The 67,456-nt window shown below is 54.4% G+C and overlaps 4 protein-coding genes across 14 annotated transcripts in view; 1 reads left to right on the forward strand and 3 right to left on the reverse strand.

Moving 5' to 3' along the window:
* Nucleotides 1-230: 230 nt before the first annotated feature.
* Nucleotides 231-28,620, forward strand: ZMYM3 (zinc finger MYM-type containing 3). 7 transcript variants are annotated; one of them, XM_053273462.1, is made up of 26 exons: nucleotides 2,097-2,756; nucleotides 3,514-3,652; nucleotides 6,203-7,099; nucleotides 7,547-7,590; nucleotides 8,050-8,122; nucleotides 9,085-9,379; nucleotides 9,561-9,738; nucleotides 10,741-10,953; nucleotides 11,526-11,676; nucleotides 12,108-12,223; nucleotides 13,540-13,626; nucleotides 13,943-14,093; nucleotides 14,669-14,841; nucleotides 16,782-16,947; nucleotides 18,442-18,500; nucleotides 18,763-18,925; nucleotides 20,015-20,130; nucleotides 20,206-20,380; nucleotides 21,839-21,985; nucleotides 22,622-22,725; nucleotides 23,160-23,328; nucleotides 23,892-24,043; nucleotides 24,341-24,455; nucleotides 26,012-26,266; nucleotides 26,365-26,482; nucleotides 27,538-28,620. In XM_053273462.1, exons 3-26 carry the CDS (start codon nucleotides 6,220-6,222, stop codon nucleotides 27,737-27,739), a joined length of 4,302 nt encoding a protein of 1,433 aa, XP_053129437.1. In that variant the 5' UTR covers nucleotides 2,097-2,756; nucleotides 3,514-3,652; nucleotides 6,203-6,219; the 3' UTR covers nucleotides 27,740-28,620. The 7 variants fall into 7 exon arrangements, with proteins under 7 accessions (XP_053129439.1, XP_053129436.1, XP_053129441.1 ...); XM_053273464.1 differs by lacking the exons at nucleotides 2,097-2,756; nucleotides 3,514-3,652 and adding an exon at nucleotides 231-620; XM_053273461.1 differs by lacking the exons at nucleotides 2,097-2,756; nucleotides 3,514-3,652 and adding an exon at nucleotides 1,080-1,235.
* A 947-nt stretch (nucleotides 28,621-29,567) lies between these two features.
* LOC128335370 (gap junction alpha-3 protein-like) lies at nucleotides 29,568-30,470 on the reverse strand. Its single transcript, XM_053273469.1, has one exon. The coding sequence runs from the start codon at nucleotides 30,468-30,470 to the stop codon at nucleotides 29,568-29,570; it is 903 nt and encodes a 300-aa protein (XP_053129444.1).
* A 4,160-nt stretch (nucleotides 30,471-34,630) lies between these two features.
* GJB1 (gap junction protein beta 1) lies at nucleotides 34,631-45,007 on the reverse strand. Of its 3 annotated transcripts, none has more exons than XM_053273318.1 (2): nucleotides 44,914-45,007; nucleotides 34,631-36,226 (listed from the first exon to the last, which is right to left on the reverse strand). In XM_053273318.1, the coding sequence occupies exon 2, from the start codon at nucleotides 36,212-36,214 to the stop codon at nucleotides 35,375-35,377; it is 840 nt and encodes a 279-aa protein (XP_053129293.1). In that variant the 5' UTR covers nucleotides 36,215-36,226; nucleotides 44,914-45,007; the 3' UTR covers nucleotides 34,631-35,374. The 3 variants fall into 3 exon arrangements, with proteins under 3 accessions (XP_053129293.1, XP_053129290.1, XP_053129292.1); XM_053273315.1 differs by lacking the exon at nucleotides 44,914-45,007 and adding an exon at nucleotides 44,087-44,129; XM_053273317.1 differs by lacking the exon at nucleotides 44,914-45,007 and adding an exon at nucleotides 39,338-39,437.
* Nucleotides 45,008-49,647: 4,640 nt separating this feature from the next.
* Nucleotides 49,648-67,456, reverse strand: part of LOC128335321 (G-protein coupled receptor 143-like) — an 18,058-nt gene continuing 249 nt past the window's right edge. The window contains exons 2-10 of one of the 3 annotated variants that reach the window (XM_053273354.1): nucleotides 62,992-63,612; nucleotides 61,881-61,954; nucleotides 61,375-61,469; nucleotides 59,270-59,362; nucleotides 55,866-55,987; nucleotides 55,173-55,281; nucleotides 53,016-53,130; nucleotides 51,323-51,566; nucleotides 49,648-49,954 (exon numbers count right to left, since the gene is read on the reverse strand). In XM_053273354.1, coding sequence (XP_053129329.1) covers nucleotides 49,821-49,954; nucleotides 51,323-51,566; nucleotides 53,016-53,130; nucleotides 55,173-55,281; nucleotides 55,866-55,987; nucleotides 59,270-59,362; nucleotides 61,375-61,469; nucleotides 61,881-61,954; nucleotides 62,992-63,274 — 1,269 coding nt within the window. In that variant the 5' untranslated portion in view covers nucleotides 63,275-63,612 and the 3' untranslated portion in view covers nucleotides 49,648-49,820. Of the gene's footprint in view, nucleotides 49,955-51,322; nucleotides 51,567-53,015; nucleotides 53,131-55,172; nucleotides 55,282-55,865; nucleotides 55,988-59,269; nucleotides 59,363-61,374; nucleotides 61,470-61,880; nucleotides 61,955-62,991; nucleotides 63,682-67,456 lie in introns of those variants that run through there. The other 2 variants (XM_053273355.1, XM_053273356.1) reach the window with 2 other exon arrangements.

Consider the following 67,456-nt stretch of genomic DNA (forward strand, 5'->3'; position numbering starts at 1 on the left):
GCATCTCTTAAGGTAGGGGTTCCCAACCTTGGGTTGCTCCCTGAAGGCCACTGTTGGTGGGGATGATGGGAGTTGTAGTCCAGCAACATCTGGGGTCCCAAGATTGGGAATGCATGGATGAATGTGTTAACACCTGTGCTATGCTGAAGCTCTCTGTATGTTTGGCCAAGGGTTGCATGAGGATAAGGAGCCTTTGAGGCTGTCATATCTTCTGGCTTGGGCAAGGCTGCTGGAGAGAAGTGCTCATCGGAGGTTCATGGCTGTCAGAGATGGGTAAAGCAGATACCTGGAGGAGCTGAGGAATTCATCTGAAAGAAGAACGTGGACCTAGGACATTTGCACAAGTGATCTCAGCACTGGCCTTTCACTCCTGCATCTATAATTCAAATGCAATATCTGCATTTTGTTGGCCAGAATGCACCATTGCTCCCAAAATTGGGCCCATGGTGCTTTTAAGCGTTAGGTCTTGAGGCACCCTTCCCTCACGGGTGCAATTTCTAGGATGGCAGGTGCCCTCCCAGAAGCAAATTCAGGGCCATGCTGCACAGTTTTCAAGGAGGACTTTGGGAAGAGGAGGCTGCAAAGGTTGAAACCTCCAGGTTGTGAGATCTGGACCTGAGGTGTGTGCAGAGCGAAAAGGGGGTGGGGGCGATGGAGGCCCAAAGCAGGAAGAATGTGCAGTTGAGGGGCGTTTGCATTGCCTGTGGGTCTGGATCCTGGTCAAGGGAGGGGGTCAGCCTGGCTGTGGGGAAGAGGAGAAGGAGCCGTAAAGAGCAGTCCAGGCATGTTTCGGGGCGCGGGATACAGAATGCATTTGGGGCTGTTCCGTGGGGCATGGAGGACAGGAGGGGAGCTTTGTGGGGTTGGGGTTCTTGCAATGAGCGTGTTTTTTGGGGTGGGGGTCTGGATTTAGGAATGTTCTACGGTGGGGCAGACCCCAAGAGGAGGAGCAAAGTGGGGGGGGGGGATCAGAAAAAGGAAAGGAGCGTCAGGGGCGGGTCCGGGGGGTGTCTCCCGGGGGCGGCCCCACCATCCCGCGCCGCCCGCCCCTCCGTCTGTCCCGGGGGCGGTGCCCGTGCCCCGTGCCCGCCCCACCTCGGCTGCGCCGCGTTCCCTCCCTCTCCCTCCGCGGGCTCCTTCCGTCACTCGCCGCCCCGGGAGACGATCTGGCTGCAGCAACCGGGAGACAGGCAGCCAGTCGCGCTGGGCGCACCCCACAACCTGGGGGAGAAAAGGTGAGGGGGCGACGGGGGAGCGGGAGGATTCAACAGGGGCAGCCCCACTTCCATGGGGGTGGGTGGGTGCGGAGCCCCTTCCCCCTCCCCTCCCCTCCCCCCTCGGAATTGTGTATGTTGCCCAAGAGGGGAGAAGAGGGATGCCCCTTTCTCTCCCCCCATTTCAATCCTTGCCCCCCACCGACCGATCCGGATTGCGACCCCGGGTTTTGCGGCTCCCCATCCCGATCCCGCGGCCGATCGATCCGTGCCGGGCTTTGGGCGCTGCCGAGACAGTCTCGCGAGCCCTGGCTGCGCCGCAGCCAATCAGGGGCCGGGGCCCCGCGGTTGGCAGCCAATGGGCAGCCAACCCGACCTCCCCCCTCGCTCGGGCTGCGGCGCTCTGAGGACTCCGAGCGGCGCCTCCATTTAAAGGGGCCGCCGCCACCGCGACCCGCACCTGGAGGACCTGCGAGGCAGGCGGGTGGGCAAAGAAGAGCTGAGCGAGGAGGAAGCCGCCGCTCCCGGCGCGGTGAGGGGAGGCCGGGCGGCAAGTCGGAGCGGCGGGGGGGCCGTTGTCGTCGTGGGCCTGGAGGGGGAGGGGCGCGGCGCGGGACCTCGTGAGGCGAGGGGCGGGGCCATGGGCGGGGGCGGGGCCACAAGGGAGGGGGCGGGGTCATGCAGGCTCTTGTGGGGGAGGGGCGGGGGGCTGACACAGGAGTCGACGGGGGGGGGCCTGCCCAAGTGCGAGGTGGGTGGGTGAGGCCCACCAAGAGGCGGCAGCAGGGAGGGATCCTGCAGGCACTTGGTGGGCCGCCGGGAGTGGGAACTGGGAAGCATCCTGCAGGGAGCCGCAGGCGGGGGCAGGGAGGTCGGGTCGGGCCTGGGCTGTGCTCAGGGGTGGGATCCTGTAAGGACTCACTCACTCAGGAGGGGGTAGACAGGCCAGGCTGAGGTCTGCTAGGATGCTGAGCTGGGCGTGAAGGACGTCAGGGAGGGATCCTGCAGGGACCCATTGTGGAGGAGTAGGCACCAAGGGTGGGGGCAGACTACCCTTGGCAGAGAGGGAGGGCCATGACTCACCTGGCCCCTGCGAGGGCTCTGCGGGGGTGGGGTGGCATCCTGCATGCGCTTGCTCCGGAGCAGGAGGAGGCAGGGGCTGTAGCTGGTCTAACCTAATCCTCACCTTCCAACCTGGGAGGGAGAATGAGCTGTCCTGTGTGGTCAGTTGACTAATCCAATTCTGACTGATTGGTGATGCTCTGTATGTAGGCCAATCCGGGCTGTCCCAAGGGTAGGCATCCTGCAGGCAATTGCTGAAGGCAGAAGCAGCCAGTGCTTCAGCTGGGCCAGGCCAGGTTTTGCCTTGCTGCTCTCTTATTTGAGAGTTCTTGGATGGCATCCCCAGGAGAGAGCACGATGCTGCTTTTGAGGCCATGTGAGCTGGGCACAATTTGAACTGTTCGCTTTCTACCCTTGACTGTGCTGCTCAGGGACAGATTCCACCCCCTACTGTCAGACCATGGAGGGCCTGATTGGGGGGTATGTGTTTTTGTTGTTTTCTCTCCCCTACCCCATTTCCTCCTCAAATAGTTATAATTAATAAAATCTTAAAAATACTGGCAGCTCTTGGTTGGACATGCAGATTGGTATTTAGAGTTCCCAGGATGGAATGATAAATTGGGCTGTTAGTCAAATTCTAGGGAGCTCTTTCCATCCCCAAGCTTGGCTTGCACGCAAGAATCAGTGCACACACGCACACCCCAAACTGAGGCTAATGATGAGCAAGACTGAACATTGGCAGGCTCTCTGTGTGCTGGGCTGTTGGGATGAGCTTCTCTTCATGTTAGTGGAGTCTTGCTTGATAGTTCTTTTGTGAAGGGGAATTAAACCATGGAGCAGGGAGAAGGAGTCCTCTTGAGTGTCCTCAAAAGCAGTATATAAATACTTATTTTATAAAAGCAATGTGTCACTATTTATATAATAATAATAATAATTAATATTCCTCAAGGAAGTACTGGCTTGAGATGCAGTTCTGGCCCTAATGCAAGGCTTGACAAATCCCATTCACTAGGAAGCCATGGCGCATAGACACTTATCTGTGTTGCCTAGACTAGGCAATTCAGAGGCAGAGTTATTTAAGTTATTTGTCCCAGGCAACACTCTTTCTTTTTTGTTCCTTGGAAAGAGAATAAAGGAAAGCCAGTTTACCCTCCCTCTCCCCAATATCCAGCATTAAGTCTAGCAATTTTGTCAAGTGTTCATTGTCTGGCTCCTAAGTTTTGGGGCTGTTTCCTAGATCCAAAGAACATTTGTCAAGGCCTGCCCTAATGTATGCAGAAGTAAGGTGTGGGTAGCCTGTTGTATATGCCCATGGAGAGAAGAGACTGGAGGGAGATCTACTGCCCCACAAGCCCAAAGGAAGGATCTGGGAGAAGGTGAGAATCTGAATTTGAGCACTGGGTACTCAGTGCTCAGGTAAGAGAATCTGGACTAGGTCACCTTCTTTCTTTTTCCTCTCCATGATTCTGTCATGATCATGGGGACTGGGGAGCATCCTCCATCCATTCCCAGCTTCTTTGCTCTCCTTCTAAAAGGTCCTTTGCTCCTACTGAATCAACTGCTAGGGTACAGAACTCTTCTGTTCCACTGACTGTGCCTGGCAATAGATATCCTGCACGTACGGGTCCTTGGTTCTTCTGGCACATAGGGCTGCTCTGTCCTCCAGGTCTGGTGCTCAGGATGGGCCTGGAGGCACAGAGTGACAGTGAGTCAAGCACTCTCATTGCTGAGAAGGCGGCAGCTTGGAATTGGTCTCCTTTGGAATTCAGAGCTATCTCAAGGTCCACTTAGCTCTACCAGCCCTCAGGAAGAGGTGATTTTGTGGTTGCACTTGAAGGACACTCAAGCAGGGTTCTTCACTCTGAGAGCCTCACTGGGACAAAGGTCCATGGCAGAGAAATCCCTGAGGTATATCTGGAAGTGGCATATAAATAACCACAACCTATCATTTATCAGATCTGTCCGCATTAGGACTCTCGAGGGCAGATCACTGTTGCTCCCACTTGACAAATGGAGGAGCTCTGGCTGAGAGTTGAGGCCATGGCAGATGGATATAACCACTGCCACCATGCTGCTGGTGTGCTTTGTAAGAGCCGGTGCCCTTTATGGAAGCCCAGGTCAGAACTTTCCCATCATCTGGCCCCTCATTGCTGTCCCCTCAAACCTTCTCTGAGAGGAAATTGGAAGATCTTGCCTCCTGTGAGTGCTGAGTCAGACCATTGGTCTGTCTGGCTCAGTATTGGCCACTCTGACTGGCAGCAGCTCTGTAGTGCTTCAAACAGAGGTCTTTGCCTGCAGCTACCATCTGAGAGCTTTTAATGGGAGATGCTGTCAGGGATTGAATACAAAGCAGGTGATCTTCCACTGTGCAGCGGCCTCCTGTTTTGTGCAGACGTTGCTTGCTAAACTCTCCCTGTCATTTTCTGAAGCCGCATTTGGGGCCTTTTCAGGGTTTCCACTAATACAGGGGTTGGCCAGTTCAGCACCGAAGACCATCTCAGAAATATGCCACAAGGCTGCTGCTAGCTTGCATACTTCAGATTTGCATATGTTTGATGTCTAACCTGCTCTCTGAGTGTCTCAGAGCTGGCAACAGCACTTAGAAACAGCAATCAAAATGTTTAACTAGATATCTCTTTTTTAAAAATCCATCTACCCACTGGACTACCCACCTCATTCTTGGCCACCAGAGAGCTTCCCCAAATTTAGAAGAAAAAAGAAAGGGGTGGAGGCTTACTCAGGACCTTGAAGGTTGTTCAGAGCTTTCAAGGGATCAAGATCAGCCCTTGCAAGGAACTCACTCTGTGACTTGGCTGGTGGAAGGTGTGCTGGGCTAACATGATGGAACACAGTGGAGGAGGCACTCTCAGAAGGTCTCCTGGGCATGAAGTGGACATGAACGGTCTCTTTAAAGAGATGTGGCCAGTGACCAGGCACTGATGGGAAAATGCCTTTCACTGTGTTTTCTGAACTAGAAAAGCAATTAATTTTTTTAGATCCCAACGGCTGCTTTTTTCAGGGATTCTCCTGTTGGTACCCTTTCCCTCTGTTAACTGGACAAAGAAGCACCTTTTAAAGTGGTGATTTTCTTTATTGAGCTGGGGGAGAGCAGTTGGCCCTATCCAGCCCCAGCACAGCATCCCTCCAGTGGCTGTTGCTGGTGTCTATTTTATGTTTCTTTTTTAGGTTGTGAGCCATTTGGGGGACAGGGAGCCATTTTATTTATTTGTTTAATTCTTTATATCTATGTAAACTGCTTTGGGAACTTCTGTTGAAAAGTGGTGTGTAGATATTTGTTGTATTCATACCTTGTGGTGTTTCCTCCCAGCCCCCTTCCTTTGAAAATTGCTCCTGCAAATGGGAAAAGCTGGGTCAGTATTGAGAGTGTTTGGGTGGAGTGGGTGGCAGCGTTCCCTCTGAAAGGGATTCCCAAAGGAAGTTGACTATAACTCCCAGAATCCTCAGCTTTAGTGGCTTTTACTTGGGGATTATGGGAGATGTAGTCAACAACATCTGGGAATCCCTGTTAGAGGGAACACGAGTGGGTGAGAAGGAAGGTAATGTGGCTGGGTTCTCACAACCTTCAAATAATCTCTTGAACCACTTCCTTTTAATTGCCTCCCCAGTTTTTGTTTTAGGGATTGAGTTCTGGTTTGGGTCCAAGGCAACTGACTCTTGGTCTTTCTAGCTCATTATTGTATGCACTTACTGGCCAGCTATCTGGAGTTTCAGATAGGAATCTTTCCCAGCCCTGCCTGAAGATGTCATGGATTGAACCTGGGACCTCCTCCATGCAGAGCAGGTGCTCTGTCATTGAGCTACCATCCCTTTCGCTCCAGGGCCTCTCGGGGTTAGTGGTATCTCTCATATTCACAAATCCAATAAAACATGCTGACCTTCTTTTCTTTCCCCATTCTGGTTCCCAGTTTTTAGCTGCTGTTGAATGGATCCCAGTGAATTTCCCGGCTCCTTGGGGCCACTGTCCCTGCCTGATAAGCCACTGATTGGCGACCTCCCTGCAGACATGGAGTTTGGAGAGGATCTGCTGGCCTCCCAGACGGCCTCCCAGACGGCCTCGGCTCTCCAGCCCCAAGAGATGGAGTGGGAAACACCCAAGCAAGCAACCTTGGATGGCGACTTGGACTTGGGCTTGGGGAAAGCGGATGGTTTGCCAGATCTCGGCAAATCCAACAGTCTGGCCCTCGAGAAATCCAGCGCTTTGGACATCTTGGAACAGCCTGACGTCCTGGATGGCTTGAGCAAAGAGGATGACCTGGCCGTTCTGGATAAGTGCAAGGAGCTAGACAGCTTGTGCAAGCCGCATGCTCCTGTGGAGCCCGAGGAGGGGCCTGGAGATCCTTTGGCGGCAGGAGCAGAAGCCCTCATTCCTGAAGCTTGGAAAGAGGAAGGTGTGTTGAAAACGGACACGGAAGGCACAAAAGGTGAAGATGGGGCAGACAGTGCAGCCTCCCTTCCAGACAGCCGCGTCCCAGAGTCATCTGATGTAGTGGAGGTGAGCAGCCCTCTGCCTTCGCAGGAACCAACAGCCTCGCCTGGCAGCTCCCCAACAAGTCAGCGGCTAGCTAAGAAAGCCCGGTTGAAAGCCCCCAGGAAAAGCTCCCCCGTGTGGGGGGAGGGGGAGGAGGAGGAGGTGGCGGCAGCCGTGGAGGAGGGGAAGGAGGCCACCCTCAACAGCACTCCTGATCCGTCGTCTGAGCCAGCAGAAGAGAGTCCAGCTGAAGCGCAGAAGGAAATTGGCACCAGCCAAGAAGACCTTGCCAAGGTCAAAGCAGAGGAGACCGAGCAGGGCCCCCAACTTCCAGGTGGGTAAGAAAGATAGATCCTCCCTAGAGCATCTCTTTGCTTTGCTCTGGTGCTGAGCAGAGGGAGGCACATCGGGGGCTTCTCCCGTTGCTCTGCCTTTAGCCACTGCGGCTTATTTCTGTGGCTTCTGGGGTACAGCCCTGCCCTAGCTTTCTCAGCAAGCAATAAGGCAGGGAGCAGCCCCTCTCTCTCTCTCTCTCGCTCTCTCCCTCTCCTCCCTTACAAGATTCTTTCTTCCACTGTTTCTTTCCTGGCCAACGCTGGAGGGTCCCTGAGTGGCGTCCCAGCCAAAAAGGTGTCTCTACTCCCCCTGCTCCCAATGCTCTTGTGTTCTCACGGTTGCCGAGGTGGCTGCAGTTTGGTGGCCTGGCTGTGACCCATCCCAGCCATGGTCCTTTCTGGAGCATCATAGACAGCTGTTGGGGTCTCTTGTGCTTCTCTTTCAGGGGACGTCCCTGTCGCGAAGGCGAACGAGCAGCCCGTTGAAAAGGTAAGGAAGGAGGTGGCAGTGGCACAGCTGAGCACTGGCCTGTCTGCTCACACCTTTGCAACTCCTCTCTTGGTTCCTTGGCCATTTTCTGCCCGTTTAGTTCCCATTGCCCATTCTTACAGGCATAAGTTTCAAGCTGACTGCATGGCATGTCCTTCTCTCCCTTTTTCTCTCCTCCTTCTGAGTTTGTGTGAGTTTGGACTCTGAGCTAGGCTTACCTTCATCTTGCATGTTCTGTACGGTACCCAGTACCCGTGTCCCCTGTAACAGGGATTCCCAGATGTTGTTGATTGCATCTCCCATAATCCTTTGCTATTGATTGCATCTCCCATAATCCCCTGCCTGTTGCCATATCCAGTGGCCTATCCAATACTGTTTGGTGCTGGGTAAAACAGCCAAGTTGTGGTTTAATGGGCCTGTTGCCTCTGGCTGGTCTGAGGATTCCCTGGTGTCTTGCAGGAGCAGAAGAGGAGTGAGCGGGCCAGGAGAGCAGAAGTGTCCCGCCCCGAGACAGTCAACTCCTCCGAGAGCAGTAAGTGTTGGTGGTCAGTGAGGGGAATGATTCTCTCAAACCGTCAAATCAGTTTGTCGAAAGAGCAGGCTGCCTGAGGCTTACGTGGTGTGGCCCAGTGTTCCCCACTGGGGTCTCCAGATGCTGTGGGACTACACCTCCCATCATCCTCAGCCACAAGGGCAGAAGATGGTGGGAGTTGTAGTCAAACACCTGGGGGCCCAAGCTGGGCACTCTTGGTGTAGCAGCTAGCCAGAGAGGTCCAGATACAAATCCCTGCTCAGTCCCAAAGTTCACGGAGTAATTTTAGGCTGCTGGCCCAGCCAACCTTTCAGAACAACCCTGTGAGTTAAAAGGGTGGGTGGGAGAGAAGTAGGTATACTGGTTAAGCTCCATGCCGAAAGGATGGATTTAACGTCCCTATATAAAGAAAGGGTGTAATTTCTCTCTGGAGGATGTTCAGGAGAGGCCTGATGAAGGGTCTACCCGGGAGAGGCAAAATGGGTCGTGTTGGAGCTTGTCAGAAGAGAGTCCTGTTGGCTCAGACCCAAAGGTCCATTTAGTCCAGCCTGCCGTGGCCATCCAGACACCTCTGAGAAGCCCACAAATAGGGCAAAGAAAGCAGGAGCCCTCCCTTTTTGTTGCTCTCCCAGTAACCAGTATTTAGAGGTAGACCGCCCATAGACATGGGGGCTCTATTTAGTTCTCTCAGTTATTGACAGGCCTCTACTCCTCCTCCATGACTTTGCCTGATCCCCTTTCTGAAGCCATCTAAGCCAGTGAATGCCATTGATTATGGTTCCAGTGATCCTTCAGTTACAGGAGACTAGATGTGGGAAACAGTCCAGGCATAGTTTCCTGGGCAAGTTCTCCAGGTGGGTTCTTTTTTTTTTGGGGGGGGGGGCAGGTTGTTCTCCCCCCACTCTGAGCCCTGGCAATGGCCAGTGCCTGTCAGTGGTCATTTCCCCTCTTGTGCCTCTCAGTTCCTGTCTCGGATGAGGATTCCGACGCCATGGTGGACGACCCCAACGATGAGGACTTTGTTCCCTTCCGCACTCGACGCACCACACGCGCCATGTCTCTGCGTAATCAGATGGCCCAGCGGGCCGCCCGCTCCACAGTCACCAAGATGACGTGTGCCAACTGCCGGACGCCGCTGCAGAAGGGCCAGACAGCCTACCAGCGCAAGGGGCTGCCCCAGCTTTTCTGCTCCAGCTCCTGCCTCACCACCTTCTCCAAGAGGCCTCTCAACAAGAAGAACTGCACCTTCTGTAAAAAGTGGGTGCTGCCCGGGAGGCTCCCTCCAGCCCTCCCTTGGTCCCCCCGCCCTCCCCGCTCTAGACTCTGCAAGCCTCCTTGTGGTCTTTGGCCTCCCCATTGCCTCTTGCTGTCCTTTGCTGTCCCGGCCCTGCGAGCGGCCAGCCAACCCCTGGTCTGACCATTGCCTTCCTGTCTGCAGGGAGATCTGGAACACCAAGGAGTCCGTTGTGGCCCAGATTGGCTCAGGCAGCTCTTTCTTTGAGTTCTGCACTTCCGTATGCCTCTCGCTGTATGAAGCCCAACAACAGAGACCATCCCCACAGACGTCAGAAGCCTCGGACACGGTCCGCTGCAGTGTGTGCTACAAGCCAGGAGAGGTGAGCGTGGCTGCTGCGGTCCAAGGTGGTATTTGGGGCGGAGGAGAATGGGAAGATGCAGCCACTAGATGCTGAAGGGTCTGTGCTGTGGAAGACTGTATGCAGGAGTCGGAGTCCACTGTTCCCTCTAACGGATTCCCAGACGTGGTTGACTACAACTCCCACAATTCCCAGCCAAAGGCCATTGCAGCTAGGGATGCTGGGAGTTGTCGTGAACAACATCTGGGAATCGCTGCTGGAGGGAACAGTGTTGGAGTCCCAGGCTCAGCCCCTCGTATTTCTGGCACGAGGAGGACTTGGAGAGGCCTTTCTCTGCCTGAGGTTCTGGAGAGCTGCCGCCAGCCTGAGGAGATCATTCCGCCTTAGACGATCATGAGCTTTATGCCTCCTTAGCCACCACTTGCACAGAAAGCAAGGTGGAAACCATGTGTAGGACAGGACCCCCATATCAGGCAAGTTCCAGATATGAGGCCAAAAAAAAAGGCTCCATATTGGAGATGAAGAGGTGGGTGGAGGGATTGCATGAGCATTGGAAGGCTGCAGCTGTCTTCATGGAAGCCCTTCAGCAGGACACCAAGAAGGAAAGGAGCATGTCTGAAGAGAATTGTACATAGCAGAAGGAAATGTGAGAGGGAAGGGAGGAAGGGCTGCTGAATCCCCCGTTCTGCACAAGAGAGTCCAGTAGCAAAATCAGGTGCATACTGCTTCTTGGGCCTCCCCGACTGACTTGCTGGCAACAAGTGTGCATTCTGGGACACTGAAATGCCTTGGTGCAGAACGTGGAGCTGGTTCTTGCCAGATATGGGAAGGCCCCGTGTGCGGCTTCAGTCCTTGCTCCGCCCCTTCCTCCCCATAACCTCCAGCCGCCACTGCCCAAGCACCTGCCTCCCAGCCCTCATACCAGGAGGCGCGCGGCTCCACTGCCCACTGCCTTGTGCCTCTCAGAGGAGGGCAGCTGGCACTGGCCCCAGTGAGCGAAAGGCAGCTCCGTCTCGCCCTCAGATCCAGCACGAGGTCAGCAACGGCAACGTGGTGCACCGCATCTGCAGCGATGCCTGCTTCACCAAGTTCCGCGCCACCAAGGGCCTGAAAACCAACTGCTGTGACAACTGCGGCCTCTACCTGTACAACAAGGGGCTGCCCCTGGAGTATCTCTTCCACGAGGGGCAGCAGAAGCGCTTCTGCAACACCACCTGCCTCAACAGCTACAAGAAGGTGAGGCTGAGCTGGCGGGGGAGCACAGGCCACTTCCAGCTCAAGAAGCCAGTCCCTGCAAGCTCCCCCATCCGCTGGTGGGAAAAGTTTTCAGGCTTGCCAACTAGTGCTCCCCCCCCCGCCCCAACAGGGATTTCTAGACGTTTTGTTTTGTTGGTTTATTAAATTTATACCCCGCCCAAACTTGCGCCTCTGGGCGGCTAACAACAGTGGGAGTTGTTGACTACAACTCCCATAATGCCCAAGCAAAAGCCGTTGCTGCTGGGAATTCTGAGAGTTGTAGTCAACAACATGAGGGAACACTGCTGCCAACCCCTTCTCCTTTCCTCCCATGGCATGGGATCCACAGGCAAAGCCCGGAAGACCTGCCCCCCTCCCCCCCCACACACAGAGGCACCCCTCTCCCCCCTGTTGTTTAGAGGACTAGCAGATTCCCTCCCTGGCAGTGGGCACTTATCCTGGTGTGGACATGAAAGTGGTCAGTGGCGGGGGAGGCTCTCACGCACGCATGAGGGGGCCTAGCCCGGGTGGAGGGGCATGCCTGGCAGCTGCCCTTTGTTGTGTCCCTGCAGAAGAACACCCGGGTCTATCCCTGCATGTGGTGCAAGACACTGTGTAAGAACTTCGACATGCTGTCCCACAAAGACCGGAACGGCAAGATGAGCCTCTTCTGCTCTATCTGCTGCACCACCTCCTTCAAGGTCAAGCAGGCGGGGCTGACAGGTAAAAACTCTCCGTAGCCCCGAGAGCCCGGGCTGCTGCTAGGCCGGCTTTGGTGGGAGCAGATTGCAGGGTGCCACTTGGTGGAAGGTGGGGGTGGGAAGTGGCTGGGCCTGTGCTGGGGATCCGAGAGCCACAATATCTGTGGGGCCGACTGGGAGCTCTGACTCCCCCAAGTCAGCTTGGCGAAGAATGGGTGGAATCTCTGGGCGCGGGAGATGGACTTCCCCAGATTCCCCATATGTGGGTCTAGCCCTGGAGGGCTGACCGGTCGGAAACTGCTCTCTTGGTGTTGGCCCCTGGTAGCCCCGGAAGGCTTCCGGGTGTTTCGGTCAGCTGAGCCTCTCCAGCAGGCCTGCTGCCCTTGCCTCTGCTTGGTGGGGCCTCGTGCCCTCTCCACGCAGGAACATGGAGCCCAGTCCCTCTCTCCCCAGGACCCCCTCGGCCTTGCAGCTTCTGCCGGAAGAGCCTGTCCGAGCCCTGCTACTACAACAAGAACGAGCAGGTGGTGTACCAGTTCTGCAGCCCCAGCTGCTGGACCAAATTCCAGGTACATACGGAGGCTCTGCCACTGTCACAGTGATGGGACTCAACCCAGGAACGTGGGTTTTCTGCATGGCTGCCATCTGATGCATCCATCAGACTCGTGAAAGTCTGTGCTTTCGTTTTTAAAACAAGCCAAAAGCTTCTAGCTCTCATTGTGTGCTGAGGAAAGCTTTGAAAGGTGAAGGTCGTGTCTGCTCAAGGCTCTTAAGACTCAAGAGGATCTAGAAGGGGGCTTCTCTTGGCCAGAGGGGGGGAGGCTCATGGCACTTTTCACAGTTTTCCATTCCCTGCTAGGACCACGTGTGCTCCAGCTCTCCTACCTAAGAGTTCTTTCTTAACTGCGAGAGCCAAGACCTCCTTGACCTGTGTGCAAAACCCAGCCCTTTGTGCCTCTAGGCACCACTTTGGCCAAAGCGCTCTTAGAGCCGCCGCCTCCTTCAGTTGCGGCCCGGCCTCTCCATCCTTTTACTGTCCTGCCCTTCCATACTCCATCTCCCCAGCTGCCATACTATATGAAGTTCCTTCTGTCCTTAGGCGAGGTTCCAACCGCAGACTCGCTGCCAAGCCTTCCTTCCCCACAGCGGCTGCCCTTAATGTCAGCATTCTGTGACCAGTCCTTCCCCCTAAAAAAAAATTAGAATGTCCGTGAACGCTCTGACATCACAGAAGCTCAGCCAATGACAACAGATTGGAGGGGTGGGGAAGGAGGAGGTGTGCGCAGCACATTCTTAGCTTATTATATATCTGTCTTTGATGTCAAATCTACCGTGGGGGTGGTCATTTGTTCTCAAATAAACTGTTTCTACTTCTGCTGATGCCGAAGCGAGTTTGTGTGTGCTATCCAATAAATCAGTCAAATAACAATTGTGTGATTTGCATAATTTATTCTACTCGCAGAATGTTGGTCTTTGACCGCCAATGTCCATGGCCAAACCCTGTTCCCTCCCAGGAGCAGCTGCAGCAGCTGGACGTCCCCTGGGAAGAACCTGTATGGGGGTGCCTGCCGATTGCTTTAGTCAATGTCCAGTGGTGGGGAGAGGGGGTGTGGGGGGGAGGGGGAGGGGGGGCCTGAAGATCTGTGGGGAGTGAGAGTCTTGTCTGTGGGTGGATGTGGGCCTAGTGGCTGGGCCCAGCAGAGAGGGACTCGGGGCGCATGGCGAATGATGCGGTGAGGAGTGGGCAGGCAGGCAGGCGGCGGCAGGCGCAAGTCTGGTGAGTGAGGAAGCGGGGCAGGCAGCTGCAGGCCAGGTACCGTGGGCAGAGACGAGCCTCTGCCCCCTTCTGAATCTCTCTCCCCTTCCCCTTCCCTCCAAAATGCAGCGCACCAGCCCAGAAGGTGGGATCCACTTGACCTGCCATTCCTGCCACAACCTCTTCACTGGGAAGCCCGAGATCCTGGACTGGCAGGTGAGAGGGCTGCAGACCAAGAGGGAGGGCTGGAGGGGCGCAGGGTGCTGAAGCCAGAGCTGGCTTGCAGTTTGTAGAAAGGCAGCCTTGGAATGGGGGAGGTAGGGGTGTGTGTGTGTGTGTTGGTGTGCATGAGCACATGCATGCAGCTTGCGCTAGGAAATTGGGGGGTGTGTGTGTGTCTGCCTTTGGGTCCTGTGCTGAAGACAGTTGGGGGGTCTAGTCGGCCCGGCTGGGCCCTGCCGCTTGGCCCAGTGGCCCCTGCCCGCCTGCTGAGCCGGCCCCCCCTCTCCGCCCCCACCCCTCTCTCTGGCAGGACAAGGTCTACCAGTTCTGCTGCCGCGACTGCTGTGAAGACTTCAAGCGGCTGCGAGGGGTGGTGTCCCAGTGTGAGCACTGCAAGCAGGAGAAGCTGCTGCACGAGAAGATCCGCTTCTCCGGGGTGGAGAAGAACTTTTGTAGCGAAGGTACCTGTTGTGGGAGAGCATGTGCCGGGCCTGGGGGAGAGCCGCAGAGTCCCATGACGGGGGGGGGGGGGGAGGAGGAGGAGGAGGAGGAAGGGAGATGCCTGAGGGCAAAGAGCAGGAGAAAGGCTGCCCTGCCCGGGCCTGGCTGTGCAGCGGCTGCTGAGGGAGGCCACCTTGTGCCGCTGCTGCTGCCGCCGGTGCCGGCTGCAGCTCCCCCAGTCCCAGCTGGCCCTGCCGTGCCTTCCAGGACCTTGCATGCCGTGGGCATGGGCCACAGGCGGTCGGTCGGTGGCTTGGAGTAAGTTCTTAGAACCAGAGAGGTGAGCAATGGTGAGTCCTGTCCTCCCCACCCGAGTCCTGTCCTCCCCAGGAGCCAGTGCAGGATTGCTGCTGCTGCTGCTGCTGCTGCTGCTGCTGCTGCTGCTGCTGCTGCTAGGATTGCCTCTGCCTTGCTGTGTGCTCTGCTCTTTCTCCAAGCCTCTGCTCTGGGCCCCTTGCTGCCGCCGCTGCCGCCGCCGCCAGGGTATCTGCTGTGCCCCCCCCGGGGAGGTTTCACCTGTCTTGTTTCTCCGCAGGGTGTGTGCTTCTTTATAAACAGGATTTCACCAAGAACCTGGGCCTCTGCTGCATCACCTGCACCTACTGCTCCCAGACTTGCCAGCGGGCTGTCACTGAGCAGCTCGAAGGCAGCACCTGGGACTTCTGCAGCGAAGACTGCAAGAGCAAATACCTGCTGTGGTACTTCAAGGTGAGTGCGGGGGGCGGGGGGGGGAGGCACCCCACTTGCAGCCCAGCCCAGCATGGCTGTCAGAGGGCTGATGGGGTGGTGTGATTTGGCAGCGGGTCCCAACAAAGTTGTTGGGACCACCGTTTGCCGGAAACCAGGACTGTGCATTGTGGATAGGAACATAAGAAGCTGCCGTATACGGAGCCAGATCATTGGTCCATCTAGCTCAGTATTGTCTTCACAGACTGGCAGCGGCTTCTCCAAGGTTGCAGGCAGGAGTCTCGCTCAGCCCTATCTTGGAGATGCTGCCAGGGAGCGAACTTGGAACCTAGATGCTCTTCCCAGAGCAGCCCCTATCCCAAAGGGAGTATCTTACAATGCTCATGCTTCTAGTCTCCTATTCATATGCAACCAGGACAGACCTTGCTTAGCTAAGGGGATGAATCATGCGTGCTACCACAAGACCAGCTCACCTCTGACGGTCGCAGCTTTCTGTGTGTTACTGCCCTTTTCTTTATTCCTGCCCCCAAAATTGCAGTCATTTTTGCCCAAAGCAAAAGGTTAGGGTAGGCCTGCTCAACTTCGGCCCTCCTGAAGATGTTGGCCTACAACTCCCATTATCCCTGGCTATTGGCCACTGGCTGGGGATTATGGGAGTTGTCGTTCATAGTGCATTGATCCATAGAGTGACCAAGAGTCAGGCACGACTGAACGGATAAAAAGAAGAGTTCAAAAGCACCTGGGGGCCGAAGTTGAGCAGGCCTCGGTTAGGGTCAGGGCTAGGGTAGGTAAACATTTCTTTCTTTTTTTAAGAGTAGGATTAGGGTGACAATGAACAAATGTTTGCATTCACTGCATGGAGTCATCTGTGGTTCCTACCAAATTCGTTTCCATTACTCTGGCAACGTTGATACACTCTTATAGTAGTTTTTATGTTGTGTTTAAAAGCATTTAATACGCCATTACAAACATGGCTTCTGCAGGCCCGATGGCCGGGACACTGAAAGCCTGGCCACGCCCTGGAAGCAATTGTCTTGCAACGCGATTGCCTCTGTTCCATCTCTAGGGGTGTAGCCCTTGTCAAAACCCACACGGAGCATTTGGCCTCCGCAGGTGCTACGGACTATCCCAGTTGATTCATGTACTAAACAGACCTCTTTGCAGCATAGAATCTGAGGTCAAGTGAGAGAGTAAATGTTGGTTTCTTAGTGGCCAACTCATCTGGCCTCTGCAGGAGAGGTAGTGCCACATATGCCAGTCCTGGAGGCAAAGGTTATTCAACAGGGCTTGTGGAAAGGGTGGTATAGACCAGTGTTTCTCAGCATTTTTGGTGTCATGGACTGCTACATTATTTGTGCGCAGTTTCCTGGACCAGCAGTTAGTAAGGGGGTCACCCCCTCACCGCCAACCCCACCCCCAGGCACCCCCCAAAAAACAATTTGGGGCAGCTCTCCAAATCTCATTTCCAGGCAGCCCTCACTGCTGGATAATGTTTATTTTGAGGAAGCGAAATGAACATTATCTAGCAGTGAAGGCTACCTGGAAATGAAACCCGAACTGCTGCTGCTGGCCCCCGCTGGCCCAAAATTGGGGTTTTTTTGGTGGGTGACTTTTATTAGTGATGCCTCATGGACCCAACACCTTGCAGACCGGCACCGGTCTGTGGACCGGTGGTTGAGAAACACTGGTATAGACTTTGGTTTGGGGGAGGTATATAAATGTATGTATGCATTAATTAATTAAATGAAATTAAAACTAGAAGGAAGGTGGCCTTCCAGCCATCTTGGCCTTTCCGAATGTCTTTCTGTCATTGGGAAGCCTGGCCCTTGAGTCTCTTCTATTGGCAAAGCCAGCTGGGCTCTGGTGGGCGTGCGCTGTGGCAGTGGCTCTCTTCCTGATGTGCCGTGTGTGTGTGTTGGGGGGTCCTGGCTAACTGCATCTCGCCCGGCGGTGTCTTTTAGGCAGCTCGGTGCCATGCCTGCAAGCGCCAGGGGAAGTTGTTGGAAACCATCCACTGGCGAGGGCAGATCAAACACTTCTGCAACCAGCAGTGTCTGCTGCGGTTTTACAACCAACAGAATCAGCCCAACCTGGACACCCAGAAAGGGCCCGAGAGCCTGCTGAACAGTGAGTACCCCGGTGCTGTGGCTAGCCCGGAGCTGCAGGGAGCGGGACTGGTCGGGGGCTCTGGGGCTGGCTGAGCTGCTAGGGACCCTCTTCTGCACTGGCTCCTGTGGGTGGGCTGGAGGGGAGCTGCCAGGGTGCCCCGCCTCTCCCCCCCCCCCCGCTGCTTCCCACTGCTAACCTCTCTGGTTCTATGACACACAGGGCCAGCCAGGAGGCGCCGGTGCCGGCACTGCCTGGAGCTCCCGCGTGTAGCCAGGGGGGCTCCGGGACAGGCAGCAGGGAGCGCCATGTGTAGGGCCGGGCCTGGCCCGGCCAGGAGCCTGCTTGGGCCTCTCCCCAGAGTCCAAAGCTAAGCAGTGCTGTGCCCAGTCAGTCCTGGACGGGAGACCCGGAGGCAACCCAGAAGGGCTGCCCCCCTCTGTGGTAGGAGCGGCCTCCTCTAAGCTGTGCTGCTGGCGAGCACCATCTAGGGTCCAAGGCAGGTGCCGAAGGCCTGGTGGGTACCAAAGTCTGACGCTGGGAACAGGAAGGCGGCGGCGGCAGCGGCAGCAGCCGGGGTGGTCCCTCTCGCGCTCTCGGCACTAGCCCCGCCTGCTCCCCTGGGGACGGTGCGCTCTCCTTCCGGCCCACACCCTGCCCCTGTCCAACTTCTTCTCAGGCCTTCTGAGCAAGTCAGGACTGTGGGCTTGAAACCACCTTTAATAAACAAATACATAAATGGGAGGGGGCGGCGCTGCATGCTGGATTCTGTGACTGGGCCGAACGCAAGACCTTCGCCTCAGTGTGCGTGAACGTGTTTGTGTGAACCAGGAGGGCCAGAGGCTCCTGCCTGAAAGGGGACACTTGAAGGGACCTGGGGATGCCCGAGTCATGGTGAATACTGACTCCCGTGGGAGAGGGGATGGTGCTTGCACAGAACAGCAGGATACCCACAGGCCTGACTGCCCGGAAGGTGGACCTCCCTTCCTCAGGAGGCACGGGCTCCTCTCAGGCCTCGTGTGTGGTGTGACTTGCGCCACCCCTCTTCTCTTTCTCCCCCCCCCTTCCTCCCTCCCTCCCTCCCTTCCTCCCTCCCCCCCCCCACGGTCCTGCGGTATACAGCAGAGCAGCTGCCGGCTTCCCTGGTGGAATGGCCAAGGGAGGGGCCTGAGCTCCAATGGACAGCTGTGTTTTCTGGAGAGGGTTTTTCTTTCCCCCTCCCCTCCCACCCCCCCCACGGGAACACTTCCATAGATCTGCTCAGATGTGGATCACGAATCTGCACCTGCGCCCTGGGCAGTGCTTGAACTGGGTCATCTCGTGGCATCTCCAGCCACCGGCCGAGCATCCAGTCTGTGGTGGGAAGGGCCAAAAAGACCCTGGCTGTACCTGGAGGGGAGTGGGCGCGGCCTCTGCTGCCCGTTGGCACCCACTGAGCCCTCTTCCTGCCTCCCAGACTGAGGCAGGTTGTGCCTAGAGGTAAAAGCAGCTCATCCCAGGCATTCTTCTCTGCAGGTCAGACCCCAGAACCAAAGCAGCCCTCTTCCAGCCCACAGAAAGCAGAGACCAATGCGGTGAGTGCCTGGGCAGCGGCCTGTTGGCTGGGCTTTCCCCCAGAAGGGTGGTAGCCACTGGTGTGTGTGTGTGTGGGGGGGTTGTCCTAGGATGGGCCAGCTGCTCCCCCTCATTCACTCCCCATTCCCCGCACTGTTCATGGAGCCTGGGAGTTTGCAGGCCCTGGATAAGAGGAGGCTGAGCGCAGCCCGGGTTGCAGAAGAGGTGGCAGGAGGTTCCCCGCAGCAGCTGCTGATGCTTGTCCTGTCTGGATCCACGCAGGTGCCTGCGAAAAACAGCTCTTCTTCTCCGACGGCCCCAGCCCCTCCCCCGCCGGCTCAGCCGGTCACGCCGCGGAAGAACAAGGCGGCCATGTGCAAGCCGCTCATGCAGAACCGGGGAGTGTCCTGCAAGATCGAGATGAAGTCCAAGGGGTGTCAGACAGGTGAGGAAGGCGGGGGTGGGGGGGAAGGGCTTCCGGGCTGCCCCCAGGGGAGCTCCTGTGGGCTTTGGCCTCTACCCTGCAAGGTTTGGTGGCCCCAGAGGGGAGCCTGCACCAGGGGCTGGATGATGGGAGTCAAAATCTAGTAACATCTGGGGACCCAAGGTAGTGAGCTGTGTTCCCTGTAACGAGGATTCCCAGACGTTGTTGACTACAACTCCCATCATCCCTGGCTACAATAGACTTTGGCTGAGGAGTACTACTGCTACAACAAATATTTCTATACTGCTTTTCAACAAAAGTTCTCAAAGTGATTTATACCGAACAATTAAAAAAAAATAAGATGGGTCCCTGTCCCGAAAGGGCTCACAGTCTAGAAAGAAACACAAGGTAGGCGCCAGCAACAACCATTGGAGGGATGCTGTGCTGGGGTTGGAGAGGGCCAGTTGCTCTCCCCCTGCTAAGTGTAAGAGAATCGCCACTTTTAACGGTGCCTCTTTGCTCAGTGAGCCCAGGCTATGGGAGCTATAGTCCACAACATCTGGGAATCCCTGTTACAGGGAACACAGGTTGAGAGCTCTTGGACTAAGGCCATTTTGTTTCTTTATAACACTTTCATCTTGTGCTTCAAAAATCAAACGTTTGGGAGATTTGAATCCAGGTCGAAGGGGAGATGTTCTGTCCATTCTCCCTCAGTGGGGGAGTGTGCCCAAGGCTGGGTTGCTCCTCCCACCTGCTCCCGAGGCCAATAAAAAAAGACTTGCCATGGCCATATGGGCGGGGCTATCCCCTCGGCCTCCAGTTTTCACCCGGGAGAGCCCTTTGCTGACTCTGGTGCCATTGCTCTGTTACTCCTTTCTCCACCCACTTCCCAGCCTTCCCTTTTGGGGATTAGTGCAAAGTCAGGGGCGGGGAAGGAGACAGAACATGGCCAGGCAGCCTAATCTATCGCTGGGGCGCCGCGTATTCGAGCTGGTTGCAGCGCGTTGTGGCTTCCCTAACATGGCCGCCTGTACTCCAGGTCTGTCTGGGAGGGCTCTAGTTGCTGGGACAGGAGAGGCTCTCCTCATGGCTGTGTGTCCTTCCTGACAGAGGCCGACTGGAAGCCCCAGGTGATCGTGCTGCCCCTCCCCGTGCCGATTTTTGTGCCTGTGCCTATGAACATGTACTGCCAGAAAGTACCCGTGCCTTTCTCCATGCCTGTCCCGGTAAGTGTGTGATGCTGCCTCTGGCACTCGGTGACCTGCCCTCGCCTGCCTCTGACCTGCCTTCTCTGCCGGCAGGTGCCTGTGCCAATGTTCCTGCCCACCACGCTGGAGAGCACGGAGAAGATTGTGGAGACCATTGAGGAGTTGAAGGTGAAAATCCCATCCAACCCCCTGGAAGCTGATATCCTGGCCATGGCAGAAATGATTGCGGAGGCAGAGGAGCTGGACAAGGCCTCTTCGGACCTCTGCGGTAGGTTCTGGGGTTGCCGAGCAGCCCTCTAGCCAGTTGTGGGGAAAGAACTGCATGGTCGTCCTGGGCAGGGATTGTTGATACTCGGAGCAGAACTTGGACTGATTTCATGGGCCCAGAGCAGTTGAGAATCTTCAGGTTTAAAAATATGACTGTTAGTAGGGCTTGTAATAGGGCTTGTGATGAGATCTGTTAATTATCAGTAATCATCATCATCAATAATAATTAAATATAATTCTATGATTGTGTCTAGAGGTTGGACATAATAATTATCAATAATAATAATAGTTCCAAGATAATACGTCTTGGATCAATATGATTATATAATATGATATACTATATGATTGCATTCGGAGTGGTAAAATCTGTAGTCCTCAAATAATTTTTAGCAGGGATGTGCCTATTTCACCAGCACGTGGTGAAAGTGCCAAGGAAACCCACTGACCGCGCATGAGCCAGTGAGGGCACACTGCCTGCACACAGTTGTCTTCGGCTTCCGAAATTAATGGTCTCAGACCTCTTTGAACTTCTCTGCAAAGAGCAAGGTGGGAAAGGAAGGGGGGTCTGGGGGGAGATGATTAGGCACATCTCAACCAGGCATGTTCCCCTCTTGCTCCGAAAATGTGTGCTGGTTTTCAGGAATTTATTTTTTTTGGTGGGGGGTAGGCCTGCAGCCCCTATAGGGCCGCCTGTCAGCTGTCTGCAGCCCCTCTGGTCTGGCTGGCAAGGAAAGCCCCACTCAGGGAGGCATTTCTTGAATGTCCTTGAAGGTGCCTCAAGTGCTTGCTGTGGCCCTCGGATGGGGCTGATGCCTGACCCCCTTCTTTTTAAGAAAAAAAATCCCAGCCTCTCTATTTTGATTTTCCAAAAAAACCCACCCCTCTTTTTTAAGGAACAAGAGTGTTCAAGTTACATCGGATATATTGGAGGTGGGTGGGGTGGAATTGAGAATTCTCAGGCATTTCACTTTGTAATCAAACTGTACTCACCAGTTAATATACACCCAGAGGAAACAAGGATAGCAATAAGGTTCTAATAATAATGCCCATTATCTAATTTATGACTTGTCAATATAATTTATAAATATCAGAATTTGTAAGGGATGCCTTCTTATCAGAGGAGAATTGAATCAAATCTTTCAGGACTTGAACATGAGTGTTTATTTCGATCTGTTAAATTTAGGAAGGGTCACCATCTTTTAAGAAAATGATCTCTCTGTGTTGAATTCATGAAACCTTTTAATATGTGGTGGTATCATCCATGACCATGATGAACTCCCATATTTTGCCAAACCACTGTAATCGGGGGGCTGCCTCCTTTCCCCTGTTTTAAGCTGATACGGATTTTTCTGCCATTGAAAGCAAACCATTTAATTCTTCATGCATAACTGGGCGTTGATATGGAATACGAGCTCCCAATAGTATGGTTACCGGATGTGACCCCCTTCTGTATTTACAGACCTGGTGAGCAACCAGAGTGCTGAAGGCCTCCTAGAGGACTGTGACCTCTTTGGGCCAGCCAGAGATGACGTCTTAGCCATGGCTGTCAAGATGGCAAACGTGTTGGACGAGCCGGGTCAGGATTTGGAGGCCGACTTCCCCAAAAGTAAGGGCAAAGGCAGCTCCTGGCTGCTGGGCATGGAGGTTGGAGGGAGTAGCAGCCTCTCCTGCGTGGAGAGGAGGGGCCGAGAAGAGTCATCATCCAAGGGCAGGAAGGGACGCTGCAGTCTTCCTTGTCTTGCCACCCCTCCTGGAATCGTGAACGGCCACTGTGCTGGAATCCGGCTGGCTGGCTAGCAAGCAGCTCTCTTCCTGGCCTGCCCTCTGAGTTGGTGGGAACTGGACCAAACTCCACAGGGGGACAGGTGATGGCGGGTGTGCAGTATCATGCAAGGAGCAGGAGGGTTGTGTTCCACAGGCCAGCTCCCTAGAGCCAGCGTGGTGTAGTGGTTAGAGTGCTGGACTAGGACTGGGGAGACCTGAGTTCCAATCCCCATTCAGCCATGAGACTTGCTGGGTGACTCTGAGCCAGCCACTTCTCTCTCAGCCTAACCTACTTCACAGGGTTGTTGTGAGGAGAAACCTAAGTATGTAGTACACTGCTCTGGACTCCTTGGAGGATGAGCGGGATATAAATGTTAATAATAATAATTTTAAAAAATCATAATTACGAGAATTAACAATACAGTGGCCTGCAGGCACCTTCCCACTGACTTTCTGACGCTGCCTTGTTCCCTGCCAGACCCCTTAGACATCAACCCCAGTGTGGATTTCCTCTTTGACTGCGGCCTCGTGGGCCCAGATGACGTCTCTGCGGACCAAGACCTGCCGCGGGCCATCCGCAAGGTGAGTTCTGCCCCACCCCAGTCTGTGCCGGGAAGCAAGCTGCTGGGCCCCCCTCAACTAAGGCCTGGCTGGTCTCTCCGTGCAACAGAATGAGTAGTCGGGGAAGCCCGCAGGCTGTGGGCTGGGACTGCTGCTCCAGTCTGTTCTTTATTAAAAGCTGGCCTCTGTGAAAGGCTCAGCGTCCGGAGGACACTAGCATTTTGGGAAGAGAGCTGCTTCTTGCTCCGTGTCTGCTCTGCTAGTTTTCTCCTTGGTGCCCGGGCCTGCTGTTGCCTGTCCAGTCTGTTTCCAAAGTTCCTGTTCAGTGGGAAGTGCCGTAGGCCAAACCTGGGCCCCTCTCCATGCAGAGGCGGCTGGGGGTGGGTGGGTCTGTTGACTGAGCGGTGGCCCTTTCCTCTCCATCCATGCCTCCCCTTTCCCCCGCTGCTGCCCAGGGCCAGAAGCGCCTGGTGTTGTCAGAGAGCTGCTCGCGGGATTCCATGAGCAGCCAGCCCAGCTGCACGGCCCTCAACTACTCGTATGGGGTGAATGCCTGGAAGAGCTGGGTGCAAGCCAAGTACGCCGGCGGCGAGACCAGCAAGGGAGACGAGCTGCGCTTTGGCCGTAAGTGGGGTGTGTGTGTGCGCAGGGGCGTAGCTATAATAGGGCAAGGGGAGACAGTTGTCTGGGGGCCCACTGCCGGGGGGGGGCAGAGGCAGTCACATGACTGACTCCCCCAGCTGCCCAGGCTTCCTTCAGTGGTATTAATCCTCCGAAATTGATGCGAGTGTTCAGACCTGGAGCTACCAGAACAGCACGTCTTTCTCTAGTACCAGTAAATGACTTGCATCGCCCACAATTTACAAAACCCTTTAAAAAACAATTTAGGGTGATGTGGCACATAGGTTACGGAGTGTGTGTGTATTTTTTTTTTTTTTTACTATGCTTTTTGTTACCACTATTCAGCCTCATTTAAGATTTCTTTACTTCCTGAGCTGAGCTTCAGTGAAGGGGGCCCCATTTTAAAATCTTGTCTCTGGGCCCACTCCAACCTTGCTACGCCCCTCTGTGTGTGTGTGTGTGTGTGTGCCTGTGCGTCACGCGGAGGAAGGAGGGGCTTTGCTGGTAGGGGAAAGGCTGGTGCCACTCGGAAGCTCTCTGAGGCTGTCCCACGGCTCTCCCCCCAGCTAAGCCCATGCGGATTAAAGAAGACATCCTGGCCTGCACAGCAGCTGAGTTGAACTACGGCCTGGCCCAGTTCGTCAAGGAGATCACCCGGCCCAACGGGGAGCGCTACGAGCCCGACAGCATCTATTACCTCTGCCTGGGCATCCAGCAGGTAGGAAGCCCCTGCTCCCCTCCCCCTGCCTTCCCCTCTCTCTGCCAGCCCCAGCAGCCATTGGACCCTGGATCTGCATCCAGTGGGGTGTGTGTGTGTGGAGTGGAGTGTATTGGAAGGCTGACGTTATTGCCCTATTGCTCCCTGCCCTCAGGGGGCTTCCTTTTGGGGCTGGCCACACCTTGCAGAGTGCTCCAAATTGATGGGGTAAGGGGGGCTTGGTGTGGAGTGGGGCAAGCAGAGGTTGCCCATGGAACCCATTTGACTCTGTGCTCTCTTCCCCCCGCCACCCCCCAGTACCTGCTGGAGAACAACCGCATGGTGAACATCTTCACGGATCTCTACTACCTGACCTTTGTGCAGGAGCTCAACAAGACGCTGAGTGGCTGGCAGCCCACGATCCTGCCGAACAGTACGTGGCCCGAGCGGGAGCAAGGGGAAGGGGAGCAGGAGCGGCTTCTCCTTTGGGAATGGAGCTTGCAGAAAGGATTTCCAGGCAGTCGGGATTTTTATTTATTTTTGTGACATTTCTATCCCGCTCGTCCTTCAAGGAGCCCAGAGTGGTGTACACGGTTATGTTTGTCCTCACAACCACCCTGTGAGGTAGGTTAGGCTGAGAGAGATGTGACTGGCCCAGAGTCACCCACTGAGTTATAGGGTTGAATGGGGATTTGAACTCAGGTCTCCCCGGTCCTAATCCAACCCTCTCACCGCTGCACCACACGGGCTCCCCATTTTAAGATAGAGGCCACTGGTATTCCCACCTCTGCCCCCATATGAGTCAGACATCATGGCGAGATGTAACCTCCCTGTTCAGAAGCAGTATATCTTCTGAATTCCTCTCCGGAGGGCTCCCCTGAGGCATCTGGCTGGCTGCTGTGGGAAGCAGAACATTGGACATCATGAGGCTTCTTCTGCTCTTCTGTTTGTTGCTACTGAGAAGGAGAGGGCTAGTCTGGAGGCACCCAAGTCAGTTTGGGTTTTTTCGTTACTGTTTTTTCCTGGTTTCTTCCCCCCCCACCCCCCAGCTGCCACAAATGGCTGATGTTTCAAATGTTAATCCTTATGAACATGCCCTGTTCTTTGTCTTTTCCACTCAACCATCTTCTCTCTTTGTTTTGAGAACTCTTTTGGTGGTGGTGGTGGTGGTGGTTATTGACGAAAAGCATTATATAAATCTTGATCAGGCCGTAGGTCTCTGTACTTTTCTTTTTGCCTTTATTTATTTCACAGGTAGGAATTGGGGTGCCCAACAAGGTTAGGCCTGACCTGGGATCCGAACCCAGGTCCAGACTCCTTGCTCTAGCCACAAAGCGACATGTTCAAGTACCACATACGAAATACCATGGTGCGAGGGACATGACACTGAGATGAAATAGGGGTTTTCCTCCCTTCCGTTCCCCCACCCCTGCCCCCAGTGACCTGCGTGTAGCGCATGCCACTGAGGTGTTTGTAGGGCAGGCAGCATGGGTGCCTCAGGCCCAAGAAGGGAGGTGGCCCTGCCGGCAGCTTTTCTGTGCTTCCTCAGGCCCCATCTTTGTAACCTGACCTGGCTCGCCCACCTTGCCCTCTTCCTTGGCTCTGGGGAAACAGAAGCCGTGGACTCTGGGACCCCCAAGGGCTGGCCTGCTCCTGCACCCCAGTCATGTTGTGGGGCCTTGCAGCAGGCTTCCCTGTAACAGGGATTGCCCGAGGTTGTCCACTACAAAGCCCATCGTCCTCAGCCAAAGGCATTCACAGCTGGGGAAATCAGCCGCAGCAACCTCCTGAGGATTCCTATTTCAGGGAACACCACTGGCCCTTCTGGGGGAAGAGAGCCCAGAGCCAGCCTGGCCGGGGGAAGCCATTCCCATGCCTGGCAGCCCTTTCCTGCCCAGGGGATGCCGCCCCCCAGAGCCCCGTGTTCCTAGCAGGCACTGCAGTGGCAGCAGCAACTGCTGAGAGGCCGCCTGCCCTGTGTCTCTGCAGATGCCGTCTTCTCCCGCGTGGAAGAGGAGCATCTCTGGGAGTGCAAGCAGCTGGGGGTCTACTCGCCCTTCGTGCTGCTCAACACCCTCATGTTCTTCAACACCAAGTTCTTTGGGCTGCAGTCGGCCGAGGAGCACATGCAGCTCTCCTTCACCAACGTCGTGCGGCAGTCCCGCAAGTGCACCACGCCCCGGGGCACCACCAAGGTGGTGAGCATCCGCTACTACGCTCCCGTGCGGCACCGGAAGGGGCGAGGTAGGGACCGCTCTCCACTTGCGCCGCTTTTCCCACCCCCCCCCTCTGCTCTGGGGCTGCCCCCTGACACCACCACCCGCCCCCCCCTCTGCCTGCAGATGGTGGCCTCGGCAAGCGGAAGCGGGAGGAGGAGGCGCCCGTCTTGGAGCAGCGAGAGAACCGCATGAACCCACTGCGCTGCCCGGTCAAGTTCTATGAGTTCTATCTCTCCAAATGGTGAGGGCCTGTGCTTGAGTCGTGGGTGGTGGGTGATAAACTTAGGAAGAGAGGAAGCTGCCATATACTGATTCAGACCACTGGTCCATCTAGCTCAGTATTGTCTGCACAGACTGGCAGCAGCTTCTCCAAGGCAGGAATCTCTCTCAGCCCTATCTTGGAGATGCTGCCAGGGAGGGAACTTGGAACCTAGATGCTCTTCCCAGAGTGGCCCCATCCCCTGAGGGGAATATTTTCCAGTGCTCCCACATCAGGTCTCCCTTTCATATGCAACCAGGGTGGACCCTGCTTAGCTAAGGGGACAAGTCATGCTTGCTACCACAAGACCAGCTCTCCTCTCTAATGGGATGTGGAGGGTTAGGGTTCAGTGTTGCTACCCCCATCCGCGTGGCAGAAACCATAACAGAAAATGCCTGCAAGGATATCGGGCCTGTGGGGGCCAAGCACTGGTGGGTACTCTTCCCTCTAACAGAGATTCCCAGATATTGATAACTACAACTCCCACAATCCCCAAGCAAAGGCTTTTGCAGCCGGGGATGTTGGGAGTTGTAGTCCACAGCATCTGGGAATCCCCGTTGGAGGGAGCACGGCTGGTGGGACACAATAAATACCGCCCAGCCATCGGGGCTCTGGGCCAGGGAGCTGCCTGGGGAAGAAGCAGGACCCAAGCCCAGGCCTGGATGGTCAGGGCTTCTTCACCTTTGGAGGGGCCAGCCCTCTTGATGCTGCCCCTTCCGTTTGCATGGTGCGGCGGGGAGGCAGTCTCAGCCTGGGGCTCCTGAGTGTCTGGCTCTGGCCCCTGCGCTGGCTGTGGAGGTGCCCTCGAGGCTGGCAGGCCGGCCTTCCTTGGCCTGGCCAGCTGACTCCAAGGGTCCCCCCAGAGCCTAGTCCGTGCAGCTCCCCTGCCGCTGGCGCCCCGGCCTCTGCTCCCCCGGGGGGACTCTGGGTTTGTCTGCAGAGGGAGGGAGGAGGAGGTGGCCCGAGCGCCTGCCGCCCCCAGCGCCCGGCCTGCTCGCCCCCTGCCCCCGCGCTCATTTCTCCGTCTCTGGCCACAGCCCCGAAAGCCTGCGCAACCGGAACGACGTCTTCTACCTGCAGCCGGAGAGGTCGTGCATCGCGGAGTCGCCCCTCTGGTACTCGGTCATCCCCATGGACAAGAGCATGCTGGAGAGCATGCTGAACCGCATCCTGGCCGTCCGCGAGATCTACGAGGAGCACAGCCGCGGGGGCGGCGGCCTGGACGACGACATGGACTGAGCGCCGGCCGCCGGGCTTGCCGCAGGGAGACCGTGTGGGGCCCAGGGCCGCTCCAGCCAGCCGGCGGGGGACTGTGGGGGGCAGCCCGCTGCCCCTCCCCGCCTGGGCTTTGCAGGCATGTAGGACTCTTGAACACTCCCCGCCCCGCTAGTGAAGAGCTCCCCCTGCCCCACGAGGGGCCAGCACCGCCCACCCGCCCGTTGCCCCCGCCCCTCTCCCTGTGCTGCCTAGGAGTGCCTGCTTGCCTGGTCCCCCCCCCCAGCCACACCCCCTCCCCTGGCACCAGGAAAATTGTAAGGGGTGGGAGGGGGCGTGACTGGGAGGGGGGCCCCCCCAGAGGCCGCTCTTTGTCCCGCAAGGTGGGGAGCGGAGACGGAGAGGATCTGAGCTGGCTCTGGGCCCTCGGGGAAGCCCGGCTCAGTCGGCAACCCCCGCTTTCTGGTTGTCATGGGGGAGGAGGGGGGGCTCCTTGCCTGCACGTCTCCTTGCGTGGGGCTCCTGCAGCCTCTCCTCTTTCGTAGGGACGGCCGCAGGAGGCCCTCTTGCACCCCCCGCCAAAACAGTAGGAAGCTCTCCCTCCCCCCCCGCACCCCCCTCTATGTGTTGAGGGAGCAGGTCCTAAGATGCCACCTGGGAGGCCTGCTTGCCCACTTCCTCGGAGCCCAGCTTGCCCCCCGCCCTGCCCCGCCCCACCCCATCTGTGTGTTGCGTTGAACTCTGAGCTATGGCTGGTGGTGGTGCCGTCTGTCAAGCCTGTATATATTGTTCTGGCCCAGCCCTGTCTGTGTCCTTGTTGCGAGTGAGCCAGTCGCGGGTCTCGTTGTAGTGATGCCAGGGGTGGCGGCGGGCGGGCGGGGGGGGTGGCGTTATGACCCGTCCCGTGTCTCTCTGGTAACCATTCATTTCAAATAAAGGCACAAAACATGCCCCCCCTGTCTCTGCCTCTCCGTTCCAGCAAGGCAGGGCTGCACCTCTACACCCCCAAGGCCTGGGGCGCGCCTCTGGAGTCTAGCCCGGGTCCCCTGCTCTGCACAGCCCCCTTCTTCAGGGAACAGGTATTGCCCCCCCCCCCCCGAATGGCAGGTGTGTGCCCCGCCCTGTCCGGCCTCTGTGGGAAGTGGGCGGACCGTTGCTCTGCTCCAACAGGACCCTCCTGGAGCGCGGATGCTCTGCTCCTTAGAGTTGGAGTCCGTGGATTCCAGCTGCATGCTCCCGTTTCCCTGCGGAAAGTCCCGGGTTCTGCCCCCGGCAGCATCTCCAGGTAGGGCTGGCAAGATCTTTCTGTGTCTGGAGCCCCTGGAGAGCTGCTGCTGCTGCCAGTCGGAGATGGAGCAAGGGTCTGACGCGGCTGTACACATGTTCTAGAAGGGTCTCCCTCCTGCTGACCCATCCGGGAGCCCATTGCTTTCTCTTCCTAACCACTAGGGGGCAGTTGGCTCCATGGGATCTTCAGGAGGCCCAGCCATTGTCCACAGACACCCCCCCCCCGCCCCCCTTCTGTACAGCAAGGACCTGGCTCCCAAAGGGGCGGGGGTGTAGGCGGCAGGCTAAAATGTCATTTTTAAGTGGCTATTGGACAGTGATGAGCTGAGGGCTCAGGTTCCAGGAGGGCTGAGCTGTAGGGCCAGCCCACAGCACTTCCAGAATCCTCCTGGCCATTGCCTCTGCGCCATGGAGAGAGAGCCCCCGGTGCTTAGGGGGGCAAGGAGCCGTGAGTCAAAGCCCGGTCCAAGGGTTCCTGGCTTCTCAGTCGCTTTCTCTTGCCAGGCCTCGGCAGAGACTTGCGTGTGCATCCCTAGGGAGTCTCCGGGAATCCTGCCCCCTGCAGCTAGACCGAGAGGTCACTGGGTCTCCATTTGTTGCTGGCTCTGCTCGACTTGCTGCCCCTCTTCTGGTTGCCACCCCACGTGGGGCTTTCGTTCGCCCCCTCCGGCCCGGACTTCTCCCCAGCCTGCAGCGAGAGGCTATTGGGCGGCGTCAGGCTGAGCTTGTGGGGAAGAGGGTGCCCCTCGGCCAGCCCCTGCTTGCATTTGGTGGCAGCCACGTGGCACAGCTCCACCACGTTGAGCAGGAGGGAGAGGCAGGCCACGGCCAGCATGAAGAGGATGAAGATGGTCTTCTCGGTGGGCCGGGAGACGTAGCAGTTGACGGTGTTGGGGCAAGGCCAGCGGCTGCAGCTGTAGAGGGGCTTCAGCTCGAAGCCATACAGCAGGTACTGGCCCGTGAGGAAGCCCACCTCCAAGAGGGCCTTAAAGACGACGGTGCACACGTATGTCCCGAGGATCGCCCCCCGCAAACGGATCCTGCCGCAGGCGTCCCGCACGCAGACCTGGCTGGGGCCAGGCGGCCCCCCTGGTGAACCCCCACCGCTGCCGCCACCCTTGGCCCCTGCCGGAGCCTCCGGGACCCCCTGCTCCTTTTGCTCCGTCCGCAGCAGGTGCAGGATGTGGCCGAGGTAGATGAGGCTGGGCGTGGAGACGAAGATGATCTGCAGGACCCAGAAGCGGATGTGGGAGATGGGGAAGGTCTGGTCGTAGCAGACGCTCTGGCAGCCGGGCTGCTTGGTGTCGCAGGAGAAGTTGGACTGCTCGTCCCCCCAGACCTTCTCGGCCGCAGCCCCCAAGACCAGGATGCGGAAGATGAAGAGCACCGTCAGCCAGACCTTGCCCACCACCGTGGAGTGCTCCTGGGCGCTCTCCAGCAGCCTCCCCAGGAGGTGCCAGTCACCCATGGGTGCCGGGGGGGGGGAGGGAGCCGTCAGGGCCACTGGTGCTGTGTGAGAGAGAGAGAGAGAGCGAGAGAGCGCTAGCACAAAGGGAAGGAGCATGGGAGGCGGGCAGGGCAGGATTTGCCTGTGCCCTGCTGGCCCGCCTTTGATGTACGTGGCTTACTGACTGCGCCTTGGTTCTCTGGCGGGGGCCCGTTGTGTGTCTGACGTCCAGTGGACTCTCCAGAAGGGCCAATCCCAGCTCGGAGGCTGCTTAAGCGGGTCCTACTCTCTACTTCTGCACTGAAACGCAAATCTGAGCACCTGCAGCACAAGCTTTGACCCCCCCGCAAAGCACAGCCTCTCCCTCCCCTCTCAACACCAGCACTGTTTGAAAGCAGCGAGGGGTAGGTGGGTGGGCTGCAGTTACTGCAGGGCTGCAGTGGTTCGTTTTAGCGAGGCGGGGCGGGGGCGGCAAAGGAGGTGCAGCTGTCTCTGGTTCCTGACAGCCTTGTTTGTGCATGTTCCCCCCCCCGGCTCCCCTGTGAATGAGAGCTGTGCTGCCTGCAGGCTGGCCATTCAGCAGGTAGAGCTAAGCCCAGGCATCTCTACCTGATGAATGGCTAGGCTTCAAGGAGCACAGCTCTCATAAACGAGGGCAGGATTGGGGGGGGGGACAGGTGCAGTTGGGAAACCAGAAGCAGCAGCCCCTCGTTCGGTACCCTCGCAACTAGGGCCAAGCCCAAAATGAGGGTCTCCCAAGTTGCTGGGAGTAAGGGGGGAGAAGAAGTGAGTTCCCAGAGTAGCCAGCCCTGGCAACACTCACCGCTGCCCGTTTCAGAGGCTCCAGCATCCGGTCCTGGCTGGCATCCCCCGTCCCAGGCCGGGTCAGCTCTCCTGGGTGGAAGCTCCAAGAGTGAGCCTGTCCAACGGTTCCCTTTTGCGGGTGCCAGCACCGGAACGAGAGGCGCTGGGTCTCTCCCCTTCCCAGGCCGGGACTTGGTTGCCGTCTGAGCCGCACCGCTCATTGGCTCTCCCCATGACTGACCTGGGCCGTGGCCACTGGATGGGTCGCTTCTCCAGCCTTTTATTTTTGGCCCACACCCTCTGCTAATTATAACCCCTCCTGCAGGGCGAGCGCGAAGGGTGAGAAGGGTTATATTTCGGCAGGAGCGCTCTAGCTCACAGGACCTTGGAATGACCCGCCTGTGGCAGCAGGCATGCTCTTGGGAGGTTGTTCCATACCAGTGGCTGGCCTTCAGGGGGGCCACAGCAGAGCCCTTTTGCTACAGGTCAGGGGTGGGGGTGGGGGAGCCCAGGACAAAGTGACCTCGTCGTAGGGAAGCCTTTTCTGCTGCAGGATGGTCCCAGCCTCTGCCAGCAGGCTTCCAACCCAACAGTGGCTCATCAAACCTCCGTGAGAGTCTAGCTGGTCTTCGTGACCTTGCCTCTCACCCCACCGTCCCAGGGGAAGGCAAATGCATCCGGTGTCCTTGCTGCTGCACCCTCTGCATTCCCTGTGTTGTGCAAAGAACTTGGGCCCTTCACTGGAAGCGAAGACGCACCAAAGATTTTAATGTGATTCCGAATTACGTGAACCTGACCTAGCAACCTGCCTTGTGTGTGTTCAGTTCTGTGAGTTGTGTAGATGTCAGTCTCTGTTCACCCACTCCCTGCTTTAGGTCAACTGTCCCCCCTCCCACTTTTTCTAAAGAGTCATATTTATATGTGCATTTTAAAGCTATGACCAGTTTAAAAACAATTGCAAAATTGATTTGAGGAGGTGTACTGGTGATAGCACAGGCACTAGCCAATCAGTGCTATGACCAGCCAGTTTTCCCCATTCAAAGGGAAACACCCTGAAAAGCAAAAGGTTTCTTCAGAGCACTCTCTAAGAAAGAAGCCTCTTGATAGCCTCTTGATGCGCTATCATTCTGGGTCTTGTAGCTGAATGTGCGAACTGCCTTTGCTGAAAAGTCTGGGGTGGTGATGTAGTTTCTTCCAGTGGCTTTTGATCTGTGATAGATTTCCTACATGCAAATCACCATTTGATAGTGTTGCTGTTGAGGGTTGAACAGGTCAATTCATACAAAGCTAGCGCCTAGGACTTTATTTCTGTGGTCAGAGGCCTACAGTGAACATGGATTTCTTGCTGGCAAGATTTAGCAGTCTGAGCTCATGTGAGGAAAGCCATGTGCTTCCACCTGTATGTGTGGGGAGCATTGTTTCCATAGGACGGGGCTGGGGCTTCTGTTATGTATATGAGCCCAAGAAGCTTCCTTTGGTTTCATTCCCATGAAACTGATTGCCAAGAAATTCAGGACTGACCAAAGAAAGTACTTTAGGAGAGGAGAGCTGGTCTTGAGGTAGCAAGCATGAATTGTCCCCTTAGCTAAGCAGGCTCTGCCCTGGTTGCATTTGAATGGGAGACTAGAAGTGTGAGCACTGCAAGATATTCCCCTCAGGGGATGGAGCTGCTTTTAGGTTCCAGGTTCCCTCCCTGGCAGCATCTCCAAGCTATGGCTGAGAGAGATTCCTGCCTGCAACCTTGGAGAAGCCGCTGCCAAGTCTGTGAAGACAATACTGAGCTAGATGAACCAATGGACTGACTCAGTATATGGCAGCTCCCCATGTCCCTACTTTTTCATACAGCGTATAATCAACCTGTGGAATTCTCTGCCACAAGAAGTGGCAACAGCCAGCAGATGGCTTTAAGAGGGGTTTAGACAAATTCATTGAGGGCAGGTCTATCAATGGTACTAGTCTGGTGGCTATGGGCCACCTCTAGCCTCTGAGGCAAGATGCGTCTAAATACCAGTTGCAGGGGAGTACAGGTAGGAGAGGGCAGGCCCTCAGCTCTTACCTGTGGGCTTCCCAGAGGCATCTGCTGGGCCATTGTATGAAACAAGATGCTGGACTAGATAGGCTTTGGGCCTGATCCAGCAGGGCTGATCTTATGTTCAAGTTAGGTAAAGCGTGCTATTGAGTCGGTGCAAATTCCTGGTGACCACAGAGCCCTGTGGCTGTCTTTGGTAGAATACAGGAGGGGTTCCCCATTGCCTCTTCCCGTGCAGTATGAAATGATGCCTTTCAGCATCTTCCTATATCGCTGCTGCCTGATATAGATGTGTCCCATAGTCTGGGAAACCTACCAGCGGGGATTCAAACCAGCAACCTCTGGCTTGACAATCAAGTCAGCCCAGTATTGCCCACACTGACTGGCAGCAGCCCTGCAAGATCCCAGGCAGAGGAGGGCTGTTCCTATCACTTCCCTTTTGGGCAGAGCTCTTGAGGCCCACCTGGGACCTTCTGCATGCAAAGCACTTGCTCCACCCTGGAGCTTCTAGTGCCCTGTTGGGTTTTCCTTATGCCCAGCTGGACCATTGAGCCACCGAGCCCAGCGATTGTACCCAGGGCCTTCTCCGGGCACAGCAAGAGCCCTGCCATTGCATCCCATGCAGGCAGCTCTAGAGAGGTGTCTGGGAGCAGGGCCAGCTCCAGCAGGGCAGAGGGAGAGGATTTGCCCCGTTTCCTCTCTGCTAGAAAGCCCAGTCCCTGTGGTGCTTAGGAAAACAGCTGGCCCGGCTTGCTTCCCTTTGTGTATTTGGAGGAGGCAGCATTGCGATCCCTGAGGGAAGGGCGGGGGGGGGGAGAGAGAAGGGGATTCCTCACTGCATCTCCAAGGGAGCAAAATCCCCTTGCCCTGATTCCAGTTGGTGTGCATCCAGCTGTGGGAAAGAAATGGAAGTGCTGTCCATGCCCTTCCTGTGATGGGTAGTAGTTTGACATGAACCTTGCCCCCTGAAAGGAAACTCCAGGCAAGAACTGTAAAATCAGCTTTAATACTGTGCCTGCTTTGGTACAGTGATGTGAGGCAGGTGCCCAGAGAAGCCCTGGCATTCTCCCCGCCCCCCCCCCCCCCCGCTAAAGGAGAGCAGCAACCCTGGCACAGAGTTGCTCTCTCTTGCAGGATTTCTGCAGTCCCCGCCCTACACCCCCCCCCCCCGACAAAATGGGGAAAGTGACACCTTCCCCGTAGAGCTTGTTCAAAGGCATAGGGGCCCTGCCAGTGGTGGTGGTGGGGGGCAACAGCCCTGGCCGGGGAGTCAGACCATTGCAACTATTTGCCTTTGAAGCTCACGACAGACCCAGGAGAGCAAACAGCAGGAGAAGATTCAGGCACCTTTTTTTTTTTTTTTTTGCAAATCATTTAATCACATTTAAAGCACCTGGCCCAAAGTTCATGCTCCTATGATGTGGGGCGGGGGGGGGGAGGAAGAGCAGTAGCCCTCAGCTCTGCACCACAACTCCCCCCGCCCCCACCGCCCCATATGTACAGCAAGGCAATGGCCATTCTATTCCCAGAGAATGCATTAAGCTTATTAAATAATGTTAATCTTAACAATTTGATTCTCCTTGACTTTGGGGGTGGGGGGAGGCCTTAGAGAGCAAAAGGTCCCAGGCCAGAGGGGAGGGTGGAAGGGCCTCTCCAAGTTATATCTGGAGCTTCTTAGCCCGGGAGAGACTGCCCAAGTCTTTAAAAGTTCAGCACAATGGTCACCACGGGATCTGCAGACGACCCACTGTATCCCGCCAGGTGTCCATCGCTTCGGGGCTCCAGTGCATTCCAGCCCAAAGCACACCCTGCAGAAGTTCTGCAACTGGCCACTTACCAGAAAACCCACAGAGACTGTGCCTCTCCGGGCTGCATTCAGGAGCAAATGGGATGGCCAAGACCAGTAGGATGCGACACTGGGGTGTGTGTGGGGGGGGGGAGCCCGAGGCTTTGTGCATGAGGTTGGAGGGTGGCTTCACTCAGGAGGGCAGGCCCAGCCAGTCCACAGCAGCCCACTAAGAGGCCTCTGCCGCCCCCCCGCATTGGGCCTGGTCTACGGAGGCCAAAGCGACACCCCGCAGTCCTGAGACCCTTAGCAGGCGGAGCAGCGGTCACCCTTCTCCTGCAGGCCAGAGTTTCGTCGGAGAATGTCCTTGAGGGAGCTGTCCTGCTCCGTCAGCAGCTGGTTGATTTCATTCTGCTTGTACTCGGAGGAGAGCTTGTGGCCCAGGAAAGAGCCCTTCCCTGAGGAGGGGTTGGGGTTATGCTGGCCGCGGCGGGAACAAGCCCGGGCCAGCAGGAAGACCAGTTCGGAGATGTTGAGGATGATGCAGATGCCCGAGGTAGTCAGCATGAAGACGGTGAAGATGGTCTTCTCGGTGGGCCGGGAGATGAAGCAGTCAACTGTGTTGGGGCAGGGGTAGGCGTCGCACTTGACCAGTCGGATCATCTGGTAGCCGGGGTAGATCAAGTAGAAGATGTACATGAAGGCGCCTTCAAAGATAATGCGGAAGATCACGCTGGAGACGTAGGTCCACCACAGCGAGCCCGAAATGCGGATCTTGTGCTTCTTGACCTCCTCCAAGTGCTTGGCGTCTGCGTGGCCCGTCATCACCAAGAACTTCTTCTCCTGGTGCTGCTGGTAGGCCACATGCATGGCCACCAGCAGTGCCGGCGTGGTCACCAGGATCAGCTGCAGGGCCCACAGGCGGATGTGGGAGATGGGGAAGAAGTGGTCGTAGCAGACGTTCTTGCAGCCGGGCTGCTGCGTGTTACAGGTGAAGGAGGCCTGCTCATCTCCCCAGACACTTTCGGCAGCTACCACTAGCACCATGATCCGGAAGATGAACACCACCGAGAGCCAGATGCGGCCGATGGCGGTAGAGTGGCGGTTGACTCCGATCACGATGGAGTAGAAGCCCTCCCACTTCATGGTTCCTCACTCCTGCAAGGAAAGGGCAGAGTCTGCTCAGAGCAGGCAGGCAGGCAGGGGAAAAGGAAAGGGGGAGGCCGCATGCTGCTAGGAGGAGGGCACAGAAGAGGAGACCTAGTGGAGCAGGCCTATCATCATCTAGTCTAGCAACCTGCTTCCAAAAGTAACCTGCCAAGCAAGTCCAGGCTGCCCAAAGCAGAGCTTAGGAACGTAGGAAGCTCTCAGGAGCAGAGCTGGTCTTGTGGTAAAGGTAAAGTGTGCCGCTGAGTCTGTGTCGACTCCTGGCGCCCACAGAGCCCTGTGGTTGTTTTCGGTAGAATACAGGAGGGTTTCACTATTGCTATCTTCCAGACAGTATGAGACAATGCCTTTCAGCATCTTCCTCTATCACTGCTATAGGTACCAGTGGGGATTCAAACTGGCAATCTCTGGCTTGCTAATCCAGTCATTTCCTTGCTGCGCCATTAGGTGGCTTCCGGTCTTGTGGCAGCAAGCCTGAATTGTCCCCTTTGCTAAGCAGGGTCTGCCCTGGTTTGCATTTGAATGAGACGTACATGTATGAGCACCGTCAGGCTTCCAGTTCCCTCCCTGGCATCTCTAGACAGCACAGAGAGATTCCTCTGCCAGTCTGTGTAGACAATACTGAGCTAGATGGACCCATGGTCTGACTCAGTATAAGGACGCTTAGGAACACTGGAAGCTGCCTTATACTGAGTCAGACCCTTGGTCGATCTCGTTCAGTACTGTCTACACTGACTGGCTCTTCAAGGTTTCATAGGCAGGAGTCTTTTCCCAGCCCTCCCTGGAGATGCTGCCAGGGATTGAACCCGGGGCCTTCTGCATTCAAAGCCGATGTTCTGTCACTGAGCTTACGCCCTCACCCACCCCTTTAGTGACCAGTGTCGTGCTGCCCTTCACACCCAGGTTATTCAGTAATTGGGTCCCTCCCTCCCTCCCTCCCTCCCACCCCCTTGGTTTCCAACGCATCCGCTTTTGCCTCTTGACTTTGGCACACCAAACTGTTCTTGGGAAATGTTCCGACCCTTCCAGGTCATGACTTAAATCATCTTTGCAAGCAGTGCGAAGTGTGCCGTTCCGGCCCAGACACCTCTCCCGTCTTCAACACAAGCACTGAGGACGGACAGACGAGGACCCCATGAACTCCTGCTGGACCTCTGGAACAAGCCGACGGTGGTGTGTGAAGGGGTTCTCCACCTGCCGCTGAACTGGGGCCAAAACAGCAGGCAGGGGGCCACTTTAGGGGGTGGGACTGTCGCTCTCAGGGGTTGAGCCCCTGCCCCCCCCCCACCTAATTCCTGGCGACATCTACAGGGAGGGCTGGGGAAGCCCCTCCTCTGTCCAGAACCCTGGAGAGCCGCTTGCTGTCTCAGCAGGTAACCGGGAGCTCAATGGCCCGGTGCCGGACAAGGCCACTTCAGACACTTCACCTGCTCTCTTTGGCAGCTGCTCCACCCAGGAGCTCATTGGTGTGGAGCTGGTGATTGTTCTCCAGGCCGCCCCCTCCCTCTGGGCGTCTCCCTGTTCTGCTACTTCAGACAGCAACCGGGAACATTTAACTGTGAAACCTACAGCTGCATCTTGCCAGCCTCCCACTATCTGCCCAGGGAGCAGCTCCGGGAACATGTCTCCCTATTCTTTCTCTCTCTCGCCACCTCCCACTGTTGCTACGAGGGGCACGTGCCACCCAGAAGAGCAGGGCGCTCACTGGAGGGCCTGAATTCCACAGCGGGCAAAGCAGGGATGCTGCTGGACCCCCTTGCCGGGCAGGAGGGGCCCACTCAGCCCTTCCCAGGAGAGACGAGAGAACAGCATGTTGTAAGACAGTCCTGCTCTGCTGCGGCACGAACCAACTGCAGCCAAGGCCACGGTGGCAGGGGAGGATGGGAGTTGTAGTCCAACAACATCTGGGGACCCGAGTTTGAGAAGCCCTGAGCGGATCTCATGAACCCTGACTCCTGGGATCTGCCTGCCCAACCACTCCCTGAATGGGGCCCTCCTTTGTACTGTGTGGAGGGGGGAGAGAGAGAGCGCCCACATAGGCCAGGCCAGATACTTTTCTTTCCCAAACAGAGCTTCTGTACTCAGAGACACACCAAGCTCCAGGAAAGGATGAGCTGTCACTGCCCACTGCCCTCCCCCTCTGCAAGAATGAGATCTCATGCCCCAAGCCCAGGAGAGCTGGTCTTGTGGTCGCAAGCATGACTTGTCCCCTTAGCCAAGCAGGGTCTGCCTTGGTTGCATTTGAACGGGAAGAGCATCTAAGTTCCAAGCTCCCTCCCTGGCAGCATCTCCAAGAGAGGGCGGAGAGAGATGCCTGCCTGCAACCTTGGAGAAGCCGCTGCCAGTCTGGGTAGACAATAGTGAGCGAGATGGACCAAGGGTCTGACTCAGTATATGGCCGCTTCCTATGTTTCGAACACAGCCCCAGAGCAAGTGAGTGCAGTGGCTCAGACGCAGCCAGGCAGATCCCACGGAGCCCTTTGACCTCGGTGAAGTCCCCAAGCGGCCACACTTAGGAGCACAGAAAAGCTGCCTTGTTCCAAGTCAGAGCAGGGGGTCCACCAAGCCTGGCGGTCGCTCCTCCCGGGTTTCAGAGAGCATCTTTTCCAGCCTGACCTGGAAATGCCACCAGGGACTGAACCTGGGACCCTCTGCATGCACGCAGAGGCTCTGCCACTGAGCTTCAGCTCCATCCCCGCTGGTCAGCCTCACCGCCCTCCCTCTCTGCAAGAATGCGGTCTCCTGCTAACCTACCCTTCACGTTTCTCCTAAGGTTTTTTTAAATGCAAGGGTCCTAGGAAGCCAGTTCCACAGCCTCTGGGGGTCTCTGCATCCCCACTGACGGAGGCCGGAATGGCTGCTTTCTTCCATCACGGCCCTGCAAGGCTAAATGAGCAGCTCAAAGCAGGCCCCCCCTCCCCGATACTGGACCACAGCCAGGCCACCATCTCCCACCACCACCACCACCACAGCCAATCAACTCAGAGACAGAGCATGATCACCCCACCCCCACTGCTGGAGACCCACATCTAAATGGGTACCAAGTCATCCCGGCTCTTCCAAAGCGCTAGGCTAAGCCAGGTCCCACATCCAGGGTGATACCTTGCTGTGGGGAACGGGTGCTCCTTCCCAAGGCAGCCGCGGCTCCCTCTACAGGCTCATGCCTCTTTCCGCTGACTGTGCCCAGCGCCGGGGAGTCATATGCTGCTTTATAAACTCGTTTGCATACAATGAGGCCTTTATCGGCCCCCAAACAACACACTTTAGAATTCAGACCGACTGCCCGGACTTCCGCCCACCCTTGCCAAACAAAGTGTCTGTGTACGGCATTCCAGCCTGCACCACCACCTGGGCCCAGGCCAGGCGCTGCTGGACCCAACACGGTGCCCTCTCCCCCCCCCCATGGAAGGCCAGGCTTTGTGGCAAACAGGGCCCTGGACTTTGCCGGCGGGTGGGTGGGTGGGGGCTCTTCCGGGGCACCTGGCCGGCCTGTGGCTGAGTCCCTGCGTCCACCTTTGGCCTTTCCCCTGGGCGGGGGGGGGGAAGCAGGAGCGGAGATTCTCTCTCCCACCCCCAGGGCCACATGCGCCAGGGTGCAGATGCCAGCTGCCTCGGCCGTGACGACCTCTGGCGTCAGCTGTGCCGTGTCATTCCGCAAGAAGGCCGGCAGTGTGCGTCTCCTTCCGGGGTGCGGAGCAGAGTCAGTGCCGGAGCCCAGTGCCAAGCCTGGGCTGATTACAAAAGGGCCCTCAGTTCTTCCAGGCAGGAAGGCTGACCCGTTCCAGTGCATCCTTTCTCCCCTTTACACACACACACACACACACACACACACACACACACACTCTCCCCACTCTCTCTTCTCTGCAGCACAAACGCAAAGCACAGAGCTGTCACCCAGTGCCCAGAAAGCAGGAGGCAGAGGTGTTCATTTTGGAACAAACAAACTCCTGATGAGAGACTCACAGGCACCCGTAAGAACATAACAATGGCCCTGCTGGATCAGGCCCAAGGCCCATCTAGTCCAGCATCCTGTTTCACATAGTGGCCACTGGAAGCCACAGGCAAGAGCTGAGGGCACCCTGCTCTCTCCTACTGTTACGCCCCCTGCAACTGGTATTCGGAGGCATCCTGCCTCTGAGGCTGGAGGTGGCCTATAGCACTCAGACTAGTAGCCATTGATAGACCTCTCCTCCATGAAGTGATCCAGAACCCTCTTAAAGTCATCCAGGTTGTTGGCTGTCACCACATCTTGTGGCAGAGAATTCCACAAGTTGATTATGCATTGTGCGAAAAAGTACTTCCGTTTGTTGGCCCTGAATTTCCTGGCAATCAATTTCTCCTGGTTCTAGTGTTCTGTGAGAAGGAGAAGAATTGATCTCTCTCTCCACGTTCTCCACCCCATGCATGATTTTATAGACCTCTATCATGTCTCCCCACAGTCGTCTTTTTTCTAAAGCCCCAGGTGTTGTAGTCTTGCCTCATAAGAAAGGTGCTCCAGGCTCCCGATAATCTTGGTTGCCCTCTTCTGCACCTTTCCCAGTTCTACAATGTTCTCCTTTAGGTGTGACCAGAATTGTACGCAGTACTCCAGGTGTGGCCACACCCTCATTTTGTATAAGGGCATTCTAATATGAGCAGTTTTATTTTCAACCCCCTTCCTAATGATCCCTGGAACTGGGATCATGGAACTGGCCTTTTTCACAGCTGCTGCACATTGTGTCAGAGAAGGTTCCATCTCCGCTTGGCCAGATGGAAATGGTGGAAGGATGCTTGGGCAGTCCAAGGCTGCAAAAGGTGAGTCGCTTCTGGGCCAAGAGCTTCCCAATGCAGGCTCATGGGCAGGAACAGGGCAGAGGGTGGCTCTCAAAGTCAGAATGTGGCTAGAAACAGTACAGCGGAGAAAGCACCACAGCAGTTAGAGAGTTTAGCTCCCCAGCCCCAGGTCCCCCTGCTCGGAACAGCAGAAGCGATTTAGCCAGAGTGTAATGGTTCATCCAGGGAGTAGGCAGGCTGGCAGGCAGAGGTAACGATTAAGCCAGTCCAAACAGTCCAAAGAAGGGTCAAGGTCTGGCAGGAGCAAAGGTCCCCAGGCCCCTACAGCCTCTTCTTGCTCATGCCAAGGAAGTGGCAGCCCCTTTACAGCCAGTGGGGACCATGTTGGCATTGGTAGGGAACACTCCCAAGGGGCTGAGCCTTGGGAGGACATTTACCAACATTTGGAAGTTGCTTTTCTACCCAAATAAAGGGCCCTCAGGACAGTGCAAATGGAACACCAGTACAACAGAAAAAAGTCGCCGCCAGGTACAATAATCCAAAAGCTGTTTTAATGGTGCCACTTGATCTGTGTGCCTGTCTCTGGCTTTCCGAACTGCTTTAAGGGTGCCTTTGTTTATTGTACTGATGGAAGCTACCTTGAGCAACATAATCGGAAAGGTAGGATAGCCACCTCTTAAAGGAAAAGCAACCAGACAAATAGAACACTGGAGCAGCACATCACATCCAGGAGGAGGCCAGGTTTAAAAACCAGAACAGCGTGCAAGGAGGAGGAGATGGATTTGCCCATGATGAAGAAGAAGAATACGAATATTTTTATACCGCTTTTCAACAGAAGTTCCCAAAGCAGTTTCCATAGATATAAATAAATAAATAAAATGGCTCCCTGTCCCTAAAGGGCTCACAATCTAAGAAAAGAGCTCTGACTAGCTGAGCGGAGAGTAAAAAAAAGGGGCCAGACAAGCCACCCAGGAAGTTTGCAGTCCAGGAGCTGCGGCTTAGAAGGCCAAGTGCCCTGAGCATGAATCAGGGCCTCTCCCCAAGGGGGGTCAGAGGGAGAGCATTTTTATTCATTTATACCCATCTTTCTATATCCAGAGTTACTCTGGATAGCCCACGGGGGCCTAAAACACAACCCTAAAGTGACAAACTTCAAGGAGGGAAGACAATAGGAATGATTTAAAAGGACTCTAGACCTTTAAAGACACCTGGAGAAATAAGTAAGTTTCCAGAGCTCCTCAAAAAGCAGGCAGTGAAGGAGCCAGGTCACTCTGTCTCTGGGGAAATCCCGTTTTCTTTCGTCTCTTTTGGCATTTCCTTCAGAAGGAAAAGATGTCCCTGAGAATTTTAGACTGTGAGCCATTTGGGGACAGGGAGCCATTTTATTTACGTATATTTATGTACGTATCTGGGAATGTTTGTTGAAAAGCGGTATATAAATATTTATTGCATTCGTAAGCCCCACCCTTGGGAAGTCGCCCCACAGGCCGGGGGACTCCACTAAAAAGGCCCCGTTCCTCATACCCGCACACCTGCTTGATGTCAGGGGTGGAGAGGGAGGCCTCAGACGGAGAGTGAAATCGCAGGCAGCTTTCACCCCGGCCCAGCCCGCTGCAAACAGGCCTGGCCCAACCAGGGCAGGAGCTCAGGGGTGTGGGTGCACAGGCGGAGAGAGTGGCCAGCCTGCATCATGGCAACCCCTTGGCCTAAAGAGGCATTTACTTAGTGGGAGAGGACCAGGGTGGGCCGAGAGTTGGCCTCCGCCTGACGCCACAGCTCAGCGCTGACAACAGTGAGGGTGGCAGCACCCTTCGGAGGCAGAGGAGGGAGCATGAGAGGCAGGGCAGGGAGGAGGAACCAGAGAGGCTGTCGGGAGAGAGCTGGGGTGCTGTTCTGCCTCAGGATGCAAAGATGACCTCGCCTCTGGCATTTCCCCACCACGACCACAGCAAAGCTCAACCTGATCCAGGCTGCAGCCTCTACCCACAGGGGGCCTGGACCCCCAAGGCAGGCGAGGAGCATTCGGCATGGCTTTTCCTCTGCGGAGGGAAAGCAGGAGGCAAGCCAGGAGGAAAGTGAAAACGTGGGGGAGGGATTGTCTTTTCAGGAAAGACCGTTTTCACGTCCCCAGGCACACTTCCCCAGAGCTTGTCATGCCCGTTCAGGACAAAGCACATTCTGAGCCTAAGAAAGCTGAACTGTGCAATTCAATAACATATCTGCGTATTTTAAAAAAATTCTATGGGGAGAGGCCAGGAGCGATCCAAAGCACTGTAGCCTCTGCTACGGGAAATCCCATCAGCCCCTGAAGCAGGCCAGTCTGTGCCCTTCTGGTGTCTGAACCAGAGTACCAAACGGCATGCCTCACTTTTATTTTCCTCGATTAATACCCCCCCCTTCCCCTTGCAAACCTTGCTTTTTCTATTGGGAAGGAAAATGCAAGAGCTGTGTGGGGCCATGTAGCCTGCCTTCCTCTACAGATCATCCATGGGAGGAGGGCTCTGTTGGGCTGCCCCCCGCCCCACTCTGAAGCAGCCTATTTCACCATGCTCTGTCCCAAAGCCCAGCCTCTAAGGCTCTTCCACTTCTAGCTGTTCAACCCACCCCCCATAAGGGCTAGAAACATGATTTTCCTGGTTTAATTTCTCTTAAATTAAAGTGGAGTTTCTCCATTTGCTAAATTCTGCATCCAACTTTACAGCCAGTGCCTGTGTAGAAATGCAGAGCACATACAGCGTGACGCTAGAACAAGACAGGACGGAACCTCCTTACTGGAGGGCTGGCCCTGCTGCCTTAAAATGTCTAGAGCTGAAAAGAAACCTATTCAGAACTGGAATTCTAGACAGAAATAGCACAGCATACATCAAAACTCAAGACAGGAGAAACACTGGGTTTCAAGTGCCCTGGTTTGGCCTATTCAAGTTTTGAGATCTCATCATGAACTGTGCAGTCTAGATTTGGGACTTTGCGAGGACACACTCTTAGAAATCCCAGCGCGGGCCTGGAGAATAGACCCTGTGCATCCGCAAAGCCGGACGGAGTCCCTGCTGCCAGCCCCTTCCTCCCCTCCACACTCACCTGGGGCAGAAGCCAGGTGAGTCAAGCAGCCAGCCTCCAGCATAACCAGAAGGCTGCAGCCAGCTCAGCGGAGACCTTTATACCCGAGGGCAGTCCTGCCCCCTGCCTCCTCCTCCTCTCCACCCAGGGAAATGCAAACGGAGGGAGGAGAGACGCTGCCCACCCTGATCTGCACCAGGAGCCACGGAGCCACAGTGGGAGAGGACCAGGGTGGGAGCCCAGAGAGCTCCTTGGACACCTCCCCCCCCCACAGAGTCGGGGCACCGACTTGTGAGGCGTCCCACCCAACTCTGCCAGCCCCAGCACTGACTGACTGACTGACTGACCCCTGTCCCCACACTGTGCCCAAGGGATACCATCGGTGCCCACCTTCCCCTGGGCCAGCAATGCCCAGTCCAGAACTCCTTGGAGTTTTCCTGGTGCCCAAGCACAGAAGGGAAAGAGAAGAAGAGGACGGCCAGCAGCCAGGTGGGTGGCCTCGATGAGGACAGCCATGAATGCACCACTGAGAGACCTGAAAGGCCAAGGTGAAGACCGATCATCCTGGAGAGAATCGATCTAGGTGGTCGCTAAAAGTCGACACCGACTTGACGGCACTTCAGTCAACCAACCTAAGCCCCACAAGCAGATTTGCAAGACGGAGGCATCAGTCGCAATGTGTCTCCAGAGCCTTCCCACCTCTCGCTGAAGTAGACTCTGTAAACATTAACTTGTGTACCTGGACGTCCCATTCCAAGGTCCCATCCCAGGAATGACACAAACAGCTGTGAAGCAACCTGAAAGTCACAGGCTCAGCAGCAGCAGCAAGGCCTCTGAACGGCACTCACCGCTGGAACTGGGCACCCAAGGCACGGATACGAGTCCTCCCAGAGTCTTGGCCAGCGTCCTACAACCTTGCCGTCTTCCCCCTGGCATCCAGGTCCTGGGCACAGACGGAACCAGATCACCTAATAACCGATAGCAAAGCAGACGGCCAGCCTGTGTGCCACGCGTCTGTTGGCCAACCCTGAATCAGTCTCCTGCTGGCAATAAGCCCAGCACCTTCTCTGAATGCCAAGGAAAAGCTCCGGGACAATCAACACATTGAGGACAGCATGCCTCCTGAGCATGTGCAGAGTCCACATGTGGGGAAAGCAGGGCAGAGCTCCCAGCCAGCCTTCAGCACCAACATGCTCCGTTTTGAGGAACCACTCACCCATCCACCGCCCCACTCTTACATGGGGCAAGGGAGATGTTTTAATCAAACCCATGCAGACTGGATGAGCACTCTTCCCTGGGGCCAGGACCCACAGCGGTCAGAACCTCACAGCACCCCACTGCACTGGCCCCTGGCCTCACAGCTGGGACCCATTTCAGCTGCCAAGTGACTGGGGGATCACAGAGGAGCAATCCTGTGTCAGGAGACTCTCCAATAAAAAGCGGTTGAGCTGGGGGGCGGGTGTGTGTGTGGGCTCTGGGAAGGCACAAAGTGGGCCATTGCATGGACCACTGACCTCTTTTGGAGGGACAGAAATCCCTCGGCAAATACCGCTGCCAGGGGGACAGAGCTGCCCGCCCAGTCCCATAAATGCGTTTGCTGGGCAGAACTCTGGAAACCCCCAGAAACCCCTGCATCCCAAAGGCACCCCTCTCCCTCTTGGAAGCCAGGGCGGTGCCCTCTCTGCAAGCCACCCATTTGGGGAGGAGAAGGCAAGGATTTCTGCACTCCCTCCCCGATTAGGAAGGGCAGGGCAGCTGGGGCGAGTGCCAAGCCACTTATCGCTCTGGTCACAGGTACAGCTCAGCCTGTACTCATCAAGGAACTGGGAGAAAGTTTAAATCGCCACCCAAATGCTCCAGATGGGGCGCATTTTCAGACCGCAGGCTTTACCACAAGTTTACTGAGAGGCTTTACTGCGAGTTTGAAGTTGCCCCCGCAAAAAACTGACACAAAATGTGGATTTTTGCACCCTGATATAAATCAAACAACACTCCAACACGCAATGAAAAACCCAACTGGTGTGTGACGTGCTCCCCGATCGCTCGCAGAGACTTCGGGGTAAATCTGGCCGATCTGTGAATGTAGCCCCTTCATTCCGGAGGCGATGCAGACTAAAAGCCCTGTGTGGAGAAGCTCCACAGCCTCATGGGGCCTGGAGTAGCCGCCCAGCCAGCAAAGGAGTCTGGAGAAGCAGCCAGGCAAGGCAGGAACTCGGGGAGGTCTACCCTGACTGAAGAAAGGAAGCGTAAATCTATAATCCAAACTCAGTGCCAAAGAAAGCCAGGTTTGGCAACCGGCATCCATTATGCAAACCAAGTACAATGCATCTAATTGCTTGTTTTGCATAATTTATTCCACTTTTGTTAGACACAAGGAATGATAAATGATTATGTACAGCCCATCAGCACACCGGGCCCCTTTCCTGCTCAGCGCCTCCTGCCTTTGTAGTGTTTTGCACGGCACTCTCCACACTCCTTTGCAGACTTCTCCTCACAACTGTAGGGGCTGAGATTGCTTGTGGAAGACAGGCAGACCTTTCCGGCGTGCTCAATCTTGTGCTAGATCAAAACACATGTTGTGCTTAAGATCTGAAGGGCCATCCGGGTGAATCTTCAGATCAAGGGTCTACCATGAAGCCGACCATCGTGTTCCAAACAGTAGTTACAAGAAGATGCTTCCTGGAAGCCCACAGGCAGGGCACAGAAGGGACGGCCATCCCTGCCCACTGCCGACTCCCCACCAACTGGTACCCGTTAGCATCTGCTCCCTGTACTTTAACCAGTTACCAATCCCCAAGATGATCCATGTTCTTCTCCTGTGACTGGCGGGAGCTGGGTAGGACAGGTGCACTCTAGCCACATAGCCGGCATTTTACTAAAGGCAGACAAAAAGCCATCCTACAGCCACCCAACGGCACAGCGGGGAAGTAACTTGCCTAGGAAGCAAGAGGCTGCAGTTTCGAATCCTCCCTGGTATGTTTCCCAGACTATGGGAAACACCTGTATCAGGCAGTAGCAATAAAGGAAGATGCTGGCTGGACTAAAAGCCCTCCCACCTTGATCTTTGCCAACACATGACCACTGATCATAGAAGGACGTGTGGCCCCTCTACACCGGCTGGGTACTGCTCCAACCCCATGTAGGGTCATGTGAAAAAAGCCGACCCCCTACCAGCTCACTAGAGGCTCATCCTCTAGAGCAGGGTTTCTTAACCTTGGGTCCCCGGATGTTGTTGGACTACAACTCCCAGAATCCCCAGCCACAAAGGCAGTGTCTGGGGATTCTGGGAGTTGTAGTCCAACAACATCCGGGGGCCCAAGGTTACGAAACCCTGATCTAGAGGCCCAAAGAAACCCTGATCTAGAGGCCCAAAGAAATCCTGATCTAGAGGCCCGTTGCCATTTTCAAAGCACTCCAAATTGTTGGCAGCACAGGACTAGCCTTCCCAGAGGCCAATGCTGATTTTTGCCCAGCAAGGTGTGTTCTTTTGTGTGTTCAGTAACGCCTCCCAGCAGTTTATCTGAGGCAGAAATTAGCTTCACAGGTCTTGAATTTCCTGGTTTCTGCCCAGACTCCCCCCTCCCTGAAAAGAAGCTGCCTGGGGTACTTTCTAATCTTCTGATAAGGAAATCAATTTGGGTGACAAGCTGCATGTTTGTGTTAGAAGATTAACCGTTTCCTGTCGAGTTCTTTCAGAAGTGATGGACATTTTGCCATCCGGACTCAGTGACTTATTCATTTTTAATGTGTCAGCTTGTCCTGGAGCTCCGGCTTCTGTCATCTCTATTTGATTTCGTTCTTTAGATGCCCTCCCTGAAAAAGATTAGCTCCAGAGCAATCAAGATCTTCCACAGCCAAGACAAAAGCAAAGACTTCATTCCTTTCCTGTAGCCTCCTTTATCAACCCTTCCACACCTTTCTTATTTAACCATCTGGCTGCTTACCTGCTTTAGCATTTAAAGACACTTTTAGCCTACCTTCCAGTAGGCTTAAGAGATCACTCGGCATGAGAGAGAGAGAGAGAGCCTATCAACTTTGCAGTGCCTAATTCAATATGAACCAAATTGGGGACAGCCGTAGGGACACCTCCATGGCCTTGTTTGTGAGAATGTCATCCATCCCGATTCAAGATGACAGACGCATGAGCGTTTGAGGCACAAGTGGGCTAACTTGTGAACTACTTAACCGATTTGGACCACATTTAGTCCAGTTGTAGGGATAGTGAAAGGAAAGTGGGCAGATTCGTTCTTACTAGAACTTGTTATTGTTTATTCCAGTGTTATTTTGCAATCTTTGCAATGTATTTTTTGCTTGCCTTAATATCAGCTTGGCATATGATTTGCAGTCAGTTTTGCATATATTTGTAAAGTTTGGGTGTGATTGTCTGTGAAGACAATCCTGAGCTAGATAGACCAACGGTCTGACTCAGTATATGGCAGCTTCCTTTGTTCCAGGATGCTTCTGAGTACCAATTGCAAGGGAGTAACAGCAAGAAAGCGGGCATGCCTAGAGATGTATATATCAGGCGGCATAAAAATATGACAAACCAGTCAATGCCCTCCCCTTTTGCCTGTAGGCTTCCCAGAGACATCTGGTGGGACACTGTGTGAAAGAGGACGCTAGATGGGCCCGATCCAGCCTGAAGGAGAAACCCCGACAACGGCCAAGTTGTGCCTGGCCTCTAATATCCCAGGATGCCAGAAAGAGAGACGGCAGCCCTGCAGAGTGGAGTGGAGAGGTGGCTGCAGCTGGAAAGTCCTGGTCTCTGGGATCTCTTCTAGAGCATCCCTTTCCAGCTGCCTCTTGAAAGCAGCCCTGGACATGTAAATGGCGTCATATTGTGGGAAATATATTGCGGTGGTGGGGGTCACTTCAACCAGAGCTGGTTGCTGCCAGGCAGCCCTTTCAGCTCCCCGCTGTGGCTTGCTAGGAGGGGCACAGCAGCATGGATTTGGGACTTCGGTTTTCAGCCAAAGCTGGATCAGCAGGTCCCCAGAGGCACTGATGCCACCTGCTGGTGAATGGCAGGGGGAGCAGAGAAGGGAGTCCAGGAGAATCCTCGGCTTCCAGCTTCCCGTCACCAGCAACCTTCAGGAATGGAGCCTGCATCGTCCTTGCGGGACCCCAGCCTCCCTGCGTGCCGCTGTCCTCCAGATTTGCTGGAAGAGACCAAGATGGTGCCTACGAGCCTGTCAGGGCCGTGGCCCATTAGCTTCCTCCTACCTGCGGGTTCTGTGGGGACTCCCTCCCCCACCAGGGGGAAGACTGCCCCCCATTCCCACCCCCACCCAACTAAAATACCAACCCATTTTGCCCCCAGAACACCTGCACTTTGACGCCTCCTCCCCGGTTTCCTCCAACTCCCTCCTCAAAACCCCAGCTGTTCTAAGACGCCTTTGGCCCAGCTCCACAGACCCCAATCCCTGCTGGGCATAAAACCTAATCACGTGGGTTTTTGATTCTTCCTCCGTTTGCCCCTATTTAGACTTCCTTCCTCCCTCTGTGGTCATTTCTAAATGGCAACCTCCCTGGGACAGGGACTGGTCTTCTCGTCTGCTGTAAAGCACCATGTACATGGATAGCCAGGTACAAAGACGTGTGTTTAATTACTCACAGCCAGCCTGTTTCCAGGCGCTCTGTCCATCAACCTAGGGATTTTGAACCACAGGAGGAAGAGGAAAGATGGTGGTCCTAGGAGGCTAGCCTCATGGGGGAGCGAGAGGAAGCCAGCCAGCCGGGGCACCACAGCCTCGATTCAGCCCCTGCAGCTCCAGCCCAGAAGCCCCTCCTTGCAGCAGCCTTCAGCCGAACTTCCCTCTTCCTGGCTCACTTGCACATCCTGGCACAGAGGCTGGACGGGACTGTTCTCGGCCACTGAGTAGAAGTCGTCTGTGGAAAGGGAAACAGCACCAGAGAATGAGGGGTTTGGGTAAGGCATGGGGAGCAAGAAGGGTCCATCATCAGTACTGTAAGATATTCCCATTGAGGGACTGGGCCACAGCTCAGTAGAAGAACATCTGCTTTGCGTGCAGAACGTCTAAAGTTTGTTGGAGATGGAGTTCCAGTGCACTGACTTTTTGCACCAACTATACTAATCAGCACTAGGGGCATTGGGAGTAGAGATAGTGAGTAAGGGTCTCCCTAGCTGTTCTATCTGTCTCTATGACCCCTGATTTGACTCTACAGGTATTTCCTGTGCTGAGTCAGATTCCCTTCCTTTCCTCTTAGAGAGCAGATGGAAACATCTCCCCCCCCCACTATTCATTATGTAGCCTATAGATTAGGATTAGGTCTTTCCTATCCAAAGTGTACTTCACCAACAAATACTTTTATTTATTTATTTATTCGATTTCTATACCACCCTTCCAAAAATGGCTCAGGGCGGTTTACACAGAAAAATAATAAACAGATAAATAAGGTGGTTTCCTGTCCCCAAAGGGCTCACAATCTAAAAAGAAACATAAGACAGACACCAGCAACAGTCACTGGAGGGATGCTGTGCTGGGGGTGGAGAGGGCCAGTTACTCTCCCCCTGCTAAATAAAGAGAACCACCATGTTAAAAGGGTGCCTCTTTCCCAGTTAGCAGGGCTATTTATTTCTACAAGAATCTCCATGTGTCTTCTCTAGATAGCTGCAACAACTAAACGCTGCATTCTGCTCTGTAACTGGAGTGGGTAGCTTCTTTAGTGCTCTAATTAACTGGGGGTAAAAATTACAACCCCACCCCCCAACAAGGTTCACGCCCTGGCAGTCCCTTTCCCAGAACTCACAGAAGGCAGACCTCCAGCCCACAGACTCAAATGCTCAACAGTCTTGTCTCCCCAGGAAAATACCCAGAATTAGCCACCTGCTTGCATGTCTTCCGCGGCAGACCCTGCCAACTGAGCAAAGAGGCACCTTTTAACATGGTGGGTCTCTTATATTTAGCAGGGGGAGAGCAACTGGCTCTATCCAACCCCAGCACAACATCCCTCCAGTGGCTCTTGCTGGTAATCTGCCATATATTCCTTTTTAGATTGTGAGCCCGTTGCAGGCAGGGGACCCATCTTATCTTATGTATGTATTTATTTTTCTGTGTAAACCGCTTTGAGTACTTTGGTTGAAGAGCGGTATATCAATATTTGTTGTAGTAGTAGTAGTAAGGCTTCTTGTGACTGGATCCCTCTCCTCCTCCCCTGGGCTCCACAAGGTGGCTCTGGCTATTTTGGCCAGGGGATGCCCCCTTGACTGCCCTCCACCAGCTTTTGCCAACTCACCCATGGAGGTGCTGGTGTCCAATGAAGCCAAGAGGCTGGATACCTCCAGCATCCCAGGGCTCACCAGGAAGCCAAACGCAGGGTCACGGGTGGCCTCTGAGAGCAGGTCACAGTTCCTGGCACTGTCCTCCAAAGTGTCACCCGAGGCCCCCCAGGTGGGCCTTCTCCTCCTGACAAACGAGTCTCTTCTCCGGACCGAGAACACCAGCATCAGGAGGAACCCAGAGAGAGGATTCAGGATGGCCTGGAGAGAGGAGACGGGCAAGGGAGCATCATCAGCCAGGGAAGGGGCCGGTGAGCTGCTGGCCTCCCACCCCAGCCACTCAGACCTGCCTCAGCTCACTAGCCCAAGAAATGGACATCTCCTCCTCCTCTTTCTGTGGATGGCCTGGAGTCCATCTGTGGGAGGGCTGCTATGGAGAGGGGCCCCGTCTTGGGGCAGGGGGCCTCCTGCACTTTGGGCAGGCAGGGCAAGAAGAGAGGGCACAAGCCACCCTAGGGAGGGAAAGCTGCCTCAGGGAAGCAGCCAAATCCAGGTGGGTGTCAGGGAAACTGGGACACACCCCTAGACAGTTCTTTGCATTCTGCCAGTGGTGGCAGGTTCAAGGCGTCAAAAGACCCCACAGCGATGGGGCTAGAAGCTCAGAAGCTGCCTTATACTGGTCCATCTAGCTCAGCATGGCCTGCACTTACTGGCAGCGGCTTCTCCAAGATTACAAGGAGTCTTTCCCAGGCCGACCTGGAGATGCTGCCAGGGACTGAACCTGGAACCTTCGGCAGGCAAAAATGCAGAGGCTCTTCTGCTGAGCTGTGGCCTCATCTCCCAAGGGGGATCTCTTACAGTGCTCACATGTAGTCACCCAAGAAAGCAAACCAAGGTGGCCCCACTTAGGAAAGGGGACCATTCATGCTTGCCGTCACAAGACCAGCTCTCCTCCCCACACACGCATGTGCATATGCACAAGAAAGATGCCCATTTCGAAGAGGGTACAGCCACCTTGCCCCCGAATAATTTTGGAACTAATACGGAGGAAGTTGTTCCCCAGATGGCGTAACAAGCTGCACTATGAATCATTGTTCTCCACAATCTGCAAGAAGCTTTGGGCACCCAAGCGTCTCTAGCGTGGCGGCTGCCCACCAGACTGTTGCCAACTCTCCACGAGCAGCTGAGAGTGTCCTGGAATCCACACCAGGTGACTCCTGAAAGCAATCTTGGAGAGCTTAATGGCTGGATATTAAATGGCTTGACAGGGCCATAGCCGAGTGGCAGAGGATCTGTATTGCAGGCAGAAGGTCCCAGGTTCCTTCCCTGGCAGCATCTCCAGGTAGGGCTGGGAGAGACTCCTGCCTGAAACCTTGGAGAACCGCTGCCAGTCAGTGTTGAAAATACTGAGCTAGACGGACCAGTGTTCTGACTCCGTAGACAGCAGCCTGCAGAAGGTTCCAGGTTCAAGTCTCTGGCAGCATCTCCAGGTAGGGCTGGGAGAGACTCCTACCTGAAACCTTGGAGAGCTGCTGCCAGTCAGAGTAGACACCACTGAACGGGATGGACCAGTGATCTGACTCAGTAGAGCTTTCTACGTCCCTGATATTGATATTGTGGGTAGTGTTGGGAAGGAAACCATGTCCAGGATCAGCTTCGTCAGAGCTGGCAAGCCTCGCCTGACCCTGCATGGCACAGCCTCCAACCCACCATCATGGCCCAGCAGGCAAGGGCTGCATCATGCAACAGGTGCCGGGTCTCCAACCTCCACAAGGACTCTCGTTCCAGCAGCAGCAGCACCTCATTCACCACATTTGCCATCCAGCTGAAGGGAAAGAATACGAAGGCAGACGGCAAGCCATCACCAGCCACCAGCTACCCCCTTCCCCAGCCCCTCCAATTTGCCCCATGCATGCATTTGGAAATAGAAGCACTCCCCCCAACCCACCCACCCCATCCAATGGCACAGCTGGAACTAGTTACGCTGCACAGGCACAAGGTGACCAGCAGGGGGAGTGTCTGCTCTTCCAGTATCCTTTGTCCCCATTTACAGAGTGGCAAGCCTGTTGGTTGCAAGGGATTGGGGCCTTTCCACTCCAGATGATTTTTTTTTAAAAAAAGACCCCAGCAATACTCAGAATCACTTTTGTCTGAAGCATTTTACTTCCCTGCAAGACCTTTAGTGCAAACATCAGCCCACACATTAGTGCATTTGAGAGTGGGGGTGGACAGGTAATATTGTAGGGAAAAGACATCCTTATTGAGCAGGGAGGAAACCCTTTTCACACAGAAGTTGGGTTCAATTTCTCTGTGTTCCTGATCTTGCTTAGATTTTTAGGGTCAGACAATTTCACAAACACTTGGGCTTAACAGCAGCTATTAGTCAAGATAGCCAAATGGAGCCTCCATATACAAGGGCAGTTTTCCTCTAGAGAGAGGGCAAGCAGAGGGACAAGATTATCACCTTCACACCCTGCTTGTGAGTTCTGCAAGAGGCCTGCTGCTAGCTGCAGCTGGAGACAAAGTGCAGGCCTGCAAACTTTAATCTGATACAAGGCAGTAGTTTTTGTACGCGATTGTCTGGTTAGCGTGGGGAGTGGAGAAGGGTGAACATGCTGCTTTGGGGTTAGTAGATTTTAAAAAATGAGCCACGATGGAGCGCTCTAGCGGGGGAGTGTAAACATTTCTAAAAATGGAAAGAGTTCACTCCAGTCGCTCACAAAGTGGCCCACGTGAGGAAGAGAACTTTTCAGACATTCGTAACGTCACAGGCACTGCCCAATAGGAACAACAGCTGAACTTTGTAGGTGGAGGGAATCGTGCTTCTCGCTTAAACAGATCACTTAGAATTCTGGAGAAAGACTCCTGGAGTGGATGTGCTAGCCAAGGGCAGCCCTTCCATGAGGTGAGGCGGTCACTTCAGGGAGCAGGTTACTGAAACATTAGCAAGACTCCCCCAATTTCCCCCACCCCAAAGCAGGGAGCAGGAAGGCAAGAGGTGGATGAGGGTGTGTGAAAGAGAGGCGGCATTTAGCACCAACCCTGCCTCAGTGCTCCCAGAGGAAACAAGGGTTCCTTGGTACAAGCACCCTCCTTACGAGGCAAGGCTACAACACCTGGGGCTTTAGAAAAAAAGACGACTGCAGGGAGACATGATAAAGGTCTATAGAATCATGCATGGTGTGGAGAAAGTGGATAGAGAGAAGTTTTTCTCCCTCTAACACAACACTAGAACCAGGGGTCATCCCATGAAATTGATTGCCAGCAAATTTAGGACCAACAAACGGAAGTACTTTTTCACACAATGCACAATCAACTTGTGGAATTCTCTGCCACGAGATGTGGTGACAGCCAACAACCTGGATGGCTTTAAGAGGGGTTTGGGTAACTTCATGGAGGAAAGGACTATCAACGGCTACTAGTCGGAGGGCTATAGGCCACCTCCAGCGTCAAAGGCAGGCTGCCTCTGAAAACCAGTTGCAGGGGAGTCACAGCAGGAGAGAGGGCATGCCCTCAGTTCCTTCCTGTGGGATTCCGGTGGCATCTGGGTGGCAGGGTTCTCATTTCTTTTCATCTGTGTGCAGAATGACTTTTGTTCTGGGTGGCAGTATTAAGGCAGTGTGCGCACACATGCTTTCAGAATGGGGCCTCTCCATTCCTGAGCAGGATTGAAAATTAACTGAGTGGACATCGAAAACCGTGTGAGCACGCACACACGCCTTAGAGGAAACACTGCTGATGGGCCACTCTGTGAAACAATTTGTTGGACTAGAAGGGCATTCTTGGGCCTGATCCAGCAGGGCTGTTCTAACCACTGCACTTGACAAGGATAAGACGCCCTGGAGTGCCAGAGACAGGATTCTGTACCAGGCCACGAAGGTTGCCATGATGCAGAGGAACCTCCTGCGGAGCTGCTGCTGCTGCCGCCGTTCACTGGCTGTGTACCTCCCCACGTCCCTCTGCAGCAGAGCGGGCACTGTGAGGGGAGAGAGACCTTCGTAACCGTCGGGATTCTCCATGCTGCTTCCACCTGGCATCAAATGCACAGTTCTAGAGGAGCAAGTGCACAGGTGCCTCCAAGGTCCAGCAGCAAGAGGCCTGCTCAACAATTGAGCGAAAGGGTTCAAAGAACACGGGCCACCAGCTCCTGAGGGCCCTCCAGCTCCATCCCTCCCTATTATCTTCATTATCTCCCTCACTCTCCAGAGAGAGGGATGAACACGGGCCTCTCTCCTAGCTACGCCCCTGGGCGTGCTGGCACCTGGCACGGTCAGGCCAAGGACACTTTCCCCTTCAGGGCAGAGGTGGGACACCAGCCAGGAGTTCTAGCTGTTGGGTGACAGCCAGAAAAGGTTTCTGTCGGTCAGCTGGTCAGAAGGATGGGGCCCCTTTGCTACTGGACCAGCCTGGTTGTGTCGACAGCTCTGTCTCACCTCCTCCCAGAGATCAGGCCTTTGACAGAAGCGTCCTGAGCATCGGCTAGAATAACCAGCAACCCTCCCCTCTGTGGGGCTCCAGAAACAGCCAACCCGGGCGGCAGCAGCAGAGAAAGGAGCTTACCTGCCGCAAGGGCCCTGGAAAAGAGCACAGGACTTCCCAGGAGGACCAAGGTGAGCGGGACGTAGGAAGCAGCACAATGTGCCACAGCCAGGACCTCAGCCAAGGGCTGGTGGGAGCTGCAACTGGGACAAGGGGAGTGAGGCAGCTCATTAACACCCAGCACAGGGCGCCCGCCCAACGCCACCTTCTGATTGGCTCACACTTCTTGCAGTCAGCACTACGGCATTTTCTTGGGCCCAGCAGGCGTTGGGCGATTTGGGCACCACCAAGCCTGCCTGGGAAAGGCCCTGCACAGCAGAAGGGAGGGACTCTCTCTCTCTGCCACAGAGCCTCCAAAAGGCATGTTCCTAAGGGGCCGGAGAACAGCAGCGCTCACAGCCGGTACGCGGAAGCGGGAGCTGCAAGGTCAGCACACAGGGCTGCTTCTTAAAGCAGAGGGAAAGACTGCATCCACGACAGGGTGCTTCCTCTGGCCTCAGCATCTCACAGGCACAGTGCGAGGACGTTCCAAGCGAGACTTCGGATCTTCAGCTCCCGTCCCCAATTTTAACCTTGTGCACTTGACCAAGGGTAATGAAGAGAGAGCCGGTCTTGGGGCAGCAAGCATGACTTGTCCCCTTTGCTAAGCAGGGTCTGCCCTGGTTTGAATTTGAATGGGAGACTGCAGGTGAACACTAAGACATTCTCCTCAGGGGCTGGGGCCACTCTGGGAGGAGCACCAGCACGTTTGCATGAAGGAGGTTCCAAGTTCCCGCCCTGGCATCTCCGAGATAGAGATGAGAGAGACTCCTGCCCGCAGTCTTGGAAACGCGGCTGCCAGTCTGTGTAGACCATACTGAGCTAGATGAACAAATGGTCTGACTCAGTATAAGGCAGCTTCCTGTGAACCTAAGAGCAGGCTTCCGAGTTGCCAAAAGCAGCAGGTGAGGTGGACAACCTGTTTCTGGGCTGAAACGCTTTAGCCTGCAGGTGGGAACTCACGTGGTTAAATGTTCCAGCATACCATTAAAAAAAAAACAAATCCCAAATGCCCAGCACATAGGGAAGTAACTTTCAGAGAGAAGGCTCCTCTAGAACACTTTACTCTTAAACAGGCTAGTTTTCCCAACCACAAGGATTTTTATTTCTTGGTATGGAAGAGAACTGAGCCTTTGCCTGCAGCCCAGAAACAGATAGGAACATAGGAAGCTGCCTTATAGAGTCAGACCATTGTACCATCTAGCTCAGCACTGTCTGTACACTGACTGGCAGCAGCTCTCCAAGGTTTCAGGCAGGAGTCTCTCTCAGCCCTACCTGGAGATGCTTCCAGGGATTGAACCTGGGACCTTCTGCATGCAAGCATGCAGATACTCTTCCACCAAGTATCTGGCCCCACTGCCCAAGCGGAATATCTTACAGTGCTCACGTGTAGTCTCCCAACCAAATGAGAACCAAGGTGGATCTTGCTTAGCAAAGGGGACAATGGAGAGGTCTCCTCAATCTCACATCGCACTTTCAGTAGCATTAATGCATGAAGCAGCTCATCATTAGGTAGCGTTGTGATTTTTCTCATCCGGCACACAGCAGTTTGTTTAAAAGGCTTAAAGATTCACATTTCCCTGGCAGAGAAAACGGCTATCCCATGGGCTGAGGTGATTATGACAGCAATGCTGCTCAGCCCCGCAGCCGCTTTCTGAGATGTGTGGGAGGAGGCTGAGTTGTGTGGACTTGTTTTGTGCCGATGATGGGGTGGGGGGAGAAGGGATTTGCAAAAGAAAACTGAAGGAGGCGGCCACTGTTGTATAGAAGAAGCAACATTAGCTCTGCTTAAGCATTTGAGGCTTGCCACCTAATGGTGCAGCAGGGAAATGACTCGACTAGCAAGCCAGAGGTTGCTGGTTTGAATCCCCGCTGGTATGTTTCCCAGACTATGGGAAACACCTATATTGGGCAGCAGCTATCTAGGAAGATGCTGAAAGGCATCATCTGCTACTGTGAGGAGAGCTGGTCTTGTGGTAGCAAGCATGACTTGTCCGCTTAGCTAAGCAGGGTCTGCCCTGGTTGCATATGAATGGGAGACTAGAAGTGTGAGCACTGCAAGATATTCCCCTCAGGGGATGGAGCTGCTCTGGGAAGAGCAGAAGGTTTCAAGTTCCCTCCCTGGCTTCTCCAAGATAGGGCTGAGAGAGATTCCTGCCTGCAACCTTGGAGAAGCCGCTGCCAGTCTGTGAAGACAATCCTGAGCTAGATAGACCAATGGTCTGACTCAGTATATGACAACTTCCTATGTGGGAGGAGGCAATGGTAAACCCCTCCTGTATTCTACCAAAGACAACCACAAGGCTCTGTGGTCGCCAGGAGTTGACACCAACACTTTACCTTTTACTTCAAGCATTTGAGACCTATGTGACCGAATGGGCCCAAGCTACCTCAGAGACATGAGTTAAATCATTCCAATGTAATAATGGCTGCCCTTAATTTTCAAGATATTTCTCTTTCCAGGGCAGGGAGAGGGCAGATGTCACCAGCCCTGACAGAAATTCTTCTCAGTTGTTACTAGGGCAAAAGACAAAGAGAGCAGGAAACAGGCACTGCTCATGTTCCCTTCTCCACACAGTTGCTGCTTCTACCATTTTTCAAAGTAAGTGAAAAATCAGAAGGGGGCAGAAACCCCCCCAAATATGATCTTGGAGGATAATAAATGTTTTATAATTTATTTGTACCAACATTGAAGTGGTTGACACACCAATGCCTTTCTCTTCTCACTGCAACTACCCAAGTTTTCCGTCACCTTTTTTCTGCAGGTACATGCACAAATATTTTTTCCCCAGTGTGCTTTCCGTTGTGTTCTTGCACAGTGGTACTATACACCACTTGCACCTTCTGAGTTTTTCAAAATCATGGTTATTTCTGGTCAGATTATTGCAGGAAACACTCTCCATACTCTGAATGACCAGGCCTCAAAGATAAAGAGCATCAGTGATATCACAGCAGACCCAACATGGCTGCTGCCTGTTGTGGGAGAGAGTAAGGCTGGCCAACTAGGCATTTCAAGCAAAAAACAAAACCAGGTGACGTAATAGCTTTTTGTTGAGAACTGAACAATATTTTGGGGTGGGGGGAGGAAGACATCCCCATTCATGCTTGCTGCCACAAGACCAGCTCTCCTCCCCTCTGCAAAAGTCAACCCAGTTTCTTGTTGATTCCATGGAACTTATTTGGGCAGAATGATCTGCCAAGCTTTGTTTTACAAACTATGGATTTTGGCTCATCCCAAGAAGGATCCAGCGCTTCCAAGTCCTTTTCAAGAGTAGCTAACAGCCATCTGTTGACATTCTCTTTGTAAACAACTCTCCCTTCATTTTCCTTTCTTGTTTTGTGAAATCTGTTTGCTTACGCAGGAGGGGGAAGGAAGAGATGCTTACCGTGCATCTGGTGGAGCCATCAACAGCTGAAGACCTGGAAGGAACTGAATGGTCGATACTCCCCAGCAGAGCAAGTAGTAGAGGGTTAAGGACCTGCATCAGGCACAAGAATGTCAGGTGAGTCCATCCCTACATTGTGAGCCCCTCCGACTGGCCTTGTTACCTGTTGCAAAGCTGCACCTACGCTACAATAAGCAGCCAGCTCCAAAGGCCGAAAATGGGCTGCCCTTGGGCATCCCCCAAACCTCCGGGGCTCACAACTTACAGTCACCAAACCCGCCATAAACAGCTCCCAGACAACCAGCCTTCTTGACACAAAAATCTTGGGGGCAAAGAAGCTTTCCCAGCCCCGGAGAATTCCTGGTTCTGAGAGGTTTCCATCCTCCTCTGTACTTCCTAAACTGTGTAGCCAAGGTGCTCGACTTTAGCCAGTGTACCTGGCTTTCAGAAAGAGGAAGATGACAGAAGGGTCTGCAAACAAACAAATAAATGCTCACTGTCAGATTTTTGTGTCACGAAGGCTGGTTGTCTGGGAGCTGTTTATGGCGGGATTGGTGACTGTAAGCCCCAGAGGTTTGGGGGATGCCCAAGGGCAGCCCATTTTCGGCCTTTGGAGCTGGCTGCTTATTTTAGCATAGGTGCTGCTCACTGGCAGAACAAAGCCACCATCAAGACTGACAAAAAGTACCCTAAAGGAAGTACCCTGTAAGGCTGCACTTTCAGATGATCAGGATCAAAGTTTTCTTTGTAAACAAATTATGAAATTAACTTGTGTAAGTGCATGTGTATTGGACACTGTATTTGAAGTTTATATAGTGTGTGTGATATGTATACCGTATTTTATGGACTATAAGACTCACTTTTTTCCTCGAAAAATATCCGCCAAAATTCAGGAGCGTCTTATATGTTTTAACAGTTTAATATGTTAAAACTCTGAAAAACTGGATTAAAATTAAGGTGCGTCTTATAGTCCGTAGCGTCTTATAGTCTGTAAAATACTGTATATTACATATATTATCCATAGTCTGTATATTATGTATTTTGTATTATAATTATTATATTATATGGCATTTATGGTATATGGCATAACCGCCTTGAGCCATTTTGGAAGGGCGGTATATAAGTCTAATAAATATTATGGCCTGGCTTTTAATATCTGCTTTCATTTGTTTTTTGATTTTAATGTAAACTGCCCTGAGCCACTTCAGGAGGGGCGGTATATAAACTGAATAAAAAAAGTTAGGTGTATTTCCCTGGAGAGAGTCTATCTGTGAGGTCGCTAAGAGTCGACACCAACTTGACAGCACTTAATCAATCAATCAGGTGTATTTAGCTTGCATTTTTATTTAACACTCTATGTATATCAGAGCAATGTGTGCCATGTTTCCTTATGTATTTTGTTTTGTATTATAGGGATTGTCTGTAGTATAAATATTTAGAGACACAAGTTTTGGGCAGTATAAAAATATGTTAAATAAACAAACAAATAAAAATAATAAAAACCTGAACCCTAGAGGAAGTATCCAGGGAGCAATCTCAAGGTCCACTGTAAGGAATTATGCATCAAAATTATAAGCACTCTATAGTTTATGAACACAAAAGGTGATGCAATTTCTCTTACCTCTTTCAAAGGTGTGCATTTTAAGACACTTTGTTATGAAAAGGTCCAGTTGGCCTCAGTAACAGATAAGAAAAAAGACTCTCTGCTTTCTGCTATTTCTTCTGCCTTCTCCTTTTCTTTCCCTTTCTCTCTTCTCCTTTCCTTCTCTTTTCCTCCCCGCCCTCCATCTCTCTCCTCCCCCAAATGACCACTGTTGGTCTCCTAACTGCTGCCCACTGGCCCCTGCTGCCCTTTGAGCATTCCTTTATTTGGTTGCAGTTCCTTCCTTCCTGTTTGTCTCCTTTTCAAGCCCTTTTTCAACACTGGCTCGAGCCAAGCACCCTGGCAGCAGCAGCTGCATCTGATGCAGAGGTTCTCATCCATGGGTCCCCAGATGTGGTTGGAACACACCTCCCACCATCCATAGCCACAATGGCCAAGATCTGGGGGTGCCGGGAGCTGGAGTTCCACAAGGGGCCTGCAGGGGGAAGTTGCTTCTCCTTACCTGTGGCCAGTTGGGTCCCGCAGCAGCAGAAAGGCCTCCAGCGAGTAGCAGAAGAGGGCCCAGAAGTGGGAGACGAAGCAGTATTGCACCCAGATCTGGAGGAGAAAGAGTCCTTGGGGAGACAGCGGCAAGGGGTCCTTCCTGTCGGGATTCTCATCATGCACATCCTCAGCATCAGGCTATCCTGCTGTTTCCCCAGAATGCTGCTGGATCCAACAGCTGGAGCCAGGTGCAAGACTGGAGTGAGGGAAAGGAGGGAGCAGAGAGCCAGATGCACAAGGATGGCTCAGGGGGTGGGGCCGGTGCCCCCAGGTACCTTCTGCACACCCCAGATTCCCATGGGTAATGACCAGTCTCTTGACTGACGCAGTTACCACCATTTCAGGAGATGGGGCAGGAGTCGGAGCAGCAGCCTGATGCAGCAGGCCACACAGCACTGCACGGGAAAGGCGGGACCACCACCCACCCCTCCAACTTAGCCCTCTTCTGCTCCCCCCCCCACATACCAGAGTCAGGATGCAGAGGGGACAGACCAACCCAGAAGGCGGTGCCAGCCACAGCAGAGAACGGAGGAGGATCCCTGCAAGGGAGGGCAGGAGAGTCGCACCTGAGCCTGGGCTCAACCAGAGGAGATGAAGCAGTTATAGAGCCCCTGAGCATCTGCAGAGTGCCTTTCACCTTTGAGCAGATGCAGATATCCCCAGTACAAGCCTGGAATGCTGGCGAAGGGCTTCTCAGAAGCAGCTCAACAAACCCACCCTCCTTTTCTTTCTTTCTCTTCCCACCCACCACTCAGCAGGTGGGGTGGGTCTGTTATTTATTCCTACACTAAAAGGTGCTGGGGTTTATTTATTTATTTAAACGTATTTATGTACCACCCCAAACTCTCAGGGCGGTTCACAACAGAGCAATAAGCAAAACATTCAAATCAATTAAAATTCTAAAAACAATGCTAAAAATTCTAAATTCTAAAAACAAATTAATAAACAGTCTAAAATTTAAAAGTTTAAAAGCCTGGGTAAAAAGATACGTCTTCAAACACTTTTTAAAATGCCGCTAGAGATGGGGAGACTCTTCTTCTCATGGGAAGCGCGTTCCAATGTCTTGGGGGACAACAGAGAAGGCCCATCCCTGGGTGGCCACACCAGGCATGAAGGTAGCCACAGACGAGCCTCCCCTGATGTACGCAGTGGATGATGGGGATCATGCAGAAGAAGACGCTCTCTTAAATACCGTGGGCCTAAGCTGTTTAGGGCTTCATAGGTTCTAACCAGCACTTGGTTATTTTGCCCAGAAACTTATTGGCAACTCCTGTAATTAAGCTTGTCCGGAAGCGATACACCCACCCCCCGCCACAGAAGCCGATTTCCCCACTAGGCAGGGACTGGGAATTCCTCAATGGGGGTAAGGAGGTTGCCAACTTCTTTTCCTGGCAGGGCCCCTGTCCGCTCAGCAGATGCGCGACAGAGAAGCAAGGCTTCCGTTCCTGAATGCCTCTCGCAGAGTGGAGGGCGGTGGCTGGAGAAGAGAGCGCGCGTCTTCCCCGGCGGGATCCCTGTGAAAGGCACAGGAGCACCGGCTACAGAAAAGGTGGCTTCTCCGGCTCGCTGCTCTCACCCGCCGTGCCCAGGCAACCGCTGGAGAGGGCGGCTCTCCGGAGCGCGCTGGCCGTGCCCAAGCGGCCGTCGGAAGCCCGGCACGATCCGCGGCGATGTCGGTGGCTTCGAAGCGCCTTCAGTAGCGCCACCCCGAGCAAGCTCAGCGTTGCGCTGCCCAGGCACAGCCCGTGCCAAAGTCCGGCCTCGAAAGCAGGCAGCGTTGCTGCTGCTGCCGCCGCCGTCGAAGTTGCTGCCTTGGAGGGCGCCGCCTCGCAGAAGCGCTGCGCCCACGGCGAGGCCATGGGAAACTCAGAGACAAGGAGGGGGCCAGCTGGCCGCGGAGGCGGTTTTATCCGAGCTGCTGGAGGCGCCTCGGGGCAGAACTCTCGGTCTTGCGCCCCCAAGCGGAGCCGGCGGGTATTGGCAACATCTGTGTCCCTTGGAAGGGTGCAAGTAATTGAGGGGGTCAGTAATGGGCAAACCCTCGCATTCACGGTTTCTCTTCGGGACTTAATCCTATCCGAGGCAAGGGGCCTCTGAGCGTGTACAGATCGCGTCTTCCTTCCGCACCCAGTCCTCACAGCTCCCCCGCCTCGCGCCTGAGATTGGACAGTGGAGCTTCTGAACAGGTGTGTGAGCGCTGAAATTATTTTAAAAAGATGCTGAATTAATCACTGCTAACTTTTCCTGAAAAGAAGTTAAATCCACCCAGGGAAGTACAGTGTCTGCTCCCTAAATCAGCCGGGCACTCTGCACATGCTCAGATGGCCTGTTTTCATTGCTGCTTCACCTATTCCCGAGCTGAGACGCTCTGCATTGAAAATATTGGGAGGGTGAATCTCGACTTAAATGGGGGGCCAGAGGCAGCCATTTGGCACGCCACCAGATCCAGCAGCCCAGGGGGTCTGGGTGGGAGGTCTCTTAACTGGGGTCAGCATCACCCTGGATCCCAGAGTTTCTCCTTAATTAGAGACTTGCCCTCTCTGCACTGGGCTTAGCATGCTCTCAGTGTAACCAATTACTGCTGAGATAATTAAATTTAATGCAGCAATTTGTTATCTAAATGTCTCTAATTGCATCTAAGTGGCAAAGAAATGGGTTTTGGTGCAGCCACTTCCTGGGGAACGGAGCCTCCGCTCCCAGCTTCCACAGCATGTGGGGGCAGAATGGAGACCCCTGGGGTCTAACATCCCTGGCTGGCTGCTTGTGGGAAGTTGGTGGCCCCCAATCCCAGCCCATGTGGGGCAGTAAAGAACCTGGAGACAGGTGGCCCTGGAGTCTAAAGGGTCCACAGCAGGGCTGTGACAAAAAAGGGGGTGACTCTAGTCTGTTCTTGCCTGGGATATACCAGGCTCTGATCCCAAATCTAGGAGCACACCGCTCCTGCGAGGTAGGCTGCCACCAGCTGAATACTGATCTAAAGCCACTGACCTGGCATAGGCACAGCCTAGAACTGTCGGGCTTGGACCTCACAGGCACTGTACAGCCAGAGTCCAACCAACCCAGCCCTAGACAACAAGATTTTATTCTGAAAACAACTCAACGGTAGCGAATGACCTTACGAGGCACATGAGGAAGAGTTTTGCAAGTAACCCTCCAGAACCTGTTAAAATCAGACTGAAGCCACTTCTAAGGATATGAACTTTCTTAAGAAATAGGGGTTGCACACAGGATAAGGGACGGGGTGGGTGGGGAATAGGGTGAAACTGGGAGTAAAGAAAGGAAGACAGGAATCCAAAAGAAAATACAAAAAGCATTGACTAACTGACTAGCCCTGAGTTTGACCTTAATCTAGGCAGTTCCTTGGCTGAGAGAAGGTTAACCTCTACAGCTTCTGCCCTGGAATACCGATTTGCAGATGATGGACAACGGTGAGCACTGTCTGGCCAGGCCTTTGTCCTCTAGCTTTAAAGCCACGAGGGAGGGGGTGAGCTGGGCTCAGGCGTCTGTGGGTCTCACACCTGTCCATAGTCTAGAGTAGGGTTTCTCAACGTGTGGGTCCCCAGATGTTATTGGACTTCAACTCCCATAATCCCCAGTCCCAGTGGCTTTTGGTTGGGAATTATGGGAGCTGAAGTCCAATTACATCTGGGGGCCCACACTTTGAGAATCCCTGGTCTAGAGCAGGGATTCTCAACGCTGGGTCCTCAGATGTTATTGGACTTCAACTCCCATAATTCCTAGCCCCAGTGGCCTTTGGCTGGGGATTGTGGGAGTTGAAGTCCAAAAACATCTGGGGACCCAACGTTGAGAATCCCTGGTCTAGAGAGTATTCTAAATGCCTCCTCAGTCTGGCTTGTGAGATGCAAAGTGGCCCTGTGTATCTCCAGTGTCAGCTAAGATGATTAGGGAATTGGCAAACTCTTCCTTCAAGATGATGGGAGTCCTGCGTTTGACACAAGGGCACCTTGAGCCAACTGGCCACGTGGTAGCAATTGCCCTTGTAGCCATAAAACGCTGAATGTGGCCTGCTAATCTGTTGCCACCATCATCTTTTGTTTTCGGTGTCCTGTGGGTAGTGAGGAAATCTGCCAAGTTTACAGACTGCACTGCAGCCTGAGAAGCCCCAGAATTCCTTGGAGGCTTCATGGAAATTCCCCAATCAAATGCTCAAATGTGGTGCTTCTCTCCCCCCCACCCAAGCCTGCCCAGTGCTCCCCCCCCCACCGACCCTGTGGAACTGCACGAGAGCATTGGGTAAGCACTGGGTAAGTCACACTTTTTGACATGGAGACCAAGAGGTCTGCCTGGTGGTGGCCCGAAGTGAACTGAGTGTGTGCCCTGATAATTGTTAGAGAGCTTGGAGGGGAGATGTCTTTATCTGCTGCAGCGGACGTGCACAGATAAGGAGAGCACTGCTAATTAATATTGTCTGGAGACGTGGAGTTAAAGTTCTAAATAAAGTAGTTTATTTAGGAAATAAATAAATCTTCCTCTCTTAGGGAAGAGAGCTGGTCTTGTCCCCTTAGCTAAGCAGGATCCACCCTGGTTGCATATGAATGGGAGACTGCACATGTGAGAGGATGCAACCTATCAGTCTAACAAAAGGGGAAGTAGAGTAAAGGGGAAGTAGAGTAGAGAAAGCATAGTTAGAGAGGGGATTCCCTTGCTCACTATCTTGACCCCTAGTGATCAATAGAGTTGCAGGTGCTAAGAGTTGATGCCATCAAGAGCTGCATCTCCAACATTAATATCCGCCAGAATCCTTTACAACACGCTGGAGTTCCTTAGCAGATTATTCAACACAGATAAGAATCCCTTGAAGTTCCAAAAAAAAAAAAAATGATGGCTATATGCTCTTTGTTGGGATATAATTAATATACTTCTCCCCTCCACCACTTTTTCCTTTGTTGGTTTGGAGAGGGGCTCCTTGTGGAATGATGTAGAAAGGGAGAGATTCCATTTGCGATGGGGAGCAAGCTCTCTTTTGGGATGAATTATTTCTTTGATAATCTATAGGGAAAGTGCATAGAACACATACACCACCGTGTATAAAGAAAACACAAGGCTCTATGCTGCGAAGCTGGAAGGCCAACATGCTAATCCTTCAGGGCCAAAAGAAAAAGAAAAAAGAAAGCTGGAAGAGCTTTTCACTTTTGCTGGAAGTGACAAGGTCCATCTAGTTCAGTCTTGTTTACCCTGGCTGGCAGCGGCTTCTGAAAGATTCCAGGCAGGAGGCTTTCCCAGCCCTACCTGGAGATGCTGCCAGGGATTGAACCTGGGACCTTCTGCTTGCAAAGGCTCTACCACGGAGAGACACCCCTTCCCCAAAGGAAAGACCTGGCTCTCTCTGCAGCTGAGAAATGGGCTTGCAGTGAACTGACAACCTCCTGGTTTATTTTTATTATATTTCTCAGGATTGTGAGGGACTTCGGGCCAAGTTTGTGAGAGCTTTAAAGGGCCACGCAGGCCAATGGGGCCGGGGAGCCAAACCTTTCTACCCACCCACCCCTTCATTTGAGTTGTTTTTCCACCCAGTGGGGCTCTGTGACCAGACATAGCCCCCACCTGGAGAAAAATGGCTAAATGACTTCAAAGGTAAAAGCATGGGGGGTGGGATGGGCACAGCGTCCCCTGCTGCCCCACTGCCAATGTTCCACCCTCCCCTATATACCTATAAAGCGGTATATAAATGTAAGTGCTGTATTGGCCAGATTTACCCTGAAGCCCCAGCCAGCTATCGGGGAGCACTTCATACACGATTCAGATTTTTAATTGAGTGTTGCCCAAATTATATCCGGGGTTTTAAAAACCACTTTTGGTGTCATTGGGGGTGGGTGGGTAGGTACAATTTTGAACTCGCAGTAAACCTGCAGTAAAACCTGCTGTCTGAAAATGCTTCTGGGGACCCCAGTTTGAAAATCCTGGATTCATTGAATTATGTCTTCCTGTCCTGCAGCTGTTAAAGGTGCAGAGGAGCCCTGCCCCTCACAAAAGGCTGGAAATGCCTCTGCCACACACAGATGATCACGGCCTTTGCCCTG

This window comes from Hemicordylus capensis, chromosome 11 (genome assembly GCF_027244095.1).
Source record: "Hemicordylus capensis ecotype Gifberg chromosome 11, rHemCap1.1.pri, whole genome shotgun sequence".
Lineage (NCBI taxonomy): Eukaryota > Metazoa > Chordata > Lepidosauria > Squamata > Cordylidae > Hemicordylus > Hemicordylus capensis.

Coding starts and splice junctions, on each gene's coding strand:
- ZMYM3 (XM_053273464.1), top strand. CDS start 6,220: ATGGATCCCAGTGAATTTCCCGGCTCCTTGGGGCCACTGTCCCTGCCT. Junction 21,986..22,621: donor GGAGGCCGACTTCCCCAAAA/GTAAGGGCAAAG, acceptor GTTCCCTGCCAG/ACCCCTTAGACATCAACCCC. Junction 23,329..23,891: donor AGACGAGCTGCGCTTTGGCC/GTAAGTGGGGTG, acceptor CTCTCCCCCCAG/CTAAGCCCATGCGGATTAAA.
- LOC128335370 (XM_053273469.1), bottom strand. CDS start 30,470: ATGGGTGACTGGCACCTCCTGGGGAGGCTGCTGGAGAGCGCCCAGGAG.
- GJB1 (XM_053273318.1), bottom strand. CDS start 36,214: ATGAAGTGGGAGGGCTTCTACTCCATCGTGATCGGAGTCAACCGCCAC.